The following is a 72,089-nucleotide window of genomic DNA, read 5'->3' as shown; positions in this document are numbered from 1 at the left end:
GCCAAGCTCTTTCTAGCTCTTGAGTTACCTTTGTCAATAGCCTGAACTGAACCACCATGATAGAATCCACCACTGCTACAAAAAACACATCTAACATCGGACGTGGAATGCGTTTGACCTCCGCTACGGAGCGGGGTAATGAATGACGTCATGAAAAACCACCCCTTATCACCTCGGATATTAAAACACAAAGGGGTGAAATTAACTGCACGTGGATTCGATTTCCAACATCAGCATTTTTACTATTTTCAGAACTGGATGTCGCGCCCAATATTAACACTCGGTGTTTTGAAGAACCGAGGTAATAAATTAATGTTCATAACAACAACATTAATGAAGAACAACAACAATAACTAGAACAACAGTAATGGAGAACAACAACAACAACAATAGTAATCGAGAACAACAACAACAACAAGAACAACAACAATAACAAGAACAACAATAATGGAGAACAACAACAAAAACAAGAACAACAGTAATGGAGAACAACAACAAAAACAATAATAACATTAGTGAGACAATTCCATTAAGAGATCAAGAAGAAAAAGAGTGAAAAGGTCGGTCATCATTGTTTCTGACGATGATGATGATGATGATGAAGCAGATTATACTTGGTCAAATTTTCTCTCAGCCAGAAGATTTAAATATGATTAATAAAAAGATGACATTTTTGTAAGTTTATTTAATGAAAGTTTTATTATATGGGTTCTTATCTGTCAGCTTAAGGTTACAACTAATTTAGGGCTTTCATTTTATGGTTTCAAGGAATTCAAGAATTCCTTTCTCATACACACTAATCTATCAGCTTTCATCTTATGGTTATATGCTACTAAATCTGAATAAAACCAAAACACATTTGTTGCAAAACAAAAATAAAGAAAATGTGAATGATACACTAATTCTTCATACAAAAAAATCTAAAACATAAAAATTATAACTTACAATAAATTATCTTGTTGTCTTTCCCATATTCCTTCTTGTTGTCTTTCCCAGATTCTTGATGCATAGTTTTCAAGGCAGTTTGTACGTTAACCAAGATTTCTTCTTACAAAAACAGGCGTTTGCATAACTATCCAAAACACCAAAACCAAAAACAACCCAAAGTTATTGTCACAAAATTTGAATAGAAAATGAACACAACGAAGAGGTCCAACTACGATCCATAAAATAAAGCTTCTCAACAACAACAACACTAATGGAGAACAACAATAAAAAGAACAACAGGAACAAAAATAATGCAACACAATAACAACAACAAGAACAACACTAATGGAGAACAACAAGAACAACAGTAATGAAGAAGAAGAAGAACAACAAGCACAACAATAATGGAGAACAACAAGAACAACAGTAATGGAGAACAATAAGAACAACGAGAATAATAATAACATACCAAGGAGAATAGTTTTTAGATTAAGGGTGAGAGAGTTTTTTCGTTCGCTATGGCTCCTTGGAGAAGAAGTGTTCTTTTATTGGCTGGAGAAGTAGTGGTCTTTTTTTAGGGCTCGAAAATTGAATTAGGTAGACACTGAGGGAATAAAAATATAAAGAGTTTTTATCTCGGTTAATCTAAAACACCGATGTAATATATGTTAGAACATGAAATGTTCTGATCAATATTCTTAGTTTTGATGATAACATTATATATGAATTTTGTATAAGACAATATGGTACTCTAATTATTTACGTTTTCCATTTCAGGAATAGTTTAAGAGAGTGTGCATAAAATCAGCATTCAGAAGCTCTGACCCAGAAGATCTGGATGACTTCATCATAACATGGTCTGGAAGACATCAGAAGATGGTCTTGAGGAAATCAGAACATGATCTGGAAAGCATCAGAAGATGGCAGTCAGAAGCAAGACTCTGAAGATCTAATGGTATCACGCTCCAAAGCACTTCCAAATTCTGATGACTGAAGTTGCATCAGCACCAACGCTGAAGACTATGATATTCAAACGTTATTCTAATAGTCTGAGTCCAGAAGCAAGTACAAGATGAAAAGGCTTCAATGTGAAATCTGTCTGACTGACAAAAGGAACGTTAGAAGCTACAAAAGGCAAAATCAGCAAAAGCAGTTAAAGCATGGCTCGAGGTAGTTGACAAAAGAGTGGAACATTAAATGTAGCAGTGTACTATTCACGCAAAGCATTAAATGCTACTCAACGGTCACATTTTCTTACTGCCTATATAAAGAAGTTCTGATGCTGAAGCAGCTAATACAACTCTCGCTCTAAGTACCAAAACGCTGCCAAAACGCTTTCACACAAAAACAAAGAAGAACTTCATCTTCAACCTCACAACATTGTAATATCTTAGTGAGTGTTAGAACTTAATCTTGAGAGAAAAATAACTTGGTGATTATAACTTATTGAGAAGCACATTAAACTCTTGTAATATTTATTTACATCTTTGTAAAATGAATTTCCTAGAGTGATCAAGTTGTGATCTGTATACTCTAGAAGACTTAGAAGTTGTCTAAGTGGAGAACCATTGTAATCAAGATTGATTAGTGGATTAAATTCTCAGTTGAGGTAAATCACTTTGTCAGGGGTGGACTAGAGTAGTTTGGTTAACAACGAACCAGGATAAAAATAACTGTGTGATTATTTTTTATCTACCATTTTTAGAAACAACCCTTATTCAATCCCCCCTTTCTAAGTGTTTTTCACTCCTTCAATATATTTGTCGTAAAATTAAAAAAAATAAAGATGCCTTTTTGGTTCCATATAAAATATTAAATTGTAGGAGCTGGGAATCAAACCTCAAACCCTGAGCATATATTTTTGTCGGTTTTAAATACGAGGTATTAGATTTATTATTATTTTTAAAATAAAACAAGGCGCTCCAGTCACATGTACCTGCGATATTTTATTGTACATGGTGAAAGCTTCGTCATAAAAAGTGTTATTTGTTGTAGTGTACGTTAACTTCTACCTTTCGATATCCAAGTGACAACATAAGTTTATGACCTTCAAAAAAACTCCACATTTCAGCCATAAAGGCATTACAATGACCCAAATATTTCTAGAAACCCCCCAACCACCTACCGTTCTCATCTCTTATCACTCCCCTGCAATCATCTACTAAATTATTTTTACAAGTCCCATCATAGTTCAACTTCACCCAATTACTACTTGGAGGACTCCAAGTAAAAGTTTTGGTAACTATAGTGTTATCCATGCCAATTTGAATTGATCTCATGGCTTCTTTGTACTCCTTAATTTTTGCAAAAAAGAATTTCCTTGAATGAAAGGGGCGATCCGCCTCTTCCCCCATGCTCATGTTTATTCCTCCACAACCAAATATAATAGCAACCTGTAGCCCAAATCAGCCGCTAAAGCAACATAAAACAATTGGAATTGGTAATGTTCCTCATAAACCACTCATCAAGCTCTAAATCAGAAAAAATTGTTGCATTAAACTAATTGGTGTCAAGCGATATCACACTTGCATGGCCCTACGGAATTCTTGCATCACATGCAACGTCGACTCATTAACGTGCCCACACAAACTACACACAGTAGTACCTAACCTTCAAGGACCATACATGTTCCCATTTTGCACTTTCCACCTACTCGTCAATGTTCAAAAGCTCATTGTACATATCCTTAATTGAGTTAGAACCATCCCCAGCCTCAACTAAGATAAATATGTCATCTCTATTATCGGTATTAGGCGGAATAATGGCTCTTATTCTATTCAAGATTTCTTGTGGAAGCCACCCATGCAAAAGTTGCTTCCATTCTCCATTCTCGTTCGCCAAATCTTGTACTTTCATTTCTTGCACATATTTTGGTATCTAAAAATCAAGGTCTTTAATTAAAACCCCAGGATCCAGCCAATTGTGACACCATTTCCAATGCTCTAAATTCCGGTCTCCCTAAGATAGGGCATCATGTTGTACAAAGTTGTTCACAAACTAGAATATTTCCTACTGGTTTTGTGTTGATCATGCCTCCCAGTATTAAGATAAATGCCTCTTATCATTCTACTCCACAAGTCATTTGAATTGGTTAACAATTTCAAACTAAGATTCATTAAATAAGCTCTTTTCATGACCTCTAAATTCCTTAACCCTAACCCACCATAAATCTTTGGTTTCGTAAGAGTATCCCACTTCACAACATGGATTCTCTTCTTATCAGCAGTGTCTCCCCAGATAAAGTTGCGTTGTAATCTTTGAATCTCATCAATAGATGCTACCGGAAACACGTTAGTCATTCTAGCATAAGTCGGGATCGCTTCAATGACACTCTTTGCCAATGTAACTCTACTTGCAATTCCAACTTTCAAGTCTTCTCTCCATATGATCCACTATATATTGATACTTCCCAAATTGATTACTTTCTCTAAAGTTAAAATCCGAATCATCTTGGCCCTCATGCTCTGCGGCACATTTTTAGAGAATAGGATACTTGACTTATCTTTACTAACCTCTTGCCCAAAAAATTTGCAAAACCTTTTAAGAGTATTCATAACATAATTCATTTTCTTCTCAGTAGCTTCTCCAAACAGTAAAAGGTCATCTGCAAACATGAGGTGTGAGATATCCTAGGACCATGTTTTCCTAATTAGATTGCACACCAATTGTTAGCCCTCACTTCTTACGCTATCAAATGAGAAAGTTTGTCTATACATAATACAAAGGGTCTCCTTGTGTGATTCCACATTGTGGTTGAAAGAATTCACATCTAGCTCTAAGCCAATTAACATTTATTTCTATACTCGATACATAATGCATGATAACATTAGCCATGGATTTTGGAATTTTTATCTCATTCAGCATATACTAGATGAAATCCCATTTGAGTTTATCACAAAATGACACCAAACCTTCTTGACAAAGTCACAAACACTCTTACCTACAACTTCCCACGATTTTTGGTAAAATCCAGCCGGATAACCATCTGGTCCTGCCTCTTTCCAAGTATTCATAACAAATAGAGCCCTCCTCACCTCATCATCCATAATAGTTTCATCTAGTCTCTGAACCTCAGACTCATGCAGCTTAGTGAAGGATATATCAATTGTTAATCCTCTATTTTTAAGATTGACATTATATTTGGTAAAACTAACTTATGGAGAACATGTTGAACAAGATGTTCTACCAATTGGAGCAAGATTTCGAGCAAGATGTCCTATGTAGGATCATACTACATCACATCTGTGTACAACTAGTCTTTTGGAATATGTTAGTTTGTTAAAGATGCAGAATATTCTGAGAATATTATGCAATCCTATGTGGTGCTTAATTTAAGGATAAAGGTTTTATGTATTTCTAAGATGTATTCTTAGTTTCTAAATATGGAGATTATTTAGGAAACTAATGATTGAAGACCTATCTTTGTGGAGAAGATATTAGAAATTTTTTACAACTGCCCTGCTACGATTTTAAAGCCTAATCCAATCCAGAAGATTGTTTTAAATAGAAAGCAACATACCTAATTGAGGCGTGGAACTTAGAGGGTGTTAGTTATTCATTGTTTTAGGTCTTGTACGTTTTCTTGATCATTCATAAGCTTTTAAGCATTTAGTGATTGTGTGTCATTAAAGTGTGTCTTCTAAAGTTTTTAAACTGATAATTACAGTTGTGATTGAGGGGGATTGAGAAGGGTCTCATACCTAGGTGAGTCTTAGGTAGAAGTATAGCACGTGTAATGATTAAGTGAAAAGGAAGTAAATCAGAGGTTGTTTACATAGGAGTTTGAATTGATACTATTATAGTGGATGCATCCCTGGCTTGGTAGCCCCAGAGTACGTGTGGTTGTACACCGATTTGGGTGAACAATTTTGTGTGTTTATTTACTTTTCAGTACTACTTAGAATTGTATTTACCTTGTCATTGTGTGTTGTTCAGAGATAAGTGTCTCGACATCTCTTAGGACATCTGAGATCTGAATACCAAAATTTCATTAGTCATCTCCTTCTCACTCCAATTATAGTTACGGGAAACATGTTTTTGTAGAAGTTACCCACAAGCACATGAAACTAGTTTTTATCCTTAACCCATCTTCCATTGTCATCCTTGAGCATAATAATCTTGTTTCTCCTTCTTCTATTTATATCTTTCATGTGATAATATCGAGTATTCCGGTCACCATCCACAAGCCATTGAGTTATCGACCTCTGGAACCACATTAATTCCTCCTTCTCAAGGATGCTACTCAATTCTAAATGCAAATTTTTCTCTAACTTTATCACACCCGCAACATTGTATCTACGCTGCTAGCATCTTTGAATACCATTGAGCCTTGCCACAATCTTTCTCTTAATAGTAATGACATGATCAAAATTATGTACTTTCCACCTTTTAATCTCCTCTTTAACATTTTTCAGGTTTGTATTCAAATTATCACCATTTTTCCAAGTATTATCTAACATCACTTTGTAATTGGAATCAGGAAGCTATGCACTCTCAAATTTGAATTTTTGAGGCACCTTAAAGTTCAAACACAACTTCAGGGTAATCAAAAGAGGTGGTGATATGAGAATTCAACCCTGGTAAGCACTTTAGCTTGAGCATCCAGGAATCCCATTCTCCACTCTTCATTGCTAAGCACTCTATCTAGATTCTCATAAATCCGTTGCCCCCATGGAACAAAGGGTCTCCCCAAGTGAACTTTGGGCATGCAGTCTCCATATTTAAAAGCTTGCATTCATTAATCCTGTCAGGGAACAATTTGTATTTCCTGGATGAAGCTGGCGCACCAACTTTTTAATAAGTATTGTTGGCTATATCGTTAAGGTCACCGGCTAGCAACCAAGGATCTTTCACATCATCTACAATGCTTCTTATGTCCTCCCACAAAATGTTTCTATTACTATCGTTTAGGCTTGCACAAATGGTCGTAAAGAGCCAATCTTTGCCAGACCGGTCCTTAATACGACTATGAATAAACTGAGTCTCTTTGCAAGAAGTTGAACTACCACCCTCTTTGTCTTCCAGGCTACACATATACCTCATGAAAAACCATTATTTTCCATAGTTATACTACCGTTAAATCCCAATCGCTTTAAAGGATTTGAAAGTTTAATGTGGTCACTCCTTGTTTCTAATACAACAAACATGCCAGGTTTATAAAGAGCCATGTAATGTTTGCTATATTTGTTAAAAGATTTACTAGCCACACCACGATAATTCCACACAAGCAATTTGTTGGTTGTATTCATCATCAAAAAATTTGTTGAAAAAGGTAACTCCTACAGTCCGAAAACCTCAATTCAAAGGCTAAAATCCTGCACCACTTTTATCATATCTTCTTGCTCCATATCTAAGGAACGACTAATAACTTCTGCAGTGTCCTCAGCTCCCAAGCAATTATCCACAACTTTTTTACTACTCACGTTTTGCTTATTAGCAGCGGGATACGTTCTCAGTGAGTGTGGCGGTCTGGTCCAATGTTCATTGAATTTTTTATCATCTTTGTTTTGCTTGATTATTTCCATAAGAACTAGTAGTATTAGTGGCATGGTAACTATTCACGTATTTTCCTTTTTTAACAACAATATAATCTATTTCCATCACTTTTCTCTCTCTTCTTTTGACATTAATGAGCTATGATTGGTTACTTTTTTCTTGTTTTCCACTGAAAGCTTTCTCCCATGTGATTTCCACCAATTAAATTTTGTTTAGTGCTACCCTTATTTATTGCGCCTATTCCATTCAGTTTTTTATTATTTAAATCCATCCCATTCAAGGAAATAACCAACCCATCATATGTTCCCCCAAATTATCCTCCACTGACTAATAACTCCCTCCTTGATTACTTCAATAATCTCCTTAATATTATCTGTATCATACTTATTTTGCCTCTCCATTATAACAACATCGTTATTATGAATATTCTTCATAACCGAATCATTTAATTCAGGAATCTCACCACTAATGGAAACAAATCAGGATTTGATCCAAGTTCTTCCCTCATTAGCTCTTGTCGTCATTTTAGTGATCCGACCATCCACCCTTTGCTCATTACTCTCCCTACATTAATTTCCTTGTTATGTAAATCATCCTCAATCTCATGCATTAACGAAGCAAATTTGGACCCATTATTATTCCCAACCACATTAAATGCCGTCGGAGTTTTTCTTCCTCCTCCGACCATCATCGCGCCTTATTTTTCTTTTCTCTTTCTCGCTTTCCTCTGCTTCTGAACCACTACCCACAACCCTTTAGTTCCACCTCCTAGCAGTTTGCCTCCGTTCGAAGTCTCATGCCCACCCATTCCACCTCTCTTAGTCTGTCTCTCCATTACAACTTTTCCTTTGTCTGGATACCCTTCTACATAATGCTCAAACCTACCACAGTTTATACAAAGAAGTTGAAGTCATTCATACTCCACGTTGTAATTTCTTACTTTGGTCATGGAAATTTCTAGCAAAGCTTTTGTCAAATCTACCTATATACAAATCCTAACATACTTCCCCCTTTCATGCATCATTGTATTCTTGTCCACCTTGACAGTTTTCCCAGTCTTGTTCCCTATATGGTGGAGCACTCTACAGTCATAGTACTCTATAGGTGATTCTGCTATTCTCACCCTCACTACTACCGATTGAATAGTATCACTTTGTGGATGAAAATTTGGACTCCATCCATTCACCGTGAAATAGTGATCATATATAAACCAAGGGCCATTCATCAAAAGAACTCTATGATCTTGGTCATGTGAGAATGTCACTAAATAGTAACCTATGCTTAGATCTATGATGTTTATTATATCTTTCTTAACCCACATTTGCTTCAGTCTCGTCTCCAAATCTTTATATCTAATCCTCCTACTCAACAACATGACAACAATACCTCGTCTCCATGGCTTATAAACCCTTTTCTCTTCAGCCTTTGAGAGAATAAACAATGGACAATCATATCCTCAGATCTTCTGATCTTCTACACAAATACCTTCAACATCATCATCTCCTCCTACATCCTCTTCACTCTCCGACTCATATCCCTCTATGGTCACTTCATTATTCGAGTCCTCATTACCACCCAACATCATCTCTTTATAAGTTTTGACAGGTTGATTTCCAACGTCTTCTATCTTCCCATGCTCCTTCTGCTTTTATCCCCCATCTATTATCTTCTCCTCTCCTTCATCCATGGTATGATCTTTTTCTCCTTAACCTTTTTAGTATTTCTATCCCAGAGATCTTCTTCTTCTAGTGTTTTGCAGTTCAAACCTACCAACGAAGCCATAAATTGCACAAATATATGATAATTTTACTACTCTCGTAGTTACTTTTTTTCTTGTCATTTTAACAGTGTTTTAAAAATCGGATTGAATCGTGCAGTTGGACCGGTCGAACTAAGAATTAGAGAGGTCACCGGTTTGGTCTGATTGTTGGACCGGGTATGCTATTGAATTGGTAGGAATCAGTCGAAACTGGTGAACCGGCAGTTTTGGAGAACCGACAGGTTAAATGCATGCATTTTTTTATTTGACATAACGACACCGTCTTGATATTTTTTTTGAAAAAAAATAAAAATAAAAATTAGGCTTTATTCAAAATTTATTTGGAACAACTTTCCTTTATGTGCAGTTAGACCTGTTTCAAAATTTATAATTTGTATTTTATATTATTTTGTTGTGAGTGATGATTATATTTAAAATTTGAATTTAAAAAATGAACCTTTGAAATTATGATATTTTGAAATTTTGTAGGTGTCGTGATACTTTTTAGGCACCGAGTCCTCCGGTTCGACCGATTTAATAAATATATAGTTTTGTTATAGAGATTGGTTTACTCAATCGAGTTATCCAGTTTTTAATCTGGTTTAGTCACATGGTTCGACCAGTGACCTAGTGATTCGACCAATGAATCAGTGATCCAGTACCCTCATCGGTTTGATGACCGGTCTGATTTTTAAAACAATGTATTTTAAATTTTTTTTCACATGATAAATTTGTTATTTTTTTATATAATTATTATTTTTCTACAACTCCTTATTATTTATCATTTTTAACTATTTACTTCTTTATGCAATCAAATGAGTAATATGATAAAACATCAATTAAAGTTAAATTAAAATTTAAAAAATTATAAGTAAATATGAATAATTATTTTAAAAGAAAATGATTATTAAAGAGGAACAAAGATGGTGTATCATTATATTTGTCTTATAGTATGAGCCTCATTTGTAATTAGTTTTCATATACATATATATTTTTTAAATGAGTATGTATATATAGTATGAGTTTTATAGTATGAGCCTCATTTGTGCACATGGAGGGCCGAAGCCCAAAACAACAATAACCACACGATCACATTCCTCATAGCTGCAGTACCAGCTAGATCAGTTATATAATACAAGTCATAAATTTCATTAGAACACTCTTCAAAGAGGGTAAACTCACTCATGCTTGCCACTCCTAGTTTAGCCATTCCATCAGCACATATGTTTGCCTCTCAACACACATGAATCACTCGAGCTTTTATATTATGCTGCAATACCTTTTTGATATTCCTCAACAAGTTGGCTCTTTTTATAAGCATTGTGTTCTCCTTAACCAGAGCATCATACACTTCTTTGCAGTCCAATTGAATAATTACTCTACTGCAACCCATATCTTACCACTTTGATGCGTTCCCAAATCCTCCAGAGTTCTGCAACAGTAACCATACACTTTCCTAGAGGTTTTGCAAAACCTTTTAACCAAACACCATCATTGTTTCTAATGATTCCTCCGCACCCAATTTTACAAGCATCCTGAATATCTCCATCTATATTAAGAGTGCACCATCCTTCATCAGGTTCAAGCCACTTTACATGTCTAACTACTTTAGTTTCATTAGAAATCTTGGATGCCAAAGCTATGTTTCTATTGTTGTTATGAACTCGCGTCAAAACACCAAAAACAAGGTTGAATGAAATCACGTAGTCAACAACATGATTCCTTTGATTTGGCCAAATACCAAATTGTATGGTACCATGTGGTCTATATTGATTATCAGTCCTAATCAACCAAACATGATAGGTTGAAGCCTTCCAAGTAAAAAGTGTTGACGTCATACTAGGGAACATCAAGCAGACCAACATTGTGTAAATCCAAGAGTAGGCATGAAAGGACTACTAAGTCCACTTTATAGAGGTTAAGATGAACATGGATGAAAAATTGAAGGATAAAAACAACCACAAGGGTGTAACACTTCATAAAAGACCAATTACTAACCTGCTCCGTAACATGGGTTACACCAAATCATATTATTAATCTCAAACTTCACTTTTATTATTTTTACACGACATTAAAACACATCTGATAAATTTTGCAGCAAAAATATATTTAAAATAATTATAGTTCAAGTCAAAATGTTTAGTCTCATAATAGACACTTTATAATATAATCAAAATGATTGCATATATCAATCATACATCTTAGATCGTCTCAAAAAATTAAATAGGATGTAACATCAAACATAAGGATATAATGGTTTCAGGAATCAAACATTCGCCCCAACCCGATGTTACATGATCAGAGCATAATTCCACTAAATAAAACTATAAACTAAAGGCGAGCTCCATTGGCTATCTTCCACTTACTTCCACATAATCTACTCCCTAGTATCTGCGTGTTACCAACATAGAGACAACATCCAAACAGAAGGGGTGAGTAATCATAATCAATTATAAAAGAAAAAAAGAAAGAATATATTAAACAAGTATAAGTAACAAGTCAACAACATCAACACATCATAAACTCGCACCTTAAACATCATAAGTAACTCATATACGACTTCCATCACAAGGCTCACATATAATCACATAACATATACAAGTATCACCATATCATATTGCACCAACAAAATTATGCAATGCCACATAAAATGCTATGCAAACAACACTGACTAAATGCATGTGGTACCGATTTATGAACATTTGGGTCCATTTTTCTCCATGATCCTCACCATAGGATCGATTCCCTCTTGGAACTGGAGCACGCAAATTGCTACCATCACCATAAGAAACGCTTCACTAATGCCTCATTATAGGAATTAACTACTCGCACTCGAACAACCACCATAGAATCGAGGCCACAACATAATTAGAACCAAAGTTCCGACAATATGGATGCACGATTTATAACATGCAGTAATAACATCATCAACATCAGTTCCACAAAAACAACCTCAAGCTTTATCATCATAACAAGTCATCATAACTCAACATTATTGCAACAGTGCAATAACTCATTAACAGAACATATAAACAATCAATTACAAAAACATAATAGACATATGACTAATACTCAAACAATTAACCTATATATATATATATTATGTTATATCTAAGTGTATTAGCTTTCCAACGCTTCAAATGGCTCGTCATTTGGATATACGATTAAAATATTAAGTTTTTTCTTATATGTCACAATCTTGTTATTCCAAACTTCACACATGTTATTTGTAATGCTATCCAACTTAGGTCAATGATTGACTATGTCTTCGCCCATGTTGTTTTATCAATATTGTTGAGATAACTTCATGCTTCTTTATTATGTGTCTTCAATCTATTCATATGAGATTTGTATCATGGTTCAGTTGTGCTTTTTGCACATTGTCACACAATGCCTCATACCTCATATATGAAGTGTTAATTTTCTTTGATAGACATGTGACATTACTTCCTTTAGTGCGGACAATAATCCCTATAAATACAGAACAAAACAACAATGAAAACAAAGCACAAAATAAAAAAATTATCCTAATAAGTCCTTGACAGTTATTAATATGGACAAATATGTCCATGACAATTATCGATGTCAGTCAAATAAGTCACTATCATGTGATAACTACATGCGAGAACAACCAAAACATAACAATCATGTAAATTATAAAAAAACAAAAAAACAAAAAAAAAACAAAAAGTACCTTTTATTGATCAGATGTTAAGTTTTAACTATAGCTCACAAGATCTCCTATGTCACTTTCAAGTAATTTCATAAATGACTTCAAATTATCCTTTGTCTCGGTATCAACCACATCATATACAATAACATAAAATTAATTATTTGCATATTAAACAACCGTTGATAGGAGTTTCCCCTCACAATATTTTTCAAAAAATACTCATCATCTATCAATTACTTACAAAATGTGACTGTGTGAGAGGAGAAAAAACAACGACAAAGAAAATATAAAAGGTGTAAGACTAAATGGGGTGCGAATAGGCTTCCTACGAAGGATTTATTGAAGAAACGAGTGGTAAGGAGAATTTGGCATGACATAGCTAAGTGGATAGGTAAATTGGTCGGTGTGGCGGAAGAGTGCTCCTCGAGTTTTATGGATTGGTACTCTTATTGTAAAGGTAAGAAAATGAAAGAGGATAAATGGGGTGTGATATGGCTAGCTACCTCTTGGTCTATTTGATTACTTCGTAATGGTATTTGCTTCCGTAACGATGGGTGGAGTGTTGATATTACGGTTTGGAATATAAAGATTTTAATTTGGAAGTGGTGGGTTCTAGGAGAAATTACCAATTTCAACTTTAGTTTCTACGAATTTAGCAAACATCCTCTGAATTTGCTTTCGTAATTTATTTGCTTGGTAATTTTTTGCCCTTCCATTTTTTTGTCGGGTTTTTACCCGTTTCTATGTAAAAAGGTTGGAGAACCCTTAGTTCTCACATTTATATCAACTTGCTTAAAAAAAATTAAAAAAAAAAACCTAATTATTTTCTCTATTTTGTGGAAAAAAAACCGTTCAACTCTTTTATTTTTTAATTTCCTTTCTAAATAAGAGACTAATTTTTCATTTAAAAATTATTTAAATTTTATTATATACTTAAGTAACTGCTAATGTCGATACATGTTATAATTCAAAAACGGTTTAATTAGAATTTAGAGTTTACAATTAAGTATGAATGAGCTTTTAATCAATTATTAATTTTTTTATAGGAGTTAGAGGAATTTTCCTCCATGCATGGGCCCACTTAATGGCACTTGGCAATCACCCAAACCCCATAATTCTCTAAACCCTTCCCCTTTTCTTCTATAAATAACACTCTCTCTTCTCCTCTTTCTCCTCCCCCTTCTTCATTTCTCTTCTCTTCAACTATATTGCTTTCTCATATCAGTAAAAGCAGCAACAACCAACTGCACCACCACCATTCTACAACCATTGTAAGCTCCTTTTTCTCTTCTATAATTCATTTTTTGTTTCATGTGTTTGTTTGTTCTATATAGTATCATTTTTGTTTTCTTAGATTACATTGTCATTATTGTATTCCACTTGTCCAATTTCTATGAATTTGGCCGTTTCATTTCCTTGCATGTCATTCATTTCTGGTATTCTTAACAGTTACGATAACATTTTATTTTATTTAACATATTTCTGTTTTGAAAACATGTTAATAGTAAAATAATGGAAAATTATTGTCGGTGTGAAAACATAGTTGTAAACTTCAGCTAGAGTGTTTTCCTTTTCCTGGTTCTTCTCCTGTGTTCTTTTTTGTTTGAAGGGTTGATTTTGATTCCGGTTAAGTCACGTTGTTTCATTACTTCACCCTTTTGAGTTTTTTAGTTTAAAAATTTTAAAATAATTAAAAATTAATTATTGGTTTTTGTTTCATTTATGTGAAAAGAAGTTGTGCACACGAGAAAAGAGAAAAGCGGTTGGAATTCGTTTTTTTGTTTGGTTTTCGGTGTTTTACTATTTTACTAACGCGTTCTCGGTTTTTCCGACGCGCTTGAGTTTGGCGCGTGTGAGTATTCGCTTCCGCTTCACGGGCCGAAAATATTGGCGAAGTTTGTTTATGGGCTTTATTTAGTTAGTGGGGGGAGGTCTTGTGTTGTGTGTCAGAGAGACATGGACCGTACACGTGTGATTCAGCTGGGCCCGTGGGCTATTATTGATTCGGACCAATTACAGATAATAGTTAAATGCAATTGAAAATAGAATTTACTTTCCAAATTATAGGTAATATGTGGATAAATGAATATTTAAAAGCTTGTCTAAATTTTAGATCACTTAATGTTTTATTTAGGAATTATGACAAGTAACATAAAGGACAATAAGGTAGAAAATAAAATTGATTATGTTTTGATTATTTAGTTTTCCAATTTATTTATTTATGAATTTTATTAGTTTTATGAAGTAAGTGCTATCTATTTAAATTATTTTAGTTTATAAAATAAAAAAATAATTTTATAAAATTAGAGATCTTGCGTTAGCAGTGTTAAATTTTTTGAACGAGAATTTTACTGTCTATTGTAGCCTTCTCTAATTTGAGAGATTAATCTATGCAATTGCGTGTAGAGAGTAACTAATTTATACAAAAATATATAATTTTATAAAACCATCATAAACAAGTTTACTAAATTTTTATTTTACTCCCTTTGTTTTGTAACCTATTTGATCATTTTACAAAAATTGAAAAAAATATATATAAATAGGAAAAAAAAATATTTTCTCTGTTTTGAGGTCGTGTTCTTTTGAGGATATTTGGTATATGTTTTTTATATATAATTTTTAAAATAGTCAAAAATTGCAAGGATACAAAAATGGATACACTTTTTATATGTATATATAGGCTAAGTTTTAAATTAACTAAAATAATTTTTATATAAACTTTTATTTTAATTTAAATCAAAATAGTAGTCTACCTCTGTTCTTTTTTATAAGAGACAATTTACTTTTTAGGTTTATAAAATAATCAATGTATCTAGTCTATAAACAGACCAAATACATTGATTATTCAATGAACCTAAAAAGTGATTTAAAAATAATATTACACACTATCTTTAATAATAAAAATTATACTCATCATTTATAAAGTTTACAAAGTTTAAAGTAGTTATACATACACCGATTCACTTAAATAATAAAAATTATATTCATCATTTATAAAGTTTATAAAGTAGTCATACATACACCGATTCACTTAAATAGTATTTTTTCTGGTCTTTATTATAAAGTAAAATTGTATTTTAAATATATTAAGTAATCCCATTTATATATAGAATTTGATTATAAAATAATAATAATAATAATAATAATAATAATAATAATAATAATAATAATAATAATAATAATAATAATAATAATAATAATGCATTAAATGTCAATGAATAAAAAAAAGTTAATAAAAAATGGAGTAGTATTTGAATATAATTGCAACCATATTTATGAAATTCAACGCACATATACTTCAAGTTGTTTATACTCCTTATAAGTAACGGAATTCCTAAAAATGAGTTATTCTAGACATTCTTTTTAGGTGTAAGATTGATTGAAAGGACATAAAACGGTTAATGTCGGTCCTATGAATCATAGCAATGTTCCATATCTGTCCTAAGTTGGCCACTCTATGCTGACACAGTACTCTTATCTTCATGCACTTTTTTCTTCGTGTCATATTTTTTCTTTACTCTTTTGTCTACTCCCGTTACTTATTCACCTTTCCATTTACAACACAACAGAGATAAGATAACGGATTAATAAAATAAAACAAGTGCAATAAAACAGAGAATTTTACTGGTTTCAAATTTTATTCATTAAACTTAAGATGATTTTACCGGTACTTTTTACTTCTTTTCAGACAAATTAAAGTTTACTGTTTTGTTTTCTCTTCATATGACTTGTCTGTGTGTTTCTGCTGCTTCTGTCGGTTTTGAGAGTTCAGAACCTATAAAATTGTAATCCCAAGATTTGTTGTTTTTTAGCATAGCCATAGGCACTGTATAGACAAACATTAGGCCAGTGATAGAAAACTGCTGATTCAAACGAGCACACAGAAAACAAATACTGTATGCTCTTTCCATGTCTGATTTTTTCTCTCTTGTCTCTCTAATAATTGAACCCCAGAGTCTTTTTTAATAAAAAAAGTATTACAGTAAGTTGTTTTTTTTTCTTCCAATTCTTTATTTAGTAAATATTTTTTATAACAATTTTATAGTACTAGCTAGGTGTATCTTGTATATTCTGTTAAGCATCTCTTCATGGAAAAAGTGTCCATGATCATTGATTCTTTGAACGACACCTCAACAATTGTTTTTGTACAAGACATAAATAATTAACACGTCTAAAGGAAGAAAAGTACACTAAGAATCTCGTAATTTATATTAGAATGACTAGTTTGTCGTACTAGGATGTTTGGTTTCCTGCTTCACCACCCACCAACCCATGTCTAGTTTAATAAGCTTTTTCATCAATGGTTTCGTTTCGTTTACTAACACTTCAAATTTTTTTTTACTTCTACCATATGAAAATTCCTGTATAATTCAGTTTCATTCCTCAAGTAGACAAAGTTGATACTATAATATTCTACTTTGTGTTCATACTTTCGGCTTCAAAAGTCAATTATGTCCTTTTTAACTTAACGTATCTTTAACTCTCTCTTGTTTTTCTTTATTTTTAACCGATATAAAGTACGGTTGCTTAATAGATTACACGTGTATTCTTGTTTTTAATATTCTGGTTTTTCTTTTTTGTTTTCAATTATGACTTTTAACGAGTCTGTGGTTGGTGTTAGAACTAGTTCACCAACCTTTACTTGTCACTTTCTGATAGAGAAAACCTTCTCTTTTTCTGGGATCAAAAGCCTGTTTTGTTGTTAACTAAACCATGTTTTGTTTCTTCTGAAATCCATGGGTGCAAGTTAACTATGGCTGATACAAAACAGGTCTACAAACGAAATGATAATTACCATTAAAAATTCATATACACAGCTATGAGTATCAGGGTTCGAACTCTGGTATTCGTTCAAACCCTAGTATTAGGGTCTAACTAAATAATAGTACTATCGTTTTCTGTTAGCTGAGCTATTATTTATTGATAGCTGACACAAATCATATAACTTTAATATCATAAAGATTACTCTACATAATAAGCCATTTTCTTGATGAAGAAATCCAATTAATTTGGTACAAATAATCTAGATATTATTAATGAATGAATATTTATGATACATCAAGTCTTTTTCCTAGAGCTTACCTGAATACAATTATTGTCAATCTATATAGTAATCATATTCATAGTATGAAATCCACTAGTGATAGATAACGTATCAACCAAGTGCATGTGTCATGTGTGACTGTTTGAAATATTATTAGTTTGTTAATTTTGTTTAGCTAATATTATTCATTCAACTTGATTGAATTAGTCTAGGAAAGGGAGGGAAAACTGAATCAGTTAGAGAGGTAGTTAAGTGGACCCAAATTAAAAAATTGTATGTTAATTCAAAGAATAAAATATGAATGTCACACTTTCATTAGGATGTGAAAAGATAGAAAAAAAATACTAAAGTATATGGAGTAAGAGTTTTTGATGTAGACTTAAACTAATAATGAAATGAATTTTTGTGGTTATTTCACTCTCATCTGAGTCAGAATCGACTAATATCCAACCCAACTTTAAGACACAAGTCTTTCAAACTTTGCCTTTTTATGTGGAAATGGACAACTTGTCAAATCTCTATATATACTTTATTAATAAGTAATTTTTTTTGTGTTGTTTCTTTATGTACTTCTCTGCTAAAACCAAAATTTTTTTGTTATGGAAAATGACTCCTTCATGTTATTTAACTACTTTAATCGTTAGTTACTTGGCCCACTGAAAACATTTGTTAGCTCCTGGTTTCTCTGGATTGATTGATTGATAGAGAGTTGCCAAAATAACATTTTTGTATATTAAATTTGTTTTTGAACTTGTTTGATGCTTAAATTTGAAAATGACTTCCTAAAATCATTTAGATTGTATAACAAAAATAGTACAACGACAAAAAAAATTAAATATTATTTAGATTGTATATAAATATTATAATTGATTGTTATTTTTCAGGCATTTTATATAAGAGGTAATCTTACCCAACTTTTTGAGTTGGGTAAATAAAAATTCACCAAATATTTTTGTTTCAGCTAGAAATGCGTAGGAAATTAATATAATTGTCCACTAAAATCATGACAAATATTTGCTCATTTATAAAGGTATCATTAAATAATTGCATATAATTCTTATAATATTTATAACTTCTTTGGTTTTGATGAAATTAATTACTGCATCAAGAAGGTAACAGGACTCATTGCTGGAGATTCCAATCAAAGATGAAACATATGCTTTTCCTACTTGTCACTTTCAAGGTACGTAAATCATAATTTTCACTTTTCTAGTTGTTAGGTAACTTATTATTATTTCTTATAATTTAATTACTAATAAATTCGTGCATACGCACAGATTTTAGTTTAGTATACGCATTTGTTTATCTCATATATTTGTTTTTATAGAAGATTAAAAAAAATTAAATTAATAATAAATTTTTTCGTGTATAAAATATTTAAATAAATATTTTATTTTGTATATCATTTTTGGATTATAAATATCATCTTTCGTATATAAAAATATTTAAATTAATAATATATTTTTCTCGTATACAAATATTATTTCTGTTTAGATATCATTTAGAAAAATATCTAGATCAATAGTAAATTTTCTTATATAAAAATATTTAAATCAATAATAGATGTTTTTTCTCGTACACAATTTTTGAATCAATATTTTTTGGATCACAAATACTATTTTTCATATATAAAAATATTTAGATCATTAATAGATTTTTCCCATATATAAATATTATTTATGTTTAGGTATCGTTTACAAAAATATTTGAATCAATTGTAAATTTTCGTATTTAAAAATATTTAGATCAATAATTATTTTTTCCGGTATACCTTTTTTTGAATAATTTTTTTTATCATAAATACCATTTTTCGTATATAAAAATATTTAGATTAATAATAGATTTTTTTCCGTATACAAATATTATTTTTGTTTAGGTATCATTTACAAAAATATCTGAATCAATAGAATTTGATACTAATAGAATTTGACTATAAATAATAGTAGTATGTTACAATTATATTTCTCTTATTTACATTGATAATATATATTTGTGAAATGACATCAATTACAAATAATTTTTTTAATATTTTATTGTGCAAACATTATTATAATTTAATAAACTTCATTAATGACATATATTAATATAATAATATTTTGAATCATATAAATTAAAGTTAATGATAAGTGACACACATTTTTGTATTTTATCCAATAATACACCTTTTCAAGTATATTTTTAAACTAAAATTATTATTATTTTCTTAAAAAATATTATATCTTAAAATAAAAATTATTTCAAATTATATTTCTTCGTTATTAATATTCAATTACTAAATTTAATTTTTAAAAATTAAATACTAGTACTATTTTAAATGTAAACTAACAATCATTTAAAATGATCTTAATAATATTTTTATTAAAAAATAATTTATTTGAATATTTTGATTAATAATTTATTAGAAATAATAATAATAAAGTTATAAAAAGTGAAAAATGAAAAGTGAAAAGTGAGTTGGAAAGTGAAAAGTGAAAAGTGAAAAGTGAGTTAGAAAATGAAAAGTGAAAAATGAGTTGGAAAAAATTAAAAAAAGACATTTTTTACTCTCAAATTATTTATTTAGACTAAGTTAACAAAAGACGATTTTTATTATTTCCAAGACAAAAACTTTTCTTATACTATTGATTCACACAAACATAACATTTAAGTTTATTATTTTCATGACAATTTTCTTCCTACAGATTATAAAAAAGAAGTTGACAAAGCTACGAGAGAGAATGGGGTTTCAAACAACACACAACACTATGAAATCAAAAGATGACTCAAACAACACTCATGGACAACAACACTCTTTAATTCCAAGGGCACTCAACTTGACTCATCATACATTAACCACAAATAATACCAAATTCATTCACTCTGGCTATGATTCATGGCTGGTAACACACCCTTCAGCATTGAGCTCATTCGATAGATTGATGAAAGGTGTCAATGGAAAAAGGATCGTCGTATTTTTAGATTATGACGGTACCTTATCACCCATTGTAAATAACCCTGATCGCGCTTTCATGTCTGATGAGGTAATTATTAGTATCTTACCACTTTTATATATAATAGATCAAATACATTATCATTCAATTAATATAAAATTAACTGGATGTGATGTCAGATGCGTGCAGCAGTATCTGAAGTTGCTACTTATTTTCCAACAGCAATAATTACTGGAAGAGGCAGGGAAAAAGTGAGTTCTTATCATAAACTTTCCTTATTTTTATTATATAATACTAATAATAATATATATAACAATTTTGTGGTTTAGGTAAAAGATTTTGTGAAGTTAAATAATTTATATTATGCTGGAAGTCATGGTATGGACATAATGGCACCATCAGTGCCAATTAACCAATGTGACAACACTACTCTTCACACAAATGTAAGTAAAATGAGCAAGTACACTTGAAAAAAAAAAAACTTTATATTTTCAAATGTATACTCTTATAACTTGAATGATCCTTGATGTTAATTTTTAGGGCAATGGAGTTCCCTTTCAACCTGCCAAGAAATTCTTGCCAGCAATTCAAGAGGTCAGAAAGTTACATGGACTATCTTCTGGTGCTGCGTTTTAATATTTTTCCGTCCATCAATAGTTTCATGCATCGTCGTATTATTACGCACTGTATCAAACATATATACATAAATTGAACAAGTTTTTGCAAGAAAAAATCATACAATATGGCATGAATAAATACATTCAGTGCATATTAGAAGAGTAATATATGTTTCAGTGAGAACTAAGTGTTTGGTTATTTATGCAAACAGATATTAAAAAGATTAGAGGATGTAATAAAGGGCATAGAAGGTGCAAGTATAGAAGACAACCAATTCTGTATCACTGTACATTTTCGGCAAGTTCACGAAAAGGTAACAATTAATTTCTAATAGTTTTCTCCAAATTATTTTGTATATGGTTCTACATTTAATGGTAATGATTGTGTTTGAGTTTAGGATTATAATGTTTTGGAAGAGAAAGTGAAGTCTGTGCTTGCAAAATATCCATTGTTCTGCATGAATGAGGGTAAAAAGGTATATACTAGATTCTTATGAAGTTCATAATTTGATTCCTCTTTGGTACTAAAAATATTTTTTTTATAGGTTATGGAAATAAGACCATCAATAAAATGGAACAAAGGAAATGCTATAGAGTATTTTTTAGACACATTGGGATTAAGCAATTCCAACAATTTTATTCCTTTGTATATTGGAGATGATAGAACTGATGAAGATGCATTTAAGGTAAACACTTACTTAGTTCTCTCGTTTTCCTTTACCATGCATGTTATGTTATGTTACCATCACTTGATATAACTAAGACGCATATATGCGACCGAGTTGATAGTTATGGCTTAATTTCCTCGAATTTACGTAGGTTCTACGAAGTAGAGGGCAAGGTTATCCGATTATAGTGTCTTCAACTCCAAGAGAAACATGTGCTTTGTACTCTTTGCGTGATCCGTCAGAAGTACTAATCTTCTTGTCAAGGCTAGCAAAATGGAGGAAGAGATTTTAAGAAGGCCTTCAAATATTGGTAGTTAAGACATAGGATATAGATCATCAAAGTGATAAACAAAGTTATTTCCCACAATGGTTTTAAAGAAGTGGGAGATTTGTTAAGTATTTCCTTCTAGCAGTAGTTGGTATGTAAAATAACCTTGTATATATATGTTTCCACCTTGTAAAATAACTTTTCATATAGAGTTGTAGTTTGATATCAATGAATCAAAGTCTAAAGAGTATAGGCTGAAGCTTTATATGATGATAACATTTATAACATTAGACCACAGGACATAATATAATTGCTTACAAAGTTACCAGCTCTAGAAATTTGGATGAATTGTCTAAGGTTTAGTAGGGGAAGCACAGACAAATAAGAAAAAAAATTCTAGTTCAAAATAACTAATAATGATAAACCATCATCTAGTTAGATCAACATTGTTAAATTCAATACAACAAAACATCATAACCAGTAGCGTATCCAAGAGATTGTAGACCGCTTCTTCTTCATTCTCAATTGGACAAAAAATAACTAATTACATTTTAATATTCGTGGATAGTTTGCCTTTCAAATATTCGTCTCCCGTTTTAAAACAAATTCAACCAATCAAATATTCGTCTCCTGTTTAAAAGCAAATTCAACCAATCAAACTTATCTTTTATGCCTGAGCGTGATCCCAAAAGAAAAAGTTTTTTTTACGGACGAGTATGCTTTAACCATTCGAAACAAAAGCAAACAAATATATTAGCCTACAAGCGCGAGCAACAAGCAAGGTTTAAATTGATCTAAGCATCACTACTTAAAATCAACCAACCAATACGTGGGTTTTCTACTAAAAACTACGTAGTCTTGAGTTTCTCATCGCACCAGAGAATACGTAGGAGCGGTATCCAATGTCTCGTCAGACACCCTAATAAAAAAACTTATCTTTAGTCCTTTATTTCTTTTTAAACGCACAATAAACAAGAAGATCGCAAATAAACATCACGCTAACTCTTTTACGAAACTAATTAAATTGGTTCCCATTGAGTATGATGGATGTGAGGGGTGCTAATACACTCCCCTTGCATATCCAACTCCTATACCTGAATTTCGTTGTGATGACCATTTTCTTTTTCTTTAAAGGGTTTTATCGATATTTTCTCTTTCCTTTAAAATAAATAAAGATGGGTGGCGAATTTGTGTTGTATTTCGAGCATTCCTACGCTTGGGTATTTTTCGCGCCACGACACTTGGCCTTTTATCCCAGAATCTCAACATCTGAAGACACTTCTATAACCTTATTCTTCAAAGGAGATCCCAACAACTTAGCATCCTCTTCCACAAATTCTCTTAATAGTTCTTGAGACTGCTTCTTTAACTTCCTGACCAGAGGTTTAACATATTCCTCTTCTTCTTATTCCTCTTCAAGAGGTAGAACCATCTTCCTTAACTTCCTCTTCACATGAGTAGATGTGATAGAAGAAAAAGTCACCTTCTGAAGTGTTCTCCCAATTGCTCCAGTTCTTGTCTTGGTAGGCATGAAGAAAAAAAAGGATACAAACTCATTCAAAACTTCCTTAATGGTCACAACTTTCTTCTTGGTTGGCATCTGAACCTCATTCTGATTTTCAGAAGCATCCACATTCCTCTTCCTTGAATCTCTATACACATCCACTGGTGCATATGGAATGTCTTTCATTATCAGAGTCACATCAGTCTCTTCTTTGTACAACCCGATATACTCCAGAAACACTTCTCAATTATCCAACTTAGATATGACAGGAAAGTCATCAATATAATGAGTTTTGGCACTCCAGATTATCAGACTACCTTCTAACTTCACCACAACCTTCTTACTAATTATCTTCATATTGCATAGAATGGTACCAGACAATATGCTCCCATAGGATACTTTCAAGTATTGAGTAGTATTAGTATCCTGTAGATGTTAAATTAATCTGTTATGATGAAAGAGTTCAGAAAGAAGTCTTGCATAAGGCATATTTTTATTTTTATGCTTTTGGCTCTCCTTGATAGCTTCACATAGATTATGGAAGATGTATGCATCTAGATTCAACTACTACTTATTCACCAACAACCAAATAAAATGCTTGTGATCCCAAGAAATCCGATCGGTACTTCCTTCGTAGGAATCAGACTACCAATCAAGATTCTGAATAGAAGTCTATAAGCAACAAACATGTTCTTCACTAGCCCATAGTCATCAGCATTTGTGAATGTAGTTGACTTGATCGATTCAGCTTCTTTTCTTCCATCCTTAAATTTCACAACAAACTTTCCTTTATTCCTCACTCCAATAAGTTGAGCAATATGGCTGAGTAAATTGGTCACTTCTATACACATTACTGCAGACCTAATCTCAACTTCCTTGAACTCCTTCAGACCCATCTTAGCTCTAGACTTCCCTTTCTTGGATTCATCTTCAACTCAACCATCTGAGCTCAGCAGCAATAGCAACTTAATCATATACTTCATCCCTAACCCAGAAATACTTGACAAAGTATGGGTAATTAGGACCATTAAGCATATCAAAGTAGTTCATCAATTTTTGAAACTCAAAATGCTTTTTCAAAGAAAACCCATTTGCAGTGAACGATTCAAAATCAAACATTTGTTTAGTTATTAGCTTGAGATCATCCTCTTTGATGTCCATTGTCCAGGGTTTGATATGAAAAGTCTTTCAATATTCAACAATCATTGATATGCGCATTGTTCCCAAAATTTAATTAAAATAAAATAAAAATAAAATGAAATTTTTCTAATAGAGATGATAAATCGGTGCCTATAATTCTTTCAATATATAAAAATATTTGAATCAATATTATCAATACTATCAATAACTTTATATATAAAAATATTTGAATTAAATGATTTCCGATTGATGTTAAATTTTATAGACATGATCTATATGAAGTTAGCTTACAATCTAACGGTGAATTTTGTTATACGGATATGCGGTAAAAATTTATCGGAGGTGTCACGTGAGTTTATAAATTATAAGCTCAAAAACATACATGTCAAACATAATTCTATTAATAATGAGCATTTTTTTCAAAACTCAATTAGATAATGAGGTTGTTTGATTGTGTTTTATTTTTTAATTTTTAGAAATAATTTTATAAATTAATATTTAAGACCTATTTTTTCATAGAATAATTAATGATTCTAAAAAGTATGAATGACAAAACTTGTTTGATAATTTATTTTAAGAATATGGATTGAAAACTAAAATATAAAAAATACAATAATTAAATTATATTAATTTGATGAATATGTGATAGTAGAAATGATGTAGGCTTAATTATTTATTATATAAAATAGTTTTTATTCGTTGACTCATGTTTTAAAATTTAAGAAATATTTTTTTACAAAGATATATAAGATTCATATAGTATCTATATGCATTTACATAACAAAAATATAGTATAGATTTATTCATCTTTTTTATAAATATTTAATACATAATAAAATAAATTGAATAAAAAGAATGACAAATTTGTGTTTTTCATAACAAACTTGTATTTTCATACATCATAACTGTCTCATTTTTTTTATTAGAACAAATATTATAGCAATTTTTATTATAAATATTACCATTTTATCATTAAAAAAATACCATATACAAAGGTATATAATTATGGGTAATTTTAATGTACATATTCCTAATACTAAATTAAAATATATTAAAATTTTAAATTGTATTTTAGCTATAAACTAAAAACCATTTTAATATGATCTATTCAATAAAATTGAGTGATATATAAAACAAAATTAAATTATTTATTATTATTATTAAATTTTAGAGATAATGAAAATTCTTTAATATGATGAATACTTTACCATCCTTTATATATATGATTTTTAGCAATATTATGTTAAGAATCAAATTTTAAAAAAAAATTGAGTAAGTATAGTTTCTTTCTATTAATATTAGGCCTTATTATTATTAGTAACGCAGTTATTTTAAAATAAAGATAAAAGTTTTTTAATATAGATTTTTTCTTATTACAAACTCTAACATTTTCACATTTTTAAAAAATTCAATCAATTTAATTATTTTATTATTTGAAAAAAAATGATCTTTATATTGAATTATTTAATTTATTTGGACAATATATAACCTTGTTTGATTGTGTTTCGCTATAAAACCTTGGCTGAAACATTTCTTTTTATTAAAGATGTTTCTGGTTGTTGCAGTAGCTGGAAGGAAAAAAAAAAAAAAAGTTAATTTATGATATTTTGTGTTTGGCTGAAACATTTCTTTTTATTAAAGATGTTTCTGTTGTTGCAGTAGCTGGAAGAAAAAGAAAACAAAAAAAAGTTAATTTATGATATTTTGTGTTTGCAGTATATTCTTAAGAGCCAAGATTTCTTTCCACTTTTGAGTGTGATATTTTATGGGATAAAGTAGTAAATGTATTTTCAACCACAAATGAAATTTTGATAATAATAATAATAATATTTGGACAATATTATTTGGACACTATATTTGTTTTGAAAGAAAGTTTTAGCTGTCGACGATTATTATTATTATTATTATTATTATTATTATTATTATTATTATTATTATTATTATTATTATTATTATTATTAATAATAATAATAACAATAATATATTAGAAAAAAGGAATATGAAAGAAAAATAAAATATTGGTAAGTATAAAGAATATCTTAAATAAATCTGACAATGAATTATTAATAACGTAATAGGGAACATACGGTAGTGGTGGTAATTAATTATTGAGATTTATGAGTTAAAAAGAAATAAATAAATTTTAATTGTTATTAACAATAATATTTATTTTATAAATACTCTTAAATATTCAACTATTGCAATAGTATTAATATAATGTCTTCATCTTTTTCTAAAAAAATACATTGTCTTCCTATATTATTAAATATTTTCTGAAATTTATCTAAAACTATCATTTATCTTATCATTTCATATGTAGTACTTGATCATAGTTTATCACAAATCATCTCAATAATTGTGAAATTATCAATAACTGTGAAATTCTTTTAGAAGAATTAAATAAATTTAGAGAGATATAACAATGCATATATTTATAAAAAAGTGGATTGAACATAATCTATAAATAAAACAAAAACAAAACAAAAAAACCTATATAGTATAAGTTGACTAAATATATTTATCATGAAAATATTTTGATTTTAATTAAAAAATTTAATTCAAAAGTAAAAATAGTCTACACCAGACTCGCGCATTGGGCAGGGACGGGTTATATTCTAGTTGGTAATTAAGATATAGGATATAGATCATGAAAATAATAGTTTACCACCCAAAGTTATTTCACATTTATGAAGTTTATCAGGAAAATATTTTTATTTTAATTAAAAAATTTAATTCAAAAGTATAAAATAATCTACACCGGACCCGCGCATTGGGCGGGTTATATTCTAGTTGGTAATTAAGATATAGGATATAGATCATGAAAATAATAGTTTAGCAGTACCCAAAGTTATTTCACATTTATGAAGTGAGATATTTGTTAAATATTTCCTTCACACAGTTGAGTAGGTATAACCTTGTATATATATATGTTTCTATCTGGTAAAAAAAGTTCTAGGATAAAATACTTTCTCAAAGTTGGAGTTTGATATCAATGAACCAAAGTTTAGGGTCCAAGCAGAACCTTTACATATGACAACATTTATAACATTAGACAACAGGACATAATATATTGCCTACAAAGTTACAAGCTCTAGAAACTCCGGATGAAAACCACCTGAGAGCATTGGGTTGATGATGACAATTCCATCCCTCTTCAAGCAATGCATAAAATGGATCAAATATCTGTAAGGAGGATATAAGAGTATTTTCAGTAATAATATTCTAATTTTTGTGTATAAAAGATCAATTGTCTAAAGGTTTAGTAAGTGAAGCACAGACAAATAAGAAAAATCTTTCTAGTTCATAATAATTAATAATAAACCAGTATCTATTTAGATCAACACTGTTCAATTCAATGCAACAAAACATCATAAACAGTGGCGTATCCAAGACATTGTAGACAGAATGCAACTGATGCAAATTATTTAAGTTCAAAATCGTCAAAATCTAATGATGGCACGCAAATGTTACGAAATTAAATTGTCTAATGACTATGAAATACAGCGGTTTAAAAAAAGTAAGGTAGGGATAAGTCAACAAATGGCATGAATTTTTAATCATACTCAACCTGTGATGTCATAACAAATGATACACTTGCATATGACAAGACTCAATGAAGAACATGCAATTCTTTACAAAGCCAAATCCAGAAAGTTGTTATTAATCATGCTTGCGCTTTCTGCCTATAGAATACAGAACCATTAAGCTCTTCTACAGAATCATTAACCCACTTAGTGGATAAGACTGAGTTGTAGTTGTTGTAGAGTCTTATAAAAAAATTCAAACCCCTAAATCTGAATTCTGAGTGAGATTTGTTACCTTGTTGAGTTGTTATGTTCACGGTTGTTAGAGGCATTGCATGAAGGAAGGAAGTGGAAACTGAACAGAAGAGAGAGAGGAAGGTTTGCCCAAGAGGAGGAACAAGGAGATGGAGTTTAGTGCATGAGAAAGAGTATCGGCGAGAAGGTCAGTGCAAAAAATAAATCCAGAGGGTTCAAAATGCAAAAAAAAAAAAAAATAGAGGTTGGCATGTTTAAGTTTTAAGAGTTCAAGGCGTGCAGGTGCACACAATCACAAACACCTAGGTCCGTCAAAGCCTGATTAGATGGTAAGACAAAATCATCAATATCATAAACTCATTTATGTTAAACGATAAATTTGTCACATTCCACATTTTCATTAAACCAATAATGGCAGGAACCTATACACTCTACACATAGCATATTATATTCTTCAACCTTATAAGTTTGAATTGAGTATCCCGTTTATCATGTGGTACAGGCTTTGAAAGGAAATAGTTGACACCAATGAAGTTCCAGAAAATCTAAATTTTCTGTGACCTCTTGCAAATTAGTTTCATTTTATCACCTTTGTTGGTGCTAAATAAAGCCCTTAAATGGGGAGAGGAAGAAAGTGAAAAATACAAAGCATTACCCGATAAAAATGGATTACGATCAGCGCTGATATGGAGAAATATCTTTCGAACCCTTTTCAAAATTTCCAAGTTTATTAACGGCACTACTTGACCCTTCACCTTGATGCAATGCTTTCTTTTTACCTTCTAAGAGAACCAAGCACAAGCAAAGCCACTTATTAATTATTATAATCATTGTATTTATATTTTATGCTATCATTATAGAAAGTTAAAGTAAAACAGCTAATGACAAATCTGACTGACTAGTGCAAATAATTAGTGGTGGATGAATGGTAATATGGCAAGCTGGCCACAGAGAAAGAACCATATAGATAGATACCTAGTTTCTCACGTTGTCTATAATGATTCTGGCCACGGCTGGAAAACCTTTCCCTGAAATTAGAATTCAAATTTCGTGGCACATTGTTGGATCTAGAAGCCCTTCCCCTTGAGCTGAAATTCGAATTCCCTGGTCTCTCAGATCTGTAATTTGCATTCTGATGTTTGTTGTAAAGCTCACGGTCATAATATTTCTGCAGAAACTTTAAACATTAGAAACATATTATGTTTAACTGAATCAGCAAAAATGACAGTAAATAGAACATTTGCTGTTGAAAGGGAGAAATAAGTATTAACCTGGTTGTAAACAAGTGGATTTGGCATGAAAGACCCAGTGCCTCCACTAAGTCTGGGAAGCCAAAAAGAAACGCTTTGATTTATGCCTTCATGCGAGTCAGAAGCAAGTGTTGGTGGCATGTCAGGAACTACGGGAGCCACAACGTTCGCAGAACTTGAAGGCTGCCTATTCAAATGATATTGCTCTTGAAAATCCATTGGCAGTTCAAAAATGGGAGGATAAGGCAAAGGCTCTAATGGTTCAATCTCACAATATCGCCCATATTGAAGATTTGTCCAATATTTTACAAAATCACCATTAAAAATATCTGAAAATTGGTTCCCTAAATAATGTGAAGCTTCAACATGACTGCTATTGCTGATTGAGAATGGAAATTGTATCTTAGATGAACCAGATGCATATGGTGATTGAAGCGCATGAACATTTAAGGCGTCAGATTCAGCAGTGGTGTTCTCATGCCTGAAGATGTCTGCCTTCTCAATTGATGGACCATGAGTTGGTTTCAGAGGCAAGGATGAGAATCTGGTCTCTGATGTTGAGTCTGAAGCTGGTGTGTTTTTACAGATTTCCGGGTTCATCACAATACTATCTGTGATTATTACAGCAGGTGGATGAACACTGCCTTGTCCCAAATTTAATGACCTTCTGCCACGGGGAAACTCTTGTAGTTCCGGAAATTGAACTACATCTAGAGAGCAAGATATGTTTTGTGGCGGTGGTGAAAAAGATGCATCACTTTTTTTCACTCCCAAAAGTGCCTGCAAGTATCCTTTGGACTTGAGACTCGTACAACTTTTCGTAGTACTCTCAAAATGATGCTCTTCCTCTTGCTGCCTCACTGCCTCATTGTTTTTTGAATTTGTACCTTTTACTGCTTCCAGATATTCAATCCTGTTATTTTCAGTCATATTCCCAACAGCAGGTTCTTCCTTAGCAGCAGACTGACCCATCAGTGCATGCAAATATCCACTCACCTGAAGAGTACTTCTACTTTCTGAGATATTCAAACAATCAGGCTCTTCCTTATGCAGTCCCATATCTGATAATTGGTTATCAGGCTTTTGGTTATCATATTGAGACTCACGAGAAGCTAGAGCCTGCTCATCCTCAGATTCTTGACGCGTTGACTTTCCAATTTTTTTATTTCTTATATAAAGATTATAAACATTTACATGAATCCAATAACCATTCCCATTTCTATTCCATGTGCTTTTGAAAAAGTAATCAAATTCAGCGATTAAATTCTCATCCGTGCATTCTAGAATTCTCAGTATCCTCTTAGCACCAAAAGCAATTGCATTCTTTATCCTAAAGAAGCTACCTGTAAAGTAGATTATAACCAGGAGATCAGATAAATTACTCAGAGATACTATAACCAGACATTCAGATATTCAGATAGAAGAAGAAACACAAGTAATTGGAAAAATAAGCCATCTTCTTGAGAAAATATTAGAATTAAAAAACAGGAAAAAAATGATAAAAGAAGTTGAAGAGTGCAATAAAACAACTTCTAGTATACCATAGACAGAGCACAAGAGAGAGGCCACACAAATAACCCATCAGCTAGCTTGTATTAACTCTAGATATATAGTTTATTATCCTTGAATTTAAATCTAATTACAGGTCTAACAGATAATCTAAAACTTAGTTTGGATCCAAAGAGATACTACTCAGCTTAATTTAAAGTATGTAGAGACTTTGTTTATCAAAATTCCATTTGTGGTTGAAAATACATTTACTACTTTATCACATAAAATATCACACTCAAAAGTGGGAAGAAATCATGGCTCTTAAGAATATACTGCAAACACAAAATATCATAAATTAACTTTTTTTCTTTTTTTTCCAGCTACTGCAACAACAGAAACATCTTTAATAAAAGGAAATGTTTCAGCCAAGGTTTTATAGCGAAATACCTTTATTGATGCTACGCCCCAGATTGTTGTATGCACACAAAGGATCTATGATATCGATGTGTTTGGTAACAAAATGTTTCTCGTCATTTTCAAGACTGCGCGGCATATTACCATAACAAGTCTTGCAAGCATTGAGAAACAATTCAGTGAGCAGTAAGTCTTGGCCTTGGCAATCTTTTCTTGGAGACTCGGCTATTATGATTTTGAATTCAGAAAAAACAAAGAAAAGGCTATCAGTCATAATGAAGAGATCACGTTATTCTAGAGGTATGATACACAAGAATTTTTCACAAACCTATCATATTAGGAAGTGAGCTTTTGGGCACTGGTCCACTCAAGCTAACGCAATAGTTTTCCCAGTCAAATTTAGCAAAGAACTCCAGAAATCGAAATAGTACCTAAGATAATACCAAGAATAGGATCACAATAACATAATTTTCTTTTCTTATTCTACCTAAGCCACATCAATATTAATCTTTACACCAAAGCAAACAAGTTTTTCACCTGAAGTGGTCCAGCAAAATCATTGTTGTAAAGATTAAATATGTATAATACCAAAATTTCCAACCCATAGGTTGAAAAGAGTCCACTGTTGGAACCCAGGATTCGGCTCTCGTAGTAACACCAAGCCTTTATCAGTATCACACTGCGCTTGAACATATGATTATGTCCAATCAAATGATCAACCTGAAACAATAAGTTATTTGTTATAGATCTTGCAAAAGAAAAAATATATATGCTTGATAATCCCAACTTTCAATAATAGTGTATTACCTCCTCAAGAAAACAAAGTGAACATAAACCACTCAATTGATTGAAAGATATGTCAACCGCAAAACTGTCAATCAAGCACTTTATAACCTTCACCTGACATTGGTCAACAAGAAGAAACACATAAAATGATAGAAACATATATATTTGTATCAATTACAATGCAAGAGCAAATATTTGATATAGGGGAAGGTCAAATGAGAGCAAAACGAGACAATCTCATAACATCATCTTTCATTCTTACGACTAGTTTACCTCCAAGGTTTTAAAAAATGGTATGTTACCATGAAAACGACCGCGATAAAACGGTATCAGAAGGACAGAAGGTGCTGATACAGATACTATTGTTATTCATCGTTTTTGTAATAAAGAAGAAATTGTGGTTAACTCACATCGCGACAAACGCAATCACTGTCGCAGCACAACACCTACCGACCGAAATCACAAAACCCTTTACAGGACCGCAACACGACAGATCGATATTTAAAACCTTGCCTCAAACACAAGTTCACAAATACTACCTAATCCTTTTCGAATTGGCAAATTTCGTACTAAATTTAGAAATCACTAACAATATTCAGATCAGTCATACAACAAACATAGGAAACAAAAACCACAACACAAAACATTGAATTAAAAATAAAAATGCATTGCATTGGATAACACTATAATCAAACTCAACCAATCAATCACATACCTCTGCTTGAACAAGCTTAACCTCTTTAACCCTAAACTCAGCAAACTCATTTTCCTTTTGATTCTGTATGATTTGCAGAATCTCATGAATGGAATTTTCAGGCAAAATTTGTCTGATGCCAAAAACTGTGAGATCAATATCTCCATCAGGTAAGTAAGTCTTCAAAGGCACTGATCCAAATTCAAAAACCTGAAACAAAGAAGAAAGCACGTTATTGTTCATACAATTTCAATTCTCTTCATCTTCAACCATCAAAGATTCGTTACTCACAGTTTAAAAAGTATAAAGAGATTTTGTATAAAGAGATTTTGATGTTTAAGAATTGAAAGTGATAAAAAAAATCGCAAGAAGGACAATTTCTGCCTTATTTTTTAGGGCAAAATAGGTCAAAATATAATTTCTTAAATGTCTAAGAAATTTTCCAATAGATTATGTTACATAATAAATCACTATATTTCATTTAATTATTTGCCTATGCTTAACTGAGATAAAATTAACTAAGATAAATGAAATAAAATCTATATGCTCAAAAATACAGACATAAATGAAAGGCACGAGATTTAAATACATAGATATTTTATGTCGGGAATAAATAGCTACTATTATTTGACCCCAATAATATTAGCTATTTGATGCATGAGTGAGTGAGTGACTGATTTAAATTTAATGGCTTAAAATTTTCACCCAAAAAAAAAAAATTAATGGCTTAAAATTAAGTTTTTTTAAAATATAGTAAAATTTAAATAGTTTGATATTGTTCAAAGAAATTACATTTCATTTCCCAAAATAATAATTAGGAGGAAGGTTAGAATTGACCCTCAAATCGGACTAAACCAAAAATTAAAAAATTAAAAAATTCAATGTATCAAATTGGGAATGCGTCACTTCAATGAATCTGCATTCACAAAATAGTTAATACTTTATATGATCATTATTATAAAAAAATCAATTTTTAAATACATTAAATAATCAATTTATTTGATTTATATAGTTCAAATACATTGATTATTAAATGTATTTAAAAAATATTATTTTTATAATAAAAATTAGAATGAGTATTATGACTGCAGAAAAAACAATTAACAAATAAAAAATGACAGAATCAGATTTTCTAATGTAACAGCATTGACTGTAATGAAAATGACTCTATTGAATTGGACTAGTCACCAGTTGATAAAAAATGGCAGATTAAAATTGTTTTACTGTACAAAATAGAGTTTAAAACTAGAACCGTCCGATCTTAAATCTACGTCTTAGATCCATTACAGTCTAAAATTGCAGAAAATTCCCACAACATCGCATCCAAATCGAAAAATGATATCATAAAAAAGGTTACAAATGAAGCATAGTTTTGGTACCTTACAAGGGACATGGCTAGTGATGAGGCCCTTTAAATAAGAAATAATATTATTTCGAAGTGTTTCTGATTTATGATTCAGCTGAACACATTGAAGCAACTCTGTGGTTCTATTTTCAACTTGTGACCATCTCTTTCCTTCAACCACCCTAGCAACAAATGTTTTTTCACTAGACAAAAGACCATTTGGAACAAAATTATTGTTCACCATAGTTGATTCTCCTAGATTTACACTTCAAAGATTATAACTTTAATGTCCTGTGTCCTGCTTAAAATAAAGAACTGAGATTATTAATTCGTAAATATTCGTCTCAAAATTAAATAATAAGCTAAACAAATATGTGTAACGTTTTTAGTTGTCGCAATTATCCATGAGATCGACAAATGAAAAGTAATACTCTATCTGACCACACAGTTCCATTGTGACAAAATTTTTATTTATTAGATCTTACTTATATACGATTTAATTGTGATAAATTTCAAACAAATAGTACAAATCGTCTTTAAAGATTGTTCTTTAATATATTTTATCGATGAAAAACCATGAAAAAAAACCCAAAATTATAAGAGAAAAAGAGGCAGCTCAAATAAGATCTGTTTTCAACAATATGTATAGTCACTAACAAAAAAATTAAAACTTGATTTCAATATTAAAGTTCTGAGACTAAAAAATATTGGAAGCATGAAGCATATGTGATACATACACGAGCAAATGTAGATCAACATGAAAATGAATAAAAGCAAAAGATTGCAAACAATTTGATGAGAGTGTTAAACATTAAAATATGTCGAATTTTTTTGAGTTTAGAATAGATAATTGAGATTACCTGAAAGTAATATTAAGAACACACCATAAGAATTGAAATATTGATTTGTTAGTCTTGTGGTGTCACCTTTATGAAAAGATATATAAAAGCTAGAACAATTTTGCGGAATTCCAGAATGACAGACACACACATTGATATTTGTGAAATATATTACATTATTTTTGTTTTTATTTTAAATATAAATTCAAAAGTAATATTTTACAAATTTTGACAACTAAAAAAAGTTGAAAAACACTACTTATTTTTAAACACAAAAAGAAAAAAGACCAAATACATTGGTTAAGGGATATATATCCTAAAAAGGATTTAATATTTATACTTAAAATTAACAAATACCATATTAACTTTTCATTATTTTTGAGATTTTTATTTTTTTTAACAAATATTTATATATTTTTATTTATAATAAATTGAATATTAAATAATTTTCTTTCTTTAATGAGAAAAAACCAAATTTGACTTATGCTTTTCTCTTAATTTTAATTATTTATATGGTAAGTTATTACTTTATATTCATGCATCTAATTATTTTACAAAATTTAAAATAAATTGTTGAAAAAATCTTAAATCCTACGATAATGTTTGTAAAGAGGCTTTATTCCGAGTGACAACTGTCACCTTAAAATACGATTTTTCAAAAATACGTTAAACCAAATTTTAATTTTAATATGATATTAGAGTATATTGATTGAATCATAGATGATTCATCAGCTATATCTACACATCAAGGTCAATAGTTATAAATGTGAGGGGATGTATTAGATAAATTCTAAATCTTATTGTTGGATAAAGATAAAACTTAAAAATATTTTATGTAAATATGCACGCATCCCTTACATTACAACCGGATTTTATATGGATGAGTTATGTGAAATTTTAATTCTGATAAAATATAAAAAATTTAAATTCTAATAAATTATAAAAAAAAAGGGAATAAAAAATAAAAAGATGATCATTTAAAAAAAGACAATGAACGTTAAACTAAATCTGTTTCGAGTAATTTTATTAGGCATTACAAGAGAAATGGTTAAATTTAATTTCAACATATTCAAGCTAGAGATAAGAAAGTGAAAGCATAAGTAAAACTTACGTGAACATGTGTGAATTAAGACAAGACTGTCCCAAAGGCTGCGCAGCCTGAGCAAAGGCTTTAGACATCACAATTGACCTTAAAACACAAGGCATAAAAAAAGTCCTGAAAATGTGAAATTTAGTTATACATATATAAAATAACATATTAATCATATATATTTGTAGTGATATATCTGTAAAGGTCTATGAAAAGGCACTACGAAGCAAAACCCCATAAGCCAATCACCCTAGAATACAAGGCCCAGATATAACCTCCACTCTGCTGGTTACTTGCAATGATGAAAACGTTAGAGGTTACATGTGTATAACTTATAACCATATTTGTATAAGGTCTTGGTCGCAATTCCCTAAGTAGAGAAGTTACCAATTCTTATGACTCCCCTAAGTTCATGTCCATAAGCCTTTATAAATACCTTAACTTTAGGGTTAAAGAGGAAAACTCAAGACACACGGAATACCCCAAGAATACAAAACTTCTCACCTCAGGTGAGCTTGCTCTCTCCATACCCAAAAACACCATCAAACGGGATTTCACACTATCGTGAGCAAGCCCTAAACCATCGAAAATCCTTAAAGCCTCGGGCCACCCCTACCAACAAAGGGGTGTCATGCGGTGCCACGCTTCTGTACTTTTTGACAAGTACAGTGGCGCCCACCATGGGGCCTCGAAAAAATTAACCTGGGTCGCGCATTCCATTATCATCACCACTTCAAAATTCACCAAAACCTCCACCTCTAGCATTAACTGATCCCAAACATGGTTGTTAGGATAGTGAAATCCCCCACACAAAAGGATATCGAAGATAGTAGTGATAACAAATTAATAGCAAAGATGTGTGCTACCATGGACGAACTACGCCGCCAAAATAAGATCTTGAAGGACAACATCTTCAACATACAACAACACCAACAAGAGGCTACCCCCACAAAGAAGATGGAAGTGCTGGACCACTAGCCATTTTTTAATGAAATATGGGAAACACATGTTCTCGAAGACTTTAAGTCTTCCTCTTTGGCGAAGTTTAACGGTCATATTAACTCTTACAAGCATGTCGCCTCCCTTAACACGCAAATAGCCATCATTGGGGCGCCCAATTCTCTGAAAACAATATCTTGTTTGGCACTTTCAAGGATGCGCCTGTAAGAACAAGATTTGGTTTTGCATTTGGCCTTAGATTTTGATGATAACATTACATGATATCTTAGATAACAACTTAAGTACTCTAATATTTTCTGTCTATTGTGTAGCTTTTGCTAAAGAGGTTCTAACTTTGAAGAAAAGGCGTGTGACGTCATCAGATTTTGAACTCAACACACTTTGACTCTGGAAGTAATCAATGTGTTCACAAATTTAGTCAAGTTCGAGAATTCCTCTATAACATCGGTTCTGATGAACGTTTGTAATAGAGTTTCTGATCGAGACTCTTATAAAAGAGCTTTTGGGGCTTCCTCTAGCTCTAAGATTTTATTGTCCAAGTTCCGAAGATTTTGAAGACAAGGTTCTGGAAGAACAAGTTTTGAAGATAAAGATTTGAAGACCAAGTGTTGAAGATTCCAAAGACAGGGTTCTGAGTGAACAAGTTCTGAAGACTCTAAAGACTTAGGCTATGAAGATTTGAAGACCAAGTGTTGAAGATTCTGAACACAAGATTACGAGTGAACAAGTTCTAAAGACTCTGAAGACTTGGGTTTTGAAGTTTCAAAAGACCAAGTGTTGAAAACTCTGAAGACAAGGTTATGCTTGAACAAGTTCCCAAGACTCTGAAGAATTAGGTTTTTGTGACTAAATCTTTTGATCCTTCTAAACATGCTTCAACAACTACTATTTGAAGCCTATGGAGATTAGAAGATAAAAGATCAATTTGGATTCACGTGAGGAAATAATAAGTGGTGTCTACTCTTACTAGGGTGGCGCTAGGTCAGTACTATTGTACATTATGGTCTATCACTCCCTTACTTGACCGTTGGAACTATACAGCTAGAATTACGTATTACAATATTACCCTTCAGCTGACTTCTCTTTGTTAGCTATAAAAGAAGACTTATAAGAAGATTTCAAATGATGTTATTACTCTGAATAACTCTGGAGATTACAAAACCAACGATGAAACGCTGCTAAAATCACTCTGATCATTTCTTTGTATAGTTTTGTAAGCAAGTGAAGTTTTGTTTGTTAACTTGCAGCAAGTGAGTTTTTGTTCAATACTTGCTTAACATTTTTGTGTTATTTGATTGTATTTCAACTTTGTGTAATATACTTTCAAGAAGCAACTCTATAAACACAAAACCTTTGTAATCAACGAGTGAATTTAATAGTTCATTGAGAGACTAGGGCTTTAGTCAGAATTCTCAAGAAGGCATTGACAGCTAGTCTTTGTGGTTTGTAACAAGTAACAGTTAATCTTTGTTGTGGTTTACAATATTGACAGGTAGTCTTTATTGTGGTTTTGTATTCATTTTGGTTATAAGGGATTAAGTCCTTGTTGATAAGGCGAAATCACCTTGGCCGGTGGACTGGAGTAACTTCGTTAACAGTGAACCAGAATAAAAATGATTGTGCTATTTATTTTTGTTCTTGTGTTCTTGCTTTATGTTTTAAGAAGAAATTTATTTTAAACCTTGAAACCTAATTCAACTTCCCCCCTATTTCTTGTGTTTCACACACCTTCAATTGGCATTAGAGCTCCGATTTTAATTTCATACACTTAACCGTGTCACATAAAGATCCAGAATTTTTCTATGAAACACTATGGCCAATCAAACACCACTGCCACCAGTTATCGATGAAAGAGAACACTACAACACTAAACCTCTAATCTTTGATGGAGAAAGATTTAATTACTAGAAGGACAAAATCGAAATTTTCTTTCTTGGTTATGATGTTGATATATGGGATATGATAGTCGATGGCTATGAAGATCTTGTTGATGCAAGAGGGTCAAGCGCTTACTTTTAGGCCATAAGCAATTGCTATTAGTCAGGACGCAACTATATTTCCTTATTATAGTGAACCCCAAGGAGCCTACCTGGCCCACCTAGCACACCTGTGTAGGCGCCCATGAGTGGGATGTTAAGCCCATCGAATCCCTCGGGGTGATGTTGGATTAAATAATCCATCAACACCTTGCGATGGTATATGGGCCTACCCTAAGCTTCTATCGCCAACTATTAGGAAATTATGAAGAAACTCGTACATCAGTTTGTTTCCAGTCGACACAAAAAGATGTCCATCACCAACCTGTTTAACATTTGACAAGGCCTCTCAGAATCCCTAAGGGAATACCTCGCCCGTCTCAATGGCGCCAACATAAAAGTCGTCCACCAGAACCAAGAAATATTCGTATGAGCATTTCAGAATGGTCTTAAAGTATGGCACTTCAACGAGCCTCTCGCCCAAAGGATAACATATTTTCTAGCAGAGGTGGTCATAAGGGTGGAATGCTACATAAATGGCAAGGAAAGTAACACCTAAAAGAAGGCTCGCCGCATAAAAGAGTGTGTTCTTAATGTCGAAAGCTCACAACACTCGTGGAAGAATAACTACACCTCACATTAGGGATAAAGCTACATTCAAGCAAGGTGGAAAGGTTATGGAGTGCTTTACGCCCCTAAACACCCGCCATGAACATCTCCACTTGCATGATATCCCTACGCCTCCTGTAACACGCCGATTTTTATTATTAATTATATATATTATTATATTTAATTAATTAAATTATTTGTGTGGTTTGTGAATAATTGGTTTGTTTTAATTATTTGATGTGTCGGGTTAGTCGGTGTGAGAGTGTCAGATCGTAGAATTATAATTAGTAATAATGTTGGTTTATGATGGAATTAATTAATTAAGTGGAAATTGTAGAATAATAAGTAAATGGGCTTAATTTAGTGGAATGTGAAGGGTAAGTGTGGGAGTGTGCTAGTAAGTCCATTAGTGGTTACTAGACTTAGTGTATTTTGTAAGGGTTTAATAAAAAAAAAAATAGAGTTAGTAAGAGAAAAGAGGCAAACCTAGAGAAAAGGAAAAACGAGAAAGAGGAGAAGAAAATCTAATGAGAAAACTCAAAAGTTCATCAAGAAATTAACATAAATGTGAGTTTTTACATGGTTATTGGGATTGTATAATAATGTATTATGGGTAGAAACATGTTTAGGATGAAATTCCTAAATTTCTATGGTTTTGTGATTGATAAGTTTTGATGATAATCCTTAATATGTGATGATTAATTGTGTTTGGATTGATGAATTGGGTGAAAATTCATTCACATATATATATATATATATATATATATATATATATATATATATATATATATATATATATATATATATATATATATATATGAGGAGGGATATATTTACTCTAAGAGTAAGTGTTGTAGACCCACTTATTTTTATGAAGGTCTATTTTAGCAAGCATTAACTACAAAATAGTTAAATGCACCTTAAGATGCATGTTGTTAAAACACATCTTCATAAAAATAAGTGGGTATATTTTAGCAAACCCCACAGGAGTTCTCTAAAATACACTCACTTAATTTTTGAAGGTGATTTTTAGCAAACTGTGACTAAAAAATAGTTAAATGCACCCTAAAGTGCATGTTGCTAAAATAGAGCTTCATAAAATCAAGTGGATCTACGTTAGTAAACTCATATATATATATATATATATATATATATATATATATATATATATATATATATATATATATATATATATATATATATATATATATATATATATATATATATTCAATCTCACTGGAACATATATAATATTCATATAATGTAACTTAAGTCATATAACTCAATGTAACTGGAACATATATAATATTCATATAATGTAACTTAAGTCATATAACTCAATGTAGCGGCAAGTTGTGAAAACGTTAATATAACTCAATGTAATAACGCACTGTAACATCATGTTAATTCCGTACTGTAGCGGCACATTTAACTTAGGTTATGTTTGGGAGTTTGGAGGGGAGGGGAAGGGAAGGCTTCCAAAAATAAAATTTTAAAAAAATATAGGAAAATATTTGACATTTTTTGAAAAAATGATTTTGTTTAGAATGATAAAAGAGTCCTTATCATTACTAAATTTTAATTTTCAGAATACTATAACAACTTAAAAGATATTTGGAAAATTTATGTAAGCCCTTCAAAACCCTCTAAAATCCTCCTTCAATACAATTTTTGAGTTCCCCCATTTTAAGGGGTTTTTGGTGTTATGAATAAACTCAAACCCTTCAAAACCCTCCTACCCAAAATCTTTTTATCCTTTTCACTCAATTCTTCCTATTTTTCAAAGCCCTCCCCTCCCTTTTCCTCCAAACTCCCAAACATAGCCTTAAAGAATATTAATGTCAAAATTTCAATATGTGAAATGGTTCATCTCTATATACCAATATTTACTCTTATGGTGTACTTCCAGGTTATATAGTTCTCTATTAAGTTTAATCAAATTTCTTTCTTAAAAAATTGAACCAATAACACGTCATACACCCATTTCCCAACTTTCTTATGAAAATTAAGTTTAGCTTTTAATTCTTTACATAAAGCTGCAAGCTCTTTTGTTTTGAGAAATGTCCCAGTTTTACCAATACATATTGTTGTACCCCCAATTTTTGACCCTAAGATCTCACCTTATTTGTATTGAATCTCAAAGAGTTTGATCGTCATTATCACCATAATCATCATTCATTCGTCATTTGCTAACCAAAAATGTACAAAATAATTGTGTTCGTTTGTTGCTTGTTTCACAAGATGGGTGATTGGTCAACGAGCTCAGGAAAATTAGGATTTTGTGGCTTACATGGTGGCTCAATCTTTCTCATATGATCAAGTGATTTCCCTCATCAATATCCAAGCTCAAGCGTGGTACAGATCAAGATCAACAACTTTCAAATTTACCTAGCACACAACTAGGGTTTTGACCTAATTCTCTGGAAAGTTGACTTTTGGTTAAAACAAGGTCTTATGGCTCAAAACAAGAGTCAAGGATCTCAAATGCCTCATCATAATCGATTCATATCATTCATTTGGCTAAAAGAGCTTGATTCAATTGATACTTGGAAGAATACAATTCAATTGGAAAAAATCAATTGTCCAAGATCAACTTTGACTTTTGGGAAATTTGGTTAACATGGACTTTTAAAGATCAAAATCATGAATATATGATTATTGATGTCATTTGATCAAGATTAATCATGAAAATCAACCAAAGATTCAAAACTCAAAGTTAGGGTTTTACCTTTTTCATGAAGAAATTACATACTTAATGCTCAACTTTGAAAGCTCATAATTTCTTCAATAAGTAACCATTTTTTGTGCTCTAAAGGCTGAATTGAAGAGGAAGTTATGATATTCAACTTTGTCCTTGTGAAGGAACTTCCAAAAAATGAAAGGATTTTAAGTTATGGAGCCATGAAGTTGATGACTTTTTTCCAACACTTATAAATTTTCAAGGCATATTTGATCTCAAAAAGTACCCAACTTTTTTCCAATACAATTCCTTGGGAACTCTGTTGCGTTATAATTATAAATATTTTATAACTTTTACGAGTTAGGAGTATAAAATAAATTAATAAAAATACTCTGTTGAGATGCTTTGAACTTATAAAAATGTTAGATTGCAATGATACTTGTGGACTAATTGTTGTGTATTGTGATAATATTTTAGTGTAGGAATACTATGAATATGAATTGTATGTGAATAATTCATGAGTATGTGGTTGTATGTGCAATTGTGTGATAATTCAAGTGTGATGAATTATGGTGGATATGAATGAATGTTAAGATTAGAGAACGGTCTTAATTGCATATGATTGTTGTAATTGCACATGCATCATTTAGTCAAAAGGTGATGTTCGTTAGTTCTATGGGATCTAGTGACTTGTCACAAACCTAGAGTGGGGTTTGAAAGCTTAGGGAATGGGCTTTTGTTGTGTTATTGGTCTAGGGGACGGACTCGGTTTAAATGTAAAAACTGAATAAAGTAACAGGTGATTGGTACCACATGCATAAGTATTGCATTATGTTGCATTAAGTCACATTGTGTTTATGGTAAATTTTAGAATTGTGTGAATTGTGTGGAAAGAATGCATTTTGTGAAAATGTGAATTGTGATTTTATTCTTGAAAATAGTATTATGATGGAGTGATGCTATGTATGTAAATTATATGAAGTGTGGTGAATTCATATTGTGTATGTATGTTATTGGTTATAGGTTATTATATAATTTCTATAATGATGTGAATGTTCACCCTTCTGTTGGAATGATGTTTTATAACGACATCGCCCATGTACCGAAGATTACAGTTGGTACTAGTGTGCTCGGAGTTGGAGAAGCTACCTTTATTTATTTTTTGCATTTTTGGGTTTTGAGTCGTGCTCTGGTCATGTAACACCAAGGAACATTTTTTATTCATGTTTTGAAGGATATTTTGTATTATTTTTCTATTTTGTTAATCCTAATGAGATTATGTGATGTTTGGTTTTTATGCCTAAGGTTTTTAATAAAGTGAATTTATTATGAGACAATAGTTGTGTTTGTTCGAATGAATGTGATTCCGCTGTGAAAGTGCATATGTTGAAGTTTATGGAAAAACACAAATTTTATTATAAGCGTTAATGAGCATGACAGGTGTTTGTGGTTTTTGAATTATATGTGACACCCTTAAATGGATATGCATGATATATTACTCTGATTTATGTTATATTTTCCGCGGGGTTTAATAGGATGTTACATTAGTGGTATCAGAGTCTGGTTGGTCAGTTGACCAAGTTGTTAATGTGTTTATTCTTGTTTATATTCGATATATGTATGTGACACTACCAATATTGTCTGTTCTAACGAGAATTTGTTGTTGGAAATTCTCAAAACAATGGTTGGAGGCAGGAATCAACTGGTTGGAATTCAACCATGTTTATATCAACTATTTTGCTAAGACAATTATTTTTCCTGAGTCTGGGGATGATGTGGACTTGTTTATGTCTGTTAAACAAATGGAAGAGTCAGTGAAGGATGGCGTTATGATGTTTATTTTGTTGACAACCTTGAATGCTAGTTGAAAAGTAGCAATTGGTGAATTAGTAATTGTTCGCGATTTTCCAGAGGTACCTCTTAAAGATATAAGTGATTTACCACCAGAGCGTGAAGTGGAGTTCGCGATTGATTTTATTCCTAAAACTAGTCCAGTGTTGATGGCTCCATATCGTATGTCGGCATCAGAAATAAAAGAGTTGAAGAATCAACTTGAAGATTTGCTTGAGAAAAACTTTATTCGTCTGAGTGTGTTGTCGTAGGGTGCACCAGTTTTGTTGGTTAAGATGAGCATTTGAAGATTGTGTTAACAATGTTGAAGGAGAATATGCCTTGAAGTTTTGTTTTCATCGAAGATTGAAGTTGTATCTCGGTGGGAAGTTTTGAAATCTGTGTCTGAGATTAGAAGTTTTCTTGGTTTAGCATGTTATTATTGGAAATGTATTGAAGGATTTTCCAAATTAGCTTTTCCATTAACGTACTTGACTAGAAAAGTTCAAGCTTTTATTTGGGATGCGAAATGTGAAGAGTCATGAACTTAAGAGAAAGTTGACGACAACTCTTGTTTTAATTTTTCCTAATCCTGCATGACCGTTTGTTGTGTATTGTGATGCTTTGTTGATAAGATTGGGAGGTGTGTTGATGCAGAATTAGTAAGTTATGACTTATACTTCAAGGCAACTCAAAGTACATGAGAGGAATTATCCGACGCATGACTTGGAGTTGGCTACTGTGGTGTTTGTATTTAAGCTTTGGAGGCATTATTTGTTCAGATCGAGATTTAAAGTGTTTAGTGATCACAAGAGTTTGAAGCATCTCTTTGATCAGAAAGAGTTGAATATGAGGCAGAGAAGATGGTTAGAATTTCTAAAGGATTATGATTTTGGTTTGAATTACCATTCGGGTAAAGCAAATGTAATGACTGATGCATGAAGTCTTGGTGAAGATAATGTGAAGGATAATGGAGCGTGTGCGTGAATATGAGAATTGGAGATTTGAGAAAATAAACCTAAGGGTATAATTGTCCAAGTAAAAGTGACTAAACACAGGTGGAAATAAAATATAATGGAAAAATCTGAAAAACATTGACACGTCATCATTTTTGTTGAGTTAGCCAACCAAAGGTTTTAAGAGAGACTTTTTTCCAAATGTTGGGAGAATCCATGTGACTTTTTTTTTATGGCGGGATTTTTCGAAAAGGCCCCATATGACGGGGGTAAATAGGTATTAACCCTTAAATTTAACACATAATAAATAATAATAATAATAATAATAATAATAATAATAACAAAATAAACCACATTCATTTTATTTCTTCTTTTATCAAATAATTATACTAGATTGAACAAAATAATAATAGTTTCATATTCAACAAAATAATAATAACAACAATAATAAAATAATAATAATAATAATAATAATAATAATAATAATAATAATAACAATGGTTTTATATTTAACACAATAATAACTTTAGATTAAAAAAAATAATATTAAGTCATTTTTCTTATTATAAACGGATAGAATACCCGCGGGTACGTGTACCATCAAATCTGTATATATGTCATAAGGAAACAAGTAAATAAATACTCATTTATTTTACATGGATACCCATTAAGCTATCCAACTCGTGTCCGTGACGGGTTTTACCCACGGGTACGAGTTTTTTTGCCATCCCTACCCTTAAATGAAAACTCAGATCAAGACCGATGTATTTAGGGCTCCACCACCTACGCTATAGAGTGATTATCTACTGATAAGTGCCAAAATGTACTTATTTTGTGTATGTAAATAGTGGCACTTATCGATACTTTTGTTAATACCATTTGAATAATTCCCCGTTTTGTGTAGAAATACGTATACTTTGTGAATAACTGTATTTTCATATACTTTTATACCATTTGATAGTTTTCCCTTTATTTTTATAGGTATTCATGCTTATTGGAGCCTTGAGGAATAAAGTGTCAAAGGCACGGCTTCGATTTCGCAGTTTTGGTGCAAGCCCGCTTAGCCACCGTCAAGCGGACTTCCATAGGCTCAAAATAAGGATGACCAAAATCATCATTTTGGTTTCCATTCATTCATTATTGGATAGAGCATTGAATAAGCTTTCTAACGCTTCGAACCGGGCGCAATTCGGAGTTACGGTTCTCAACTTATGGCGAAAACAAGATTTCACTTTTGTTGTCAGCCGCTAAGCGGGAGTACCTCCGCTGAGCGACCATGACAGATAGCAGCTCGTTAAATAGGGGTAAAAATCACATTTTTAGGTTATGTTTTGGGGTAATTGTTCCCAAATCATCAAACCTTCATTCTTAGGGTAGATTAGCTTAGAAAACAACTTCGGAGGTTGCATTTGGATGATTCGGGGTGGATTGAGCGTCGAACGGAGCTGACAAACCGGGAGATTTTCGGTTCATTTCTCTTCTTCTTTGTGTATTTCTCTTTGGTTGGGTTTTGTTTGTATATTTACTTGAATCTTATGTATATTTACCGATTATAATGTTATGTTAAACTTGCTTTACAAATCTGTGTTGATATTATCCTGGATTTTTGCTCTATGTTGGGGATTTGGGTTGCTTTAGAGATAAACTTCTTGAATCCTTATTTAGGATGATAATCTGTTGGTTCTGAACTCTAGAGATAGATTTAGAGCTAGCATTCACTGTTTGTATCTGTACTTAATGCTTTCGTGTTTGAGCGGCGCGCGAGAGATCGCCGACGCGAGAATACGGATGTTCTCATGACTTCGCGTTAGAGATAACCTTAGTTATGAGATGATCTCGTTTGTGCTCCAGAGATGGGCGCTTATGTGAGAGATACGTGATGACATAGATGAGTATCGTAGGTTGAGTATAACGGGTTGGTAAGTGTATGTTTGTGAAGAGTGGATATATTTACATTCCTGATAAGTTCTTTCTCTTCTAAGAATGTGTTTATTCTTACCTGTCTATATCTTTGTTTACTTTTTGCTCATTCAATCCCGAGCTCGAAACCGTAGAAATTGTTGAATGGCATCTCTCCATCTCTGAGGACGATAATTCCCGGATCAATATTTCCAAATCTTTTTTGTTGCTTGCCCTATACTGCATTCAACAAAATGGCGCCGTTGCCGGGGATGGTTGTTGAATTGCATCGCAATAGTTTATATGGTTTTGAGCTGTGTATATAACGTATATATTGTATAGTTTCACGTGTATATATTCACTTGTACACGTTTACTTGTCTATGTTCACCATATAGTTTTACTTGTATATGTTACATACAAGTATACTTTTGTTAGTGAATGTTGGTGAAACATGTTGATCTCGGATTAGCTCTTTACTTACAAATCTTCACTTTTCAACTTGTGAATCCAACATTCACCAATTTTCTCTTTTTGTATGATAATAATTGTATTTCTTTCATACTTGCATATACGTGTTTGTTTGTGTATATAGTTTTAAACCTTCGTTTTTATGTTTGTATAATTGTTGTACATATTTGTACCCGTAACGTTTGTTGAGTGGTTGGTTAGGACACTTTTTTTAGGCTTGTGCGGTGAGATGTCACCATGGCATGAAGAGAGGAGGCTACTTTCCAAACACCGAAACAATAAAGGTGTCGAGCTAACGACGTAAAACAAACGCTTATTGGGAGGCACCCCAACGGTTGTAAACATTGTTTATATTTCTATTTATGAGGTATTTAGGTGAAGTGGTGAGTGATTGGAATAGTTGTTTCTGTTCTGATTTTTCTGTCATCCGCTAAGCGATGACAGTAAAATTTTGTTTTCTTGCTTTGTACCAGTGGAGTTCCTATTCCACTTGGTTCACTCCTTTTTCCCACTCTCACCAAGGAAAATTAGTAGTATATACTAGTTTTGTTTTTCTAATTCTTTTGTTGGTTGTTTATACTCGAATTTTGTTCGGTAATTCGAAGATTTTTTAGGTGATTTTCCAAAGCTTGAGTGTTTCATCTTGCGGATGTATGGTAGGATATTGTTTTTGAAGTCGTATCATTCAAGGTACTCATTTATCGCTTTCTATAGCATAACATGTTTAGGAAACTTTTCATTTGTACAATTACCATACCATTCATTCTTTTGCATTACTTGCTTGTTGATTGAATCACTTTAGTTCCCAAACCATAAATGTGAGGAAGCTTTCCATTATTCACATATGCTGGAGGCCACAATCTTTGTTTTAACTGGATTTTATTATGCTTAATCTTTTGTTTATGTTGATTTTATGGAAGCATGAAAAGGATCGAGGCATTTTGTTTCATTTTGAGCACAACCACCATAACCAAATAGTCAATTCACCTTGTGAGTGTGTGATCATTTGTTAATCCTTCTGAGCCTTTTTGTCAATATCCATGTTGTTTTTGCTAAACGCTTATCTTTGAGTGTTTAGTTCTCATTTTTGCATGGATGATTGATTCTTTTTTTTTCTTGAACCCTCAACCATGATTTTTGGTATGAATTTTTACCTTGCCTTAGAAGTAGGGAGTATTCATATGATGGTGTGGTTGAATTTAAGTTGGGGAGAGAAATGGTTGCTACTTATTTGGTTGTTGCTATGAGGGTGAAAAGAGAGAAAAAAAAAAGAAAAAAAAAGTGAAAAGAAAAGATTAAAAAAAGGAGAAAAAATTTTGAAAAACAAAATGAAAAGAGAAGTGAATAATTGTGCTAATAAGTATTGTGATTGGTTTGAGAAACTTGTGATTATGGAAGAAGTTTAATCGAGATTTTGTTGTTTGAATCTTTGGTGGATTGATCACTCCCTTAGGTTTAGGCAAGTTTTTGTTTCGATTAGCCTTAGGACTTATCCCTTGTTTGTTAACCAAGCCACATTACAACCTTGAAAAGTCCTTGTGATTCTTGCTTTTGTATCTTCAATGTGATTTTTGGATGAATGCATAATTTAATCTTTTGTTTGCAAGATTGTTGGATGAGTGTTAAAAGTCCTTCACCTTTGTGTGTTATTCATCCATTGATGAATTTTTGCTAGGTGTGATTCATGATGTGAGCATGTAATGTGTTAGAATGTTTTGTATGCTTTTTGTACTTAGGATTCGTTTCGTTTACATGTTGTCATTGTAGGATAGTGGTAAGTATTTACTTTGTTTATACGTTTTTGTATTAAACCATACATTTGTTTTTGGTTTTCAAAACTTGTTGATTCACAATTCTTTGGTTTATTACTTTCAATTCTTTAATTTATTTGACATTGTTTGAGGACAAACAAATTTTCACGTTGGCGAGAGTTTGATAAGTGCCAAAATGTACTTATTTTGTGTATGTAAATAGTGGCACTTATCGATACTTTTGTTAATATCGTTTGAATAATTCCCCGTTTTGTGTAGAAATACGTATACTTTGTGAATAACTGTATTTTCATATACTTTTATACCATTTGATAGTTTTCCCTTTATTTTTATAGGTATTCATGCTTATTGGAGCCTTGAGGAATAAAGTGTCAAAGGCACGGCTTCGATTTCGCAGTTTTGGTGCAAGCCCGCTTAGCCACCGTCAAGCGGACTTCCATAGGCTCAAAATAAGGATGACCAAAATCATCATTTTGGTTTCCATTCATTTATTATTGGATAGAGCATTGAATAAGCTTTCCAACGCTTCGAACCGGGCGCAATTCGGAGTTACGGTTCTCAACTTATGGCGAAAACAAGATTTCACTTTTGCTGTCAGCCGCTAAGCGGGAGTACCTCCGCTGAGCGACCATGACAGATAGCAGCTCGTTAAATAGGGGTAAAAATCACATTTTTAGGTTATGTTTTGGGGTAATTGTTCCCAAATCATCAAACCTTCATTCTTAGGGTAGATTAGCTTAGAAAACAACTTCGGAGGTTGCATTTGGATGATTCGGGGTGGATTGAGCGTCGAACGGAGCTGACAAACCGGGAGATTTTCGGTTCATTTCTCTTCTTCTTTGTGTATTTCTCTTTGGTTGGGTTTTGTTTGTATATTTACTTGAATCTTATGTATATTTACCGATTATAATGTTATGTTAAACTTGCTTTACAAATCTGTGTTGATATTATCCTGGATTTTTGCTCTATGTTGGGGACTTGGGTTGCTTTAGAGATAAACTTCTTGAATCCTTATTTAGGATGATAATCTGTTGGTTCTGAACTCTAGAGATAGATTTAGAGCTAGCATTCACTGTTTGTATCTGTACTTAATGCTTTCGTGTTTGAGCGGCGCGCGAGAGATCGCCGACGCGAGAATACGGATGTTCTCATGACTTCGCGTTAGAGATAACCTTAGTTATGAGATGATCTCGTTTGTGCTCCAGAGATGGGCGCTTATGTGAGAGATACGTGATGACATAGATGAGTATCGTAGGTTGAGTATAACGGGTTGGTAAGTGTATGTTTGTGAAGAGTGGATATATTTACATTCCTGATAAGTTCTTTCTCTTCTAAGAATGTGTTTATTCTTACCTGTCTATATCTTTGTTTACTTTTTGCTCATTCAATCCCGAGCTCGAAACCATAGAAATTGTTGAATGGCATCTCTCCATCTCTGAGGACGATAATTCCCGGATCAATATTTCCAAATCTTTTTTGTTGCTTGCCCTATACTGCATTCAACAAAATGGCGCCGTTGCCGGGGATGGTTGTTGAATTGCATCGCAATAGTTTATATGGTTTTGAGCTGTGTATATAACGTATATATTGTATAGTTTCACGTGTATATATTCACTTGTACACGTTTACTTGTCTATGTTCACCATATAGTTTTACTTGTATATGTTACATACAAGTATACTTTTGTTAGTGAATGTTGGTGAAACATGTTGATCTCGGATTAGCTCTTTACTTACAAATCTTCACTTTTCAACTTGTGAATCCAACATTCACCAATTTTCTCTTTTTGTATGATAATAATTGTATTTCTTTCATACTTGCATATACGTGTTTGTTTGTGTATATAGTTTTAAACCTTCGTTTTTATGTTTGTATAATTGTTGTACATATTTGTACCCGTAACGTTTGTTGAGTGGTTGGTTAGGACACTTTTTTTAGGCTTGTGCGGTGAGATGTCACCATGGCATGAAGAGAGGAGGCTACTTTCCAAACACCGAAACAATAAAGGTGTCGAGCTAACGACGTAAAACAAGCGCTTATTGGGAGGCACCCCAACGGTTGTAAACATTGTTTATATTTCTATTTATGAGGTATTTAGGTGAAGTGGTGAGTGATTGGAATAGTTGTTTCTGTTCTGATTTTTCTGTCATCCGCTAAGCGAGCCTAGCTCCGCTAAGCGATGACAGTAAAATTTTGTTTTCTTGCTTTGTACCAGTGGAGTTCCTATTCCACTTGGTTCACTCCTTTTTCCCACTCTCACCAAGGAAAATTAGTAGTATATACTAGTTTTGTTTTTCTAATTCTTTTGTTGGTTGTTTATACTCGAATTTTGTTCGGTAATTCGAAGATTTTTTAGGTGATTTTCCAAAGCTTGAGTGTTTCATCTTACGGATGTATGGTAGGATATTGTTTTTGAAGTCGTATCATTCAAGGTACTCATTTATCGCTTTCTATAGCATAACATGTTTAGGAAACTTTTCATTTGTACAATTACCATACCATTCATTCTTTTGCATTACTTGCTTGTTGATTGAATCACTTTAGTTCCCAAACCATAAATGTGAGGAAGCTTTCCATTATTCACATATGCTGGAGGCCACAATCTTTGTTTTAACTGGATTTTATTATGCTTAATCTTTTGTTTATGTTGATTTTATGGAAGCATGAAAAGGATCGAGGCATTTTGTTTCATTTTGAGCACAACCACCATAACCAAATAGTCAATTCACCTTGTGAGTGTGTGATCATTTGTTAATCCTTCTGAGCCTTTTTGTCAATATCCATGTTGTTTTTGCTAAACGCTTATCTTTGAGTGTTTAGTTCTCATTTTTGCATGGATGATTGATTCTTTTTTTTTCTTGAACCCTCAACCATGATTTTTGGTATGAATTTTTACCTTGCCTTAGAAGTAGGGAGTATTCATATGATGGTGTGGTTGAATTTAAGTTGGGGAGAGAAATGGTTGCTACTTATTTGGTTGTTGCTATGAGGGTGAAAAGAGAGAAAAAAAAAAAGAAAAAAAAAGTGAAAAGAAAAGATTAAAAAAAGGAGAAAAAATTTTGAAAAACAAAATGAAAAGAGAAGTGAATAATTGTGCTAATAAGTATTGTGATTGGTTTGAGAAACTTGTGATTATGGAAGAAGTTTAATCGAGATTTTGTTGTTTGAATCTTTGGTGGATTGATCACTCCCTTAGGTTTAGGCAAGTTTTTGTTTCGATTAGCCTTAGGACTTATCCCTTGTTTGTTAACCAAGCCACATTACAACCTTGAAAAGTCCTTGTGATTCTTGCTTTTGTATCTTCAATGTGATTTTTGGATGAATGCATAATTTAATCTTTTGTTTGCAAGATTGTTGGATGAGTGTTAAAAGTCCTTCACCTTTGTGTGTTATTCATCCATTGATGAATTTTTGCTAGGTGTGATTCATGATGTGAGCATGTAATGTGTTAGAATGTTTTGTATGCTTTTTGTACTTAGGATTCGTTTCGTTTACATGTTGTCATTGTAGGATAGTGGTAAGTATTTACTTTGTTTATACGTTTTTGTATTAAACCATACATTTGTTTTTGGTTTTCAAAACTTGTTGATTCACAATTCTTTGGTTTATTACTTTCAATTCTTTAATTTATTTGACATTGTTTGAGGACAAACAAATTTTCACGTTGGCGAGAGTTTGATAAGTGCCAAAATGTACTTATTTTGTGTATGTAAATAGTGGCACTTATCGATACTTTTGTTAATATCGTTTGAATAATTCCCCGTTTTGTGTAGAAATACGTATACTTTGTGAATAACTGTATTTTCATATACTTTTATACCATTTGATAGTTTTCCCTTTATTTTTATAGGTATTCATGCTTATTGGAGCCTTGAGGAATAAAGTGTCAAAGGCACGGCTTCGATTTCGCAGTTTTGGTGCAAGCCCGCTTAGCCACCGTCAAGCGGACTTCCATAGGCTCAAAATAAGGATGACCAAAATCATCATTTTGGTTTCCATTCATTTATTATTGGATAGAGCATTGAATAAGCTTTCCAACGCTTCGAACCGGGCGCAATTCGGAGTTACGGTTCTCAACTTATGGCGAAAACAAGATTTCACTTTTGCTGTCAGCCGCTAAGCGGGAGTACCTCCGCTGAGCGACCATGACAGATAGCAGCTCGTTAAATAGGGGTAAAAATCACATTTTTAGGTTATGTTTTGGGGTAATTGTTCCCAAATCATCAAACCTTCATTCTTAGGGTAGATTAGCTTAGAAAACAACTTCGGAGGTTGCATTTGGATGATTCGGGGTGGATTGAGCGTCGAACGGAGCTGACAAACCGGGAGATTTTCGGTTCATTTCTCTTCTTCTTTGTGTATTTCTCTTTGGTTGGGTTTTGTTTGTATATTTACTTGAATCTTATGTATATTTACCGATTATAATGTTATGTTAAACTTGCTTTACAAATCTGTGTTGATATTATCCTGGATTTTTGCTCTATGTTGGGGACTTGGGTTGCTTTAGAGATAAACTTCTTGAATCCTTATTTAGGATGATAATCTGTTGGTTCTGAACTCTAGAGATAGATTTAGAGCTAGCATTCACTGTTTGTATCTGTACTTAATGCTTTCGTGTTTGAGCGGCGCGCGAGAGATCGCCGACGCGAGAATACGGATGTTCTCATGACTTCGCGTTAGAGATAACCTTAGTTATGAGATGATCTCGTTTGTGCTCCAGAGATGGGCGCTTATGTGAGAGATACGTGATGACATAGATGAGTATCGTAGGTTGAGTATAACGGGTTGGTAAGTGTATGTTTGTGAAGAGTGGATATATTTACATTCCTGATAAGTTCTTTCTCTTCTAAGAATGTGTTTATTCTTACCTGTCTATATCTTTGTTTACTTTTTGCTCATTCAATCCCGAGCTCGAAACCATAGAAATTGTTGAATGGCATCTCTCCATCTCTGAGGACGATAATTCCCGGATCAATATTTCCAAATCTTTTTTGTTGCTTGCCCTATACTGCATTCAACAAAATGGCGCCGTTGCCGGGGATGGTTGTTGAATTGCATCGCAATAGTTTATATGGTTTTGAGCTGTGTATATAACGTATATATTGTATAGTTTCACGTGTATATATTCACTTGTACACGTTTACTTGTCTATGTTCACCATATAGTTTTACTTGTATATGTTACATACAAGTATACTTTTGTTAGTGAATGTTGGTGAAACATGTTGATCTCGGATTAGCTCTTTACTTACAAATCTTCACTTTTCAACTTGTGAATCCAACATTCACCAATTTTCTCTTTTTGTATGATAATAATTGTATTTCTTTCATACTTGCATATACGTGTTTGTTTGTGTATATAGTTTTAAACCTTCGTTTTTATGTTTGTATAATTGTTGTACATATTTGTACCCGTAACGTTTGTTGAGTGGTTGGTTAGGACACTTTTTTTAGGCTTGTGCGGTGAGATGTCACCATGGCATGAAGAGAGGAGGCTACTTTCCAAACACCGAAACAATAAAGGTGTCGAGCTAACGACGTAAAACAAGCGCTTATTGGGAGGCACCCCAACGGTTGTAAACATTGTTTATATTTCTATTTATGAGGTATTTAGGTGAAGTGGTGAGTGATTGGAATAGTTGTTTCTGTTCTGATTTTTCTGTCATCCGCTAAGCGAGCCTAGCTCCGCTAAGCGATGACAGTAAAATTTTGTTTTCTTGCTTTGTACCAGTGGAGTTCCTATTCCACTTGGTTCACTCCTTTTTCCCACTCTCACCAAGGAAAATTAGTAGTATATACTAGTTTTGTTTTTCTAATTCTTTTGTTGGTTGTTTATACTCGAATTTTGTTCGGTAATTCGAAGATTTTTTAGGTGATTTTCCAAAGCTTGAGTGTTTCATCTTACGGATGTATGGTAGGATATTGTTTTTGAAGTCGTATCATTCAAGGTACTCATTTATCGCTTTCTATAGCATAACATGTTTAGGAAACTTTTCATTTGTACAATTACCATACCATTCATTCTTTTGCATTACTTGCTTGTTGATTGAATCACTTTAGTTCCCAAACCATAAATGTGAGGAAGCTTTCCATTATTCACATATGCTGGAGGCCACAATCTTTGTTTTAACTGGATTTTATTATGCTTAATCTTTTGTTTATGTTGATTTTATGGAAGCATGAAAAGGATCGAGGCATTTTGTTTCATTTTGAGCACAACCACCATAACCAAATAGTCAATTCACCTTGTGAGTGTGTGATCATTTGTTAATCCTTCTGAGCCTTTTTGTCAATATCCATGTTGTTTTTGCTAAACGCTTATCTTTGAGTGTTTAGTTCTCATTTTTGCATGGATGATTGATTCTTTTTTTTTCTTGAACCCTCAACCATGATTTTTGGTATGAATTTTTACCTTGCCTTAGAAGTAGGGAGTATTCATATGATGGTGTGGTTGAATTTAAGTTGGGGAGAGAAATGGTTGCTACTTATTTGGTTGTTGCTATGAGGGTGAAAAGAGAGAAAAAAAAAAGAAAAAAAAAGTGAAAAGAAAAGATTAAAAAAAGGAGAAAAAATTTTGAAAAACAAAATGAAAAGAGAAGTGAATAATTGTGCTAATAAGTATTGTGATTGGTTTGAGAAACTTGTGATTATGGAAGAAGTTTAATCGAGATTTTGTTGTTTGAATCTTTGGTGGATTGATCACTCCCTTAGGTTTAGGCAAGTTTTTGTTTCGATTAGCCTTAGGACTTATCCCTTGTTTGTTAACCAAGCCACATTACAACCTTGAAAAGTCCTTGTGATTCTTGCTTTTGTATCTTCAATGTGATTTTTGGATGAATGCATAATTTAATCTTTTGTTTGCAAGATTGTTGGATGAGTGTTAAAAGTCCTTCACCTTTGTGTGTTATTCATCCATTGATGAATTTTTGCTAGGTGTGATTCATGATGTGAGCATGTAATGTGTTAGAATGTTTTGTATGCTTTTTGTACTTAGGATTCGTTTCGTTTACATGTTGTCATTGTAGGATAGTGGTAAGTATTTACTTTGTTTATACGTTTTTGTATTAAACCATACATTTGTTTTTGGTTTTCAAAACTTGTTGATTCACAATTCTTTGGTTTATTACTTTCAATTCTTTAATTTATTTGACATTGTTTGAGGACAAACAAATTTTCACGTTGGCGAGAGTTTGATAAGTGCCAAAATGTACTTATTTTGTGTATGTAAATAGTGGCACTTATCGATACTTTTGTTAATATCGTTTGAATAATTCCCCGTTTTGTGTAGAAATACGTATACTTTGTGAATAACTGTATTTTCATATACTTTTATACCATTTGATAGTTTTCCCTTTATTTTTATAGGTATTCATGCTTATTGGAGCCTTGAGGAATAAAGTGTCAAAGGCACGGCTTCGATTTCGCAGTTTTGGTGCAAGCCCGCTTAGCCACCGTCAAGCGGACTTCCATAGGCTCAAAATAAGGATGACCAAAATCATCATTTTGGTTTCCATTCATTTATTATTGGATAGAGCATTGAATAAGCTTTCCAACGCTTCGAACCGGGCGCAATTCGGAGTTACGGTTCTCAACTTATGGCGAAAACAAGATTTCACTTTTGCTGTCAGCCGCTAAGCGGGAGTACCTCCGCTGAGCGACCATGACAGATAGCAGCTCGTTAAATAGGGGTAAAAATCACATTTTTAGGTTATGTTTTGGGGTAATTGTTCCCAAATCATCAAACCTTCATTCTTAGGGTAGATTAGCTTAGAAAACAACTTCGGAGGTTGCATTTGGATGATTCGGGGTGGATTGAGCGTCGAACGGAGCTGACAAACCGGGAGATTTTCGGTTCATTTCTCTTCTTCTTTGTGTATTTCTCTTTGGTTGGGTTTTGTTTGTATATTTACTTGAATCTTATGTATATTTACCGATTATAATGTTATGTTAAACTTGCTTTACAAATCTGTGTTGATATTATCCTGGATTTTTGCTCTATGTTGGGGACTTGGGTTGCTTTAGAGATAAACTTCTTGAATCCTTATTTAGGATGATAATCTGTTGGTTCTGAACTCTAGAGATAGATTTAGAGCTAGCATTCACTGTTTGTATCTGTACTTAATGCTTTCGTGTTTGAGCGGCGCGCGAGAGATCGCCGACGCGAGAATACGGATGTTCTCATGACTTCGCGTTAGAGATAACCTTAGTTATGAGATGATCTCGTTTGTGCTCCAGAGATGGGCGCTTATGTGAGAGATACGTGATGACATAGATGAGTATCGTAGGTTGAGTATAACGGGTTGGTAAGTGTATGTTTGTGAAGAGTGGATATATTTACATTCCTGATAAGTTCTTTCTCTTCTAAGAATGTGTTTATTCTTACCTGTCTATATCTTTGTTTACTTTTTGCTCATTCAATCCCGAGCTCGAAACCATAGAAATTGTTGAATGGCATCTCTCCATCTCTGAGGACGATAATTCCCGGATCAATATTTCCAAATCTTTTTTGTTGCTTGCCCTATACTGCATTCAACAAAATGGCGCCGTTGCCGGGGATGGTTGTTGAATTGCATCGCAATAGTTTATATGGTTTTGAGCTGTGTATATAACGTATATATTGTATAGTTTCACGTGTATATATTCACTTGTACACGTTTACTTGTCTATGTTCACCATATAGTTTTACTTGTATATGTTACATACAAGTATACTTTTGTTAGTGAATGTTGGTGAAACATGTTGATCTCGGATTAGCTCTTTACTTACAAATCTTCACTTTTCAACTTGTGAATCCAACATTCACCAATTTTCTCTTTTTGTATGATAATAATTGTATTTCTTTCATACTTGCATATACGTGTTTGTTTGTGTATATAGTTTTAAACCTTCGTTTTTATGTTTGTATAATTGTTGTACATATTTGTACCCGTAACGTTTGTTGAGTGGTTGGTTAGGACACTTTTTTTAGGCTTGTGCGGTGAGATGTCACCATGGCATGAAGAGAGGAGGCTACTTTCCAAACACCGAAACAATAAAGGTGTCGAGCTAACGACGTAAAACAAGCGCTTATTGGGAGGCACCCCAACGGTTGTAAACATTGTTTATATTTCTATTTATGAGGTATTTAGGTGAAGTGGTGAGTGATTGGAATAGTTGTTTCTGTTCTGATTTTTCTGTCATCCGCTAAGCGAGCCTAGCTCCGCTAAGCGATGACAGTAAAATTTTGTTTTCTTGCTTTGTACCAGTGGAGTTCCTATTCCACTTGGTTCACTCCTTTTTCCCACTCTCACCAAGGAAAATTAGTAGTATATACTAGTTTTGTTTTTCTAATTCTTTTGTTGGTTGTTTATACTCGAATTTTGTTCGGTAATTCGAAGATTTTTTAGGTGATTTTCCAAAGCTTGAGTGTTTCATCTTACGGATGTATGGTAGGATATTGTTTTTGAAGTCGTATCATTCAAGGTACTCATTTATCGCTTTCTATAGCATAACATGTTTAGGAAACTTTTCATTTGTACAATTACCATACCATTCATTCTTTTGCATTACTTGCTTGTTGATTGAATCACTTTAGTTCCCAAACCATAAATGTGAGGAAGCTTTCCATTATTCACATATGCTGGAGGCCACAATCTTTGTTTTAACTGGATTTTATTATGCTTAATCTTTTGTTTATGTTGATTTTATGGAAGCATGAAAAGGATCGAGGCATTTTGTTTCATTTTGAGCACAACCACCATAACCAAATAGTCAATTCACCTTGTGAGTGTGTGATCATTTGTTAATCCTTCTGAGCCTTTTTGTCAATATCCATGTTGTTTTTGCTAAACGCTTATCTTTGAGTGTTTAGTTCTCATTTTTGCATGGATGATTGATTCTTTTTTTTTCTTGAACCCTCAACCATGATTTTTGGTATGAATTTTTACCTTGCCTTAGAAGTAGGGAGTATTCATATGATGGTGTGGTTGAATTTAAGTTGGGGAGAGAAATGGTTGCTACTTATTTGGTTGTTGCTATGAGGGTGAAAAGAGAGAAAAAAAAAAAGAAAAAAAAAGTGAAAAGAAAAGATTAAAAAAAGGAGAAAAAATTTTGAAAAACAAAATGAAAAGAGAAGTGAATAATTGTGCTAATAAGTATTGTGATTGGTTTGAGAAACTTGTGATTATGGAAGAAGTTTAATCGAGATTTTGTTGTTTGAATCTTTGGTGGATTGATCACTCCCTTAGGTTTAGGCAAGTTTTTGTTTCGATTAGCCTTAGGACTTATCCCTTGTTTGTTAACCAAGCCACATTACAACCTTGAAAAGTCCTTGTGATTCTTGCTTTTGTATCTTCAATGTGATTTTTGGATGAATGCATAATTTAATCTTTTGTTTGCAAGATTGTTGGATGAGTGTTAAAAGTCCTTCACCTTTGTGTGTTATTCATCCATTGATGAATTTTTGCTAGGTGTGATTCATGATGTGAGCATGTAATGTGTTAGAATGTTTTGTATGCTTTTTGTACTTAGGATTCGTTTCGTTTACATGTTGTCATTGTAGGATAGTGGTAAGTATTTACTTTGTTTATACGTTTTTGTATTAAACCATACATTTGTTTTTGGTTTTCAAAACTTGTTGATTCACAATTCTTTGGTTTATTACTTTCAATTCTTTAATTTATTTGACATTGTTTGAGGACAAACAAATTTTCACGTTGGCGAGAGTTTGATAAGTGCCAAAATGTACTTATTTTGTGTATGTAAATAGTGGCACTTATCGATACTTTTGTTAATATCGTTTGAATAATTCCCCGTTTTGTGTAGAAATACGTATACTTTGTGAATAACTGTATTTTCATATACTTTTATACCATTTGATAGTTTTCCCTTTATTTTTATAGGTATTCATGCTTATTGGAGCCTTGAGGAATAAAGTGTCAAAGGCACGGCTTCGATTTCGCAGTTTTGGTGCAAGCCCGCTTAGCCACCGTCAAGCGGACTTCCATAGGCTCAAAATAAGGATGACCAAAATCATCATTTTGGTTTCCATTCATTCATTATTGGATAGAGCATTGAATAAGCTTTCCAACGCTTCGAACCGGGCGCAATTCGGAGTTACGGTTCTCAACTTATGGCGAAAACAAGATTTCACTTTTGCTGTCAGCCGCTAAGCGGGAGTACCTCCGCTGAGCGACCATGACAGATAGCAGCTCGTTAAATAGGGGTAAAAATCACATTTTTAGGTTATGTTTTGGGGTAATTGTTCCCAAATCATCAAACCTTCATTCTTAGGGTAGATTAGCTTAGAAAACAACTTCGGAGGTTGCATTTGGATGATTCGGGGTGGATTGAGCGTCGAACGGAGCTGACAAACCGGGAGATTTTCGGTTCATTTCTCTTCTTCTTTGTGTATTTCTCTTTGGTTGGGTTTTGTTTGTATATTTACTTGAATCTTATGTATATTTACCGATTATAATGTTATGTTAAACTTGCTTTACAAATCTGTGTTGATATTATCCTGGATTTTTGCTCTATGCTGGGGATTTGGGTTGCTTTAGAGATAAACTTCTTGAATCCTTATTTAGGATGATAATCTGTTGGTTCTGAACTCTAGAGATAGATTTAGAGCTAGCATTCACTGTTTGTATCTGTACTTAATGCTTTCGTGTTTGAGCGGCGCGCGAGAGATCGCCGACGCGAGAATACGGATGTTCTCATGACTTCGTGTCATACCCCAAAATTTGCCCACATTATTTCTCTTATTCAAGCTTCAAGTCCATAGGCAAAAGCTCATAAACACACTCTCCTATACAAAAGCTCTGAACTAGGGTTTGATTAATTCAATGGAAAATCATTGAATCAATGGCTCAAGGTGGTTCCATAGGGTCACCAACATCCCAAAGTATCTCCATATAAAGTTTCAAGTCAAACAGAGCAAATTTAGTCCCTCAAATCCTGATTAGGTCAACAGTCGACTCTCAAGGGCAAAACAATCATTTCAAGTCAATATACAAGATATTTGGTCAACAACATCCTCATAACCCTAAAATCATCATTTGATCAAGGGTTGATCATGATGATGCAAGGAAAGATCAGAAAAGTCAAAAGTCAAAAGTTACTATTTTGGGCATGAATTGAAAAAGTCAACCAAACTTTGAAAATTCACCAAATATTCATACTTCATCAGAAAAATTCCCACCAAAGCTCATTTTGAAGGGAATTCATTCCTCTATCCAATGGTCCAAGAATCAAAGCTCATAGGTCAATAATCTAAGAGATATGGCTTCATACATTATAGGTCCTTTTCAAAAGTCAACAAGAAGACACTTTTTTCAAAAGAACATAAAATGAACATGGAAAATAATTTTGATATGAGACCAAAGACACTGGTTAGAAGACTCTTCAAGGTTTCTAAAAAGTCCTAGAACACCTCCATACCTCAAAAATTGAGGGAGATACACCTTGTCAAAGTTGAATTATTTTTGAAAAAAAATGTGAAGAGAAAAGGTTCAAAACTCAAAATATTTCTAAATGGGCCCATATTATTTCCATCCAAACCTCATCTTAGGCCCATGCACGTCCCAAAATTATATCTCATTATTTTTTATTATTTTTATGGATTATTTTATGGTTTTTTATTATTTAAATCATAAATTAATCATATAAAATAATAAGTAAATAAAAGATATGATTTTGCTTTAATTTTAAGTCAAGAAATCAGACAATATATTCCCCTAAAATCAATGAAATTCGTGCAAATCAAATTGATCACAAAAAGATTGAAATTGGACCTAATATAGAAACTTCCATGAATCAAATTTTTGAGATTGCCAATTATTGATTCAAGGAGATTTGCTCACGTTTTATGAACCCTAATCACTCCTCTATAAATATACAACAAGTCCATAGTGCAAGGATGACAGTTTTCTGCCTCCAAAAGACCTAACCCGAGTTCAAAAAGTCACAAAAATTCTCAATCACGTTTTCCAGTTGCAGGCGAATTCAAGGATTCCTTTTGATCAATTCACATCCCTAAGGTATCAAGGAAGCTTCCCAGATTGGTTTCGAGTCTTGAAGCGTTGCAGATCATCGCCAAAAACCCCACGGTTTGTCAAACCTTAAACTGCATCGTATCCATACATACACGCATCTTTAATCAATTTTAACTGCATATTTGTGTTTGTTAAGGTATTTAGATGAATTCTGGATGGTTAATTGTTTGTTTGCGCACCTATAGCGAATTATGCCATGAAAGAGAACTAGGGTTTCGTTTTAGGGATTTTTGTTACAGGTACACTTGAGCCAAATTGAGGCCATGGTTGTCTTCGTGAGATCTGGACGAACACTCCCATGGCATCGCGAAAAGTTTTTGTTGGCATTTGCTTGGATTCGTAAACGCAGGTTTGTAGTGACGGACACCGTCCGTAGGTAAAGCTCTTTTTCAGACCTAAGGCGACGGACGGAGGTAGGAGATGACGTACGTGTCTCCTTCTCGCTGGCTGGAGCTGCGCGCGCTTCATGTTTCAAATCCAGAATGTTCCGGTGCATTAAGATGTACGCTATGGCCATGCTCCCTCACTCTCCTGGCCACCAGATCATCTACCAGCCTCATCCAATGTGTAAAGACGTGCAGATCCACCGTATGCCTTACGTCCGCGCCACACTGAATCACAAGCTAAGTATTTTGCAAATTTTTTATTTTTTTTATTTTATTTTTAATTATACAGCCTTTTGTTTTTATTTTTATATATTTACACTTTGTTTTTTTTATAAAAGTTATTCTTAATATATAAAAACTATATAAAAATTATATAATATTTTTTACATGTTTATTTTATTATTTAATCTATTTATTTATTTTTTAATTAATAAATTCATATATACTTGTTTCCTTTTTATATTTATTTAAATGACTTTATTTATTTATTTTAATTTACCTTTAAATCTTTAGAAAATCATGATTGTTTTATTTAAACTCCGAAAAAATTCCAAAAAATATTTTCGTATTCGTTTTAATTTTCTGATTTAATTAATTAGGTCGCGAGACCAATAATTAATTAAATCATCTATTTTCTCTTATTTAATTTCGTACCCTAATCAGGGTTCACGAAGATCATGCCCTACACTGAATGTTTTCTTTTCTGTGCTTTTTTCAGGGTTAGCAACATGATTTCTCCCGATCACGCGTCTTCAGAAAACCCGAAGTTAAGTAATTTTATTTAGTTTAATTTAAATTATATTTGATTTATCTTTTAAATTAGGGTTTGTGTCGCTTTCATCTTCTTCTGCCTTGTCTCTTTTCAGGGTTAACCTTAAAGCGTCCTATCAACCATATCAGATCAAATCCGAGCTAAGTACCCTTACCTATTTAATTATTTTATATATATATTTATATATTTATTTATTCTTTATTTTAGGGTCAATCCCGTTCGCCTTTGAATTAGCCATACACTCACCCTATTTTGTTTGCCTTTTCCAGGGTTTGTCAAATTGCCAAAGCCACGAGTTTGGTAACCCTAAACCCTAACCTTTTATTTTTGTGTTTAATTATTACTTGTGTCAAACCCTATTAAGGGATCCGCTGGTTACAATTTCCCTCCCCCATATTACTGTTTCTTGCCTTATATTATCTGCGTGGTTAGTAAAATAGGGAGTGGCAACCATGAATTGAATTTAGAATCGCTAATTTACAAGATAATATAATTGAATATAATCACGTGATTGGTGCACACACGCACGCTTTTGGGTAACCTCTCTGTTGCCTGTTGCCTTGTTGCCTGTTGCCTTGTGTTTTTTTGCAGAATAAGCCAAGTCCCTCGAATACGAGGATACCTCAGCCATGTTGCCTTGATAAAAAGGTCACGACCCTAAATGATGCTGCCTTCGATGCACAAATGACCTCGACCCTCGGAAGTTGCCTACGAAAAAAGGCTGAGGTATCTTCTGGTTGCCTAACAAAAATGGCTTATTCTGATTCTTGCCTTAGACTACCTGCCCTTCTATGGCATGGGATAGTCTCATGGCAAAGGATGCTTCGACGACCCTTCAACCTCCAAACGAAAGGCTTCCTGCCCTCTTATGGCAAGGATAGACCCTTTCATCCTGAAAGGCTAAAAAAGAGACCTATCATCTGAGTTTAAGGTAATTGCCCCTAATTGCCTTGCAATGCTCATCTTTAATATTCTTTCTCACAATTCTTCGAAAACTGGCTACGCTCATTTACGAGCTAAAGTCCACTTTTTTCTTTCATCTACCTTTTTTAAAAAAAAACAAACGAGTAAGCAAAGCAATTAAGAGCCCATGGAAAACCATGGATGCAAAGGGTGCCTTACACCTTCCCTTTGCATAAATTACCCCCCGAACTTAGATTTCTTTAAAAAGGTTTTTTTTCTGTTTCTTTTTGCCTTTCCGAATTTGTTTGGATAAAATAAAAGTCGGTGGCGACTCTTGCTTACCGCGACATTTCGATCGATAAAAAGTCAGTTCACAGTATAACACTTCACGTTAGAGATAACCTTAGTTATGAGATGATCTCGTTTGTGCTCCAGAGATGGGCGCTTATGTGAGAGATACGTGATGACATAGATGAGTATCATAGGTTGAGTATAACGGGTTGGTAAGTGTATGTTTGTGAAGAGTGGATATATTTACATTCCTGATAAGTTCTTTCTCTTCTAAGAATGTGTTTATTCTTACCTGTCTATATCTTTGTTTACTTTTTGCTCATTCAATCCCGAGCTCGAAACCGTAGAAACTGTTGAATGGCATCTCTTCATCTCTGAGGACGATAATTCCCGGATCAATATTTCCAAATCTTTTTTGTTGCTTGCCCTATACTGCATTCAACATCTACCAAGAGGGGGTGTGTACGTTAGGTGTGGCTTTTCCTTCCTTGTTTTGAGGTCTTGTCGGGTTCACAATATGTTTTATTCTATACTAAATAAGACGATCACACAATTCAATGAAAATTATAATATTTCTTAATTCAAAATGTAAAGATACCTCGATTACCAAACATAAGTCATTTTCAAAGATGAGACAAGTGCCACTTCCCCTACTACTGGACAATGTTTTTGTGAACACGGTCCCTGTAGTAGTTGGTTCAGACGCAACCGGGGTCATTTCTTCTATGAAGTCTACAATCACCTAGGCATTTGGTGCTTTTCTAGGCTCAAAGGAGACATCAAATTCAAACATTTTGATAGACCATTTGGCCATCCAACTTTCCATATTTGGCTAGTGAATGACTTATTTAAAGGGTATATCAATCCGGGCGGTGATGGCATGTGCTAGGAAGCAACATTGTAACTTCTTGAAGGACTTCGTCAATTCTAACACTATCTTTTTTATCTTTTGATAGCGTGTTTCTGGTTCGGCCATTGCTTTGTGTACAAAGTACATTAGGCTCTTGTTAGAGCCTATTTTTTGGATAACGACGATGTTTTCTGCTTCGAAGGAATGACCATGTAGAAGAATAGAGTCTCCTTGGCTACAAGTCTAAATAAAATTGGCAGCCTAGATTGAGACGTTTTCAATGATACAAATGCTCGTTCGCATTCCATGGTCCATTCGAAGCGTGCTTATTTCTTTAAAAACGTGTAAGACGATAATTCATAGTAAGTTGAACTTAATATTAATCTATTTAAGTCCATGATCATTCTGTTTAGCTATATTATTTTATTCTTGGTGGCTGGTGCTTCCATTTTGATGACCACCTTGCTCTTGTCTGGGTCGGCTGATGCTTCTCTCTTTTGGGCAGAATCCCAATAATTTCCCAACTCTTACTACGAATACGCACTTCTCCAGGTTGAGACTTATATTGTATTGTCTGGGTTGTTCCTTTATCAACTGAATGGATACTACGAACTGAGTTTCATAATTGAGCCATCTATTTTGGGCTTGTGGCCGACCTAGAATAGTTTCCCCCATGTCCTTGCTGATAATTGGTGAAGTGAGCATTAACATTTTTGGGCTACTCTTTAATATCGTTGTGTTCTTCCTGGGTTACTCTTTGGTTCCTAGGCCCCATATTTTTTATGTAATTGTACGTATTTGACTTTACTACTGGATTAGCTTCACCCTTTTTTTTTCATGATTTGTTTTCTTCATCCGTGTAATCATCGTTGTGGGGTTTTAATTACTTTAGCCATACACTCATGGTGTTTTATGGCATAATACCATGACAATAAAGAAAAGAATTTGGTGAAAAGAATTTATTATTGTAATAAAGGATTACTTGATAACATGGATATCACATGTATCATTAAAAGTACTTAGCCAAAACGAACTAGTCACAGATTTAATCATCTAGGTGGTCCTGGGTTGGCATGTTACCACAGTCTCTATGTTGCGTCAATATTGTGTTTTTATCATCTTTTGGTCGTGGCCACCTGTATTCACCAAGTTAGAACAATTCATGTTGTATCTATTTGGCCGTCGACCCTCTATTGTGATTATTGATTGTCGTCATCTCTAAGTGTTTGCCAAGGTGTACTATGTTAACTTTCGATGTGCTTTCTTTCTCTTTTCCAACCATTGTCGCTTCTTGATTGTGTTATAGAGCCTTGGACCATTTTTATGGTGGCTTCAGCTTTTTTAAGAGATTGTCGTCTCCTTAGTTGAGCTACATACAAGACAAAGGGATCAATATTCAATTGGTGATAAGCCATGCTAGGGTTCATGTTCGGAATCTTGCTTGGAGAAACTACGAAGAGATTGCCATTAGCTTTAAAGCCTTCAATGAACTTTTTCTTCACTAAGGTCGGAAAATCCTCTCTTATATGGATTGATCTTGCTAGATTCTCATCAAGTTGTATCGCCTTGAAGCTTATATCTGGGGCCAGTCTCAAGGTCTTTGCTTTGGGCTCTAGTGGTAAATCGAGATCGCCATCCAATATGGCCTCATTTTCTCGTACGTCAAGGTAAATCATGTTGACGATGAACATAAGAGTCTTATTCTCTTTCTTCTAGGGAGTGAGGATGGTTGCTCAAGGATTCCTTAGTATCATTTCATGAGTCAGTTGGGCTCAGTGTAAATATATTGGAATGATGACTGATTCTCCAAAGATATTGTGGTACCTCATCTCTAGTAGGAAAGTAGAAGCCATTGTGTCTAGAATCTTGAGGAAATACTTCCGTAAAATACAATTGTAGACGCTTTTGCAAGGGGGTCGCTAAGAAACAAGCATCATCGGTTCTTTTGTTCTTCCCTTCACCGAAAGAAATTGGTAATTGTATGGATCCACGGGGGCGGGTGACGAGACCGTTGAACGCTTGGAGACTACTACCTTCATATGGCTTGAAGTCACTATTGTGTAGCTCCAATCTTATAAAGACGTTTGGGTACATGAAATTGCAAGATATTCCGTCATTAACGAAAATTCCCGAGACAGTATGGTTAACTATAACAGTAGTTACGACCAATGTGAGTGTCATGTTGGGAATCTTATCCATCTTTTCGTTGTCTTTGAACCATATGATATGTCTATATTCTTCCTGCCTCTTCTTTGTCACCATTGATCTTGAAAATTCGTGTATCGTACACTTTTTGTTTACTTTCTCCCTATTAGACGATCCACGGTCGATAAGAGAGGAAACTAGGTAGGAGGATGGTTTCAAGGTTGATGAACTCGTGTTGATTCCAAAAACAGGATCAAAGATCATCATTGTCCTTCAAGCAAGGTCATTGTGGCCGATACATAACTTTAGAAATACGACCTAATCATGGAGATAAGTGAAAATCAAAAGGCGATCCCATAGGCGGTGCCATTATTTCGTACTAGAACCAAAAATGGGCAGAGATAGAATGAAATAGAGTTCTGATGCGGTATAGTGAGCTTTTAGTACGACGGAGCAGGGATTGACCTGCAACAGCGGAGCTTTGAAGTTCATGTGACAGAGTGATAAGTACTTTGAGTGTTTGAATGAGAGAATATTTAAAATGACACCGTGTTGTGCTTTATATAATGTAAGCAGTTAAACCCGTCTCTGTGAGATACACCGCTTCTTACGACTTGTTGTTCGATCAGATCCAACGGTGGAAAATATGCTAGAGACTGAAATCACGTGTCCTCAATTGGGGTGAGGTATTACTTGTCCTGCGCGTCTTTCCGTGTAATGCTTGTTACTGGGTCTTTTATCGTGGGTCTTACAATCAACTCAAACATAAGAATTTAGAGCTCAATAATAAAATGCAGGGAACTGCATGATCCAATATGACGACTAGGGTGGCAAACGGATATGCCCATCCCATTTAGGCTCGCCCAGCAAAAGCCCGCAAGAAAACGAGGCAAGGCGGGGCGGGCATAGTTGAGGGTGCAGACCTAAAATCTTGGCCCGCCCTGCAAAAAAAATGAGGGTAGGGCGAACTAAGCCCGCGAACACTAAACTTTTTAAGTCTAAACATGCAAAAAAATTATGTTAATACTCGTGCTCGCAAAAACCCGCATAAAAAACGGGACGAGCAAGATGATCACAAAAGTGCATACAAAACCTTGGCCCGCCCCGTACTAAAGTGCATACAAAACTTACATGCCTAACGGGCCGGACCTATTTTGCCACCCCTAATAACGACAGGTGACCCTTAGGTGAAAAAGGGATAAATATCTAATCTTTGACGCAGATCTACCTAATCCTTAACGTGAAAGTGCCTTTTGAATTGAACTCATGCAATTGAGTTTTCCTTTTAAAACTTCGGTCAACTCAAAACAATTTGTAATGTGAAAATTAAAAGTATTGATAATTTAGTTCTTGATGTTCAAATTGACATTCTTACAAAAACATATATATATATATATATATATATATATATATATATATATATATATATATATATATATATATATATATATATATATATATATTCCCAAAACTAACTTTTAAACCGGAAACATCTTCTAGATCCATACTAACATAAGCAAATAAAATTATATCATCAACAAAAGCCAAATGAGATAATGGGCCAGTTTGTTTTGGCTTTTTTTAAAAATGATTTTTATAGTGTTACCAAATTTTGTGAAAAAAAATTTTACAAAGAAATTTTTTATAAAAGCTTCAAATGAAAATTTTGTTTGAATAGTTATTCTTAAAATGTGATTTTAGGTATTTCATCTATTTATGGCAAAAAAAATTGAATATCAAAATTTCAAAAAATCACTTAATTTTGAAGCTATTTCAAATAGATTTTCATAAAAATCATTTTTGAATTACAACTTTTTGAAAAAATTATGATTTTGACTAAGTTTTGGTCTTCAATTATGTATGTTTATGTTGTAGGATGTCAAATTAAGTGTTTTATTTTAGAAAAAGCGAATATAAATAAACTTGTAATATTTTAAAAAATAATTTTAAAAAATCTATTTTCAAAAATACAAAAAAAAATCTATTTTTTTAAAGCTGAAACAAACTGGCCCAATGCATGACCATTAGAAATCAGAAATCAGTTTAATTTACTCTAATCTACGTATACTTTTTAATGAAAAGTAGTAAGTATATTCGGGGAATATAACAACTACTCAAAACAATAAAGAGTGTACCGTAATTTACTTTAAATAGAAAGCTACCGCCTACCAATATCATCATTTTTAATTTAACTTTTCGACAAAATCTTATCACCTTGTAAATGGATAACGAAACGGAGGGTTTTTCAGTCATCACAAACGCAAAACGACACCATCACAAAACGACAAACCTATGGCAATTTTGTAATAACAAAATCCCAGTAACAGTAACTTGGTGATACATTCCAGGAAATAATGCAAAACTCACATTTTTCTTTTTTGTTTTTTCCGCTTTGTATTTTTCTCTTTTACTTTCATTAATTTAATTAAATTAAAAATAATTTTCGAGATATTAATAAGTGATAGAGAAGAGTTGTTGGTGGTGGATGACGGTGCTCTGAAAATAACCGCTCCTTTCTTTTTTCGTCAACTTCTCGATTCTCGAACCTTCCATTTGGATAAACTCGCCGCACGGACATCGGAGCTCCGATCATCGGAATCGGGATTGATTATTCGTTGTAGATTCGATTGCGTCGCGCATCGTCGTGGTTTTTACGGTGGCGTTTACGGTTATTAGCGATGGAGAAAATGAACGGGACTGAAAACGGAGGGTTTAGCAGCACGGAGATGGAATATATTAGAAGACATCATAATCAGGAGCCAGCGGAGAATCAGTGCGCTTCTGCACTTGTTAAGCATATCAGAGCTCCCGTTCCTCTTGTAATCAATTCTTGATTCTTGTTGATTGATTATTCCTTTTCCGTTTTAGATTTGGTAGTTTTTTTCTGTTTTTTAGGTCTATGAATTGATAGTTGAATTGAATATGATGAATGATGATCTAGTTGTTTGTATCTGGTATTGATGTCATGAATTGAAGAGTTTGGTTATGTTATGGCAATGTGTAATGCGGAATTTAGAAACTGTTTTGATTGAATTGAAGATTCAGCTATGATTGATTCTTTTGGAATTGGTTATTGATTGTGTTTTTTATTTTTTGTGTGTGTCTAGGTATGGTCTTTGGTGAGAAGATTTGATCAACCTGAGAAATATAAACCATTTGTGAGCAGGTGTGTGGTGAGGGGGAACCTTGAGATTGGGAGTTTGAGAGAAGTTGATGTTAAGTCAGGGCTTCCTGCTACAACTAGTACTGAAAGATTGGAGGTTCTTGATGACAATGAGCATATTCTAAGCATCAGGATTATTGGTGGTGATCATAGGCTTAGGGTATGAATTCCTCCTTACAATAATAATTTAACTGCTTTACTCTTTTGTATGAATTTCTCCCTTATGAAACCACTCATGATGAAACTTTATTCACATAATGCATGTACTCTTGTGTGTGATTAAGATGAGCTTATTATATATGAATTTTTGTTGGCATATTTGGGATGTTGATACCATTAGGGAGGTCTATTAGTTCGTTACTTGAGTGTGCACATTTTGTTTCATTCATATATATAGTTGACTGAATGCAATCATGTGTGTTGTTGTAGGCTTAGCAACTAACAAAATATTGAATAGTACAGTTTTCATTACTTTGAATAGTTATTATATTGTTGCAATATTCTGAGTGGTATAAGCTATAGCCAGTAGTATTATACACATCTTTTAATAAATTAGTGGTAGAAGGAATTTTTTCTGCATAGAAATTACTAAGTATATCCTTATGATGGTAAGCCTGGTACTCATTTTCCGATGCATGGGATCTCTACTTTTAAATGTTTTCTATCATAAATTTACCACAAAAT

General features: G+C 32.9%; 3 protein-coding genes across 5 annotated transcripts in view; 2 read left to right on the top strand and 1 right to left on the bottom strand.

Annotated features, from left to right (window-relative positions):
* The first annotated feature begins 14,030 nt into the window (after positions 1–14,030).
* On the top strand, positions 14,031–22,734 carry LOC131622585 (probable trehalose-phosphate phosphatase C). Of its 2 annotated transcripts, none has more exons than XM_058893626.1 (10): positions 14,031–14,125; positions 19,011–19,081; positions 20,580–20,918; positions 21,008–21,079; positions 21,158–21,271; positions 21,369–21,422; positions 21,658–21,759; positions 21,844–21,921; positions 21,991–22,131; positions 22,265–22,732. In XM_058893626.1, the coding sequence occupies exons 2-10, from the start codon at positions 19,046–19,048 to the stop codon at positions 22,403–22,405; spliced, it is 1,077 nt and encodes a 358-aa protein (XP_058749609.1). In that variant the 5' UTR covers positions 14,031–14,125; positions 19,011–19,045; the 3' UTR covers positions 22,406–22,732. The 2 variants fall into 2 exon arrangements, with proteins under 2 accessions (XP_058749609.1, XP_058749610.1); XM_058893627.1 differs by having other exon boundaries at positions 14,037–14,125; positions 19,008–19,081; positions 22,265–22,734.
* Positions 22,735–27,991: 5,257 nt separating this feature from the next.
* LOC131622584 (uncharacterized) lies at positions 27,992–33,721 on the bottom strand. 2 transcript variants are annotated; one of them, XR_009289950.1, is made up of 10 exons: positions 33,461–33,721; positions 32,767–32,859; positions 32,497–32,679; positions 32,288–32,390; positions 31,993–32,184; positions 30,076–31,397; positions 29,780–29,972; positions 29,460–29,586; positions 28,845–29,122; positions 27,992–28,208 (listed from the first exon to the last, which is right to left on the bottom strand). XR_009289950.1 is itself a non-coding variant. In XM_058893625.1 (9 exons), the coding sequence occupies exons 1-8, from the start codon at positions 33,680–33,682 to the stop codon at positions 29,480–29,482; spliced, it is 2,415 nt and encodes an 804-aa protein (XP_058749608.1). In that variant the 5' UTR covers positions 33,683–33,721; the 3' UTR covers positions 27,992–28,208; positions 29,460–29,479. The 2 variants fall into 2 exon arrangements, 1 of the variants encoding a protein (XP_058749608.1); XM_058893625.1 differs by lacking the exon at positions 28,845–29,122.
* A 36,954-nt stretch (positions 33,722–70,675) lies between these two features.
* The window catches only part of LOC131622583 (abscisic acid receptor PYL8-like), a 4,467-nt gene continuing 3,053 nt past the window's right edge, over positions 70,676–72,089 (top strand). Inside the window, exons 1-2 of the mRNA XM_058893624.1 lie at positions 70,676–71,061; positions 71,350–71,565. Coding sequence (XP_058749607.1) covers positions 70,921–71,061; positions 71,350–71,565 — 357 coding nt within the window. The 5' untranslated portion in view covers positions 70,676–70,920. The remainder of the gene's footprint in view (positions 71,062–71,349; positions 71,566–72,089) is intronic.

The sequence above is a fragment of the Vicia villosa genome, unplaced genomic scaffold (assembly GCF_029867415.1).
Source record: "Vicia villosa cultivar HV-30 ecotype Madison, WI unplaced genomic scaffold, Vvil1.0 ctg.000032F_1_1_3, whole genome shotgun sequence".
NCBI classification, from domain to species: domain Eukaryota; kingdom Viridiplantae; phylum Streptophyta; class Magnoliopsida; order Fabales; family Fabaceae; genus Vicia; species Vicia villosa.
Note: the sequence above shows the minus strand (reverse complement) of the source record. Positions and strands in the feature narration are given on the sequence as shown.

Coding starts and splice junctions, on each gene's coding strand:
- LOC131622585 (XM_058893627.1), top strand. CDS start 19,046: ATGAAACATATGCTTTTCCTACTTGTCACTTTCAAG. Junction 21,922..21,990: donor GCATGAATGAGGGTAAAAAG/GTATATACTAGA, acceptor TTTTTTTTATAG/GTTATGGAAATAAGACCATC. Junction 22,132..22,264: donor CTGATGAAGATGCATTTAAG/GTAAACACTTAC, acceptor GAATTTACGTAG/GTTCTACGAAGTAGAGGGCA.
- LOC131622584 (XM_058893625.1), bottom strand. CDS start 33,682: ATGAACAATAACGTGCTTTCTTCTTTGTTTCAGGTTTTTGAATTTGGA. Junction 32,680..32,766: donor CACTTTGTTTTCTTGAGGAG/GTAATACACTAT, acceptor TTATTGTTTCAG/GTTGATCATTTGATTGGACA. Junction 29,973..30,075: donor ATCCACTTGTTTACAACCAG/GTTAATACTTAT, acceptor AAGTTTCTGCAG/AAATATTATGACCGTGAGCT.